General features: G+C 44.6%; 5 protein-coding genes across 5 annotated transcripts in view; 1 reads left to right on the plus strand and 4 right to left on the minus strand.

Moving 5' to 3' along the window:
• Positions 1-10,166: 10,166 nt before the first annotated feature.
• On the minus strand, positions 10,167-40,184 carry LOC126568158 (LIM/homeobox protein Lhx5). The gene is made up of 6 exons (XM_050224585.1): positions 39,984-40,184; positions 37,197-37,392; positions 34,216-34,430; positions 23,216-23,628; positions 10,745-11,009; positions 10,167-10,657 (listed from the first exon to the last, which is right to left on the minus strand). Exons 1-6 carry the CDS (start codon positions 40,024-40,026, stop codon positions 10,296-10,298), a joined length of 1,494 nt encoding a protein of 497 aa, XP_050080542.1. The 5' UTR covers positions 40,027-40,184; the 3' UTR covers positions 10,167-10,295.
• An 8,868-nt stretch (positions 40,185-49,052) lies between these two features.
• Positions 49,053-50,474, minus strand: LOC126568252 (synaptosomal-associated protein 29-like). Its single transcript, XM_050224699.1, has 2 exons — positions 50,317-50,474; positions 49,053-50,174 (listed from the first exon to the last, which is right to left on the minus strand). The coding sequence occupies exons 1-2, from the start codon at positions 50,410-50,412 to the stop codon at positions 49,053-49,055; spliced, it is 1,218 nt and encodes a 405-aa protein (XP_050080656.1). The 5' UTR covers positions 50,413-50,474.
• A 788-nt stretch (positions 50,475-51,262) lies between these two features.
• On the plus strand, positions 51,263-53,160 carry LOC126568069 (testin). The gene is made up of 3 exons (XM_050224479.1): positions 51,263-51,400; positions 51,500-51,649; positions 51,725-53,160. The coding sequence occupies exons 1-3, from the start codon at positions 51,274-51,276 to the stop codon at positions 53,152-53,154; spliced, it is 1,707 nt and encodes a 568-aa protein (XP_050080436.1). The 5' UTR covers positions 51,263-51,273; the 3' UTR covers positions 53,155-53,160.
• A 765-nt stretch (positions 53,161-53,925) lies between these two features.
• On the minus strand, positions 53,926-55,224 carry LOC126567639 (ketimine reductase mu-crystallin). The gene is made up of 3 exons (XM_050223857.1): positions 54,970-55,224; positions 54,307-54,903; positions 53,926-54,239 (listed from the first exon to the last, which is right to left on the minus strand). Exons 1-3 carry the CDS (start codon positions 55,178-55,180, stop codon positions 53,926-53,928), a joined length of 1,122 nt encoding a protein of 373 aa, XP_050079814.1. The 5' UTR covers positions 55,181-55,224.
• Positions 55,225-59,118: 3,894 nt separating this feature from the next.
• LOC126567723 (unconventional myosin-XVIIIa) overlaps positions 59,119-71,357 on the minus strand; it is a 20,619-nt gene continuing 8,380 nt past the window's right edge. Inside the window, exons 4-7 of the mRNA XM_050223990.1 lie at positions 70,357-70,719; positions 60,328-62,363; positions 60,075-60,254; positions 59,119-59,743 (exon numbers count right to left, since the gene is read on the minus strand). Coding sequence (XP_050079947.1) covers positions 59,119-59,743; positions 60,075-60,254; positions 60,328-62,363; positions 70,357-70,719 — 3,204 coding nt within the window. The remainder of the gene's footprint in view (positions 59,744-60,074; positions 60,255-60,327; positions 62,364-70,356; positions 70,720-71,357) is intronic.

Raw genomic sequence — 71,357 nt, forward strand, 5'->3', positions numbered from 1 at the left:
AACGACGGATGAGAGACGTCTCTGGTATTTAACAGGACAAAGACAATGAATTTTACTTGACTCTGGATTCGATGAGACTTCCAACTAGACTTTTGTAACAAGTCTTTGATACCGAAATCTTATTTTATAATTTAAAAAAATTGAAGTGACCTTTGAAACTCTTCACACATCTTGTCGTTCATTTTCATATCATTATCTTGTCGTTTACTTCACCATAAAAAGTATCTAAAATTTGCAAAAAATCGTAAATTCCGTGAAATAAAATATAAAATAAATTGATCGCCCTTATAAAAAAACAATAGTAAAGGTAATCGTTCTACAAACCACAGAAAAACTACTCATTCTATTCCTTAAATTCCCGTCATTTCATCTCCCTTTCATTTTGCGTTCTGACCTTTCACGTGATACCTTTCACAAGACAATCATCAAATCCTTTTAATCCTGCCCTTGTCTACACAGCACACATATTCGGCATTTTCAAGCTTTCTACACCTCGCAAACCATCCCTCTATCGCCAACCATCCATCGCGACGGTTGCACACTGCACGTGGATCAAACGCATAACAAACTAGCAAGGGGGAAAACGAGTGTTTCCCACTGCTACACCGTCGTGTGTGCATGCACCTATCAATCAACAATAATTACTTATCAATCATAGACAAGACCCACACACCCCCGCGGTAAGTATCGATAGATCCGTTTGTTTGTGTGCACAGGCCGCTTGAGTTTGTTTTTTGTTGCCCCGTCCCGGGTTAGGATTTGCCGGGAGAATTCGGTTGCAGCCTGCGGGCAAAAGCTTAGACGGGCGGTAGTACAAGCAAGCAAAGAAAAACTAATTGCACACAATTAACTTGTCGTCGGTGTCATTTCGGGATGAATGCCGTACCGGAAACGCACCCAAACAGCGAGCGAAAACCCTTCCGTTTTACCACGTAGCGCGAGGACGCGAGGACATGAATAGTTTGCTGTGTTTCTGCGCTAGACAGCCGGGCTTTACTTTCGAAGACAGTTTGTTTCGATGGTGGAGAACGGAACGGAATGGAATAAAAAAAAAACCCCTTGTACAGCACAGCCTTCGAAGGACACCAACAGCAGCAAAACAAAAAACACAACTCCAACCATCCAGGGGCTAACGTTGCTTTGACATGCAGGTGAGCACGGCGCACTCGTTGGGCGCCCGGTTGTACTTTATGGTTCGGTTTTGTTGCACCCATTGGCTTGGTGGGTCCAGGACACATCGATGCGACATATGTGTGTGGCCGTTCGGTCGCCCTTCGGTTGCGGTTTTCGGTTCACGTATCCGCATTGCTCGACGATGATGTATGGCGATGGATAACGACACACATTGGGCGGGTAGTGATGTTCCGGACGTGACGGTATCAAGCTCACCGGGTGAGACAGACAGCCTATTGCACCCCGCCAGGGTGGTCAATATCGGGCTGTTGCGGTATGCTACCGGGACGCTGGTTGACTCGGGCGCTGGTTCGAAGCTGCGGGTTCCCGGCCACAAACTCTGTGTCATGTCTGTCATACTATTGTTGCTACCGTTTCATGGGTTCGTGGTGTACAGCGATCGCTACAACGTGAGCAGAAGGTTTTCAGGAATGGTTTTCAATATATTAACAAGTTCATTTAGAATATTTTAAAAATAATTCTATTTATTTTCTCATCTTAAACGTATTCTTTTAAATATTTTTATATTCCTTTTTGAATAAAAGCATTTTAAGGAAATGGTTCATCCATCAGTTCATTTGAAAATCTTGTGCTTTGTGGAGGGCATTTATATTCTCCACTTTTGTATAAATACCTCTAAAGCCAACACACTTTAAAGATAAATATTGAACCTTCTACATTGTGACCACATAGCCCAACCATACGCTTTTCCACAATACACTCCCTAGGAAGCAAATTAATCTTTTCTCACTACCTTTAACAATACTTTTAAATCCAGCGAGCACCTTCGAGAGTACACTCCCGGGCACAATTGTGCCACTATTGTGTCGCTCAGTGTGTGTGTGTGCGTCCGGACAAACAGTTTCCCTCACCCTATCCGGCCTATCAGTCATACGCGTCAGGCCTATCTTGTTTGGCAGGTGCCATTGCCACTTCGTTTTGCGCAGCCCATCACGTGGCCGCTGGTGGAGAGAAGAATGAGAAATGGCCACCGGTACGCGCCGGAGGAAACGCGTCGATCATTGTGCACATCGATGAGCTTCTGGTCTTGGAGTGGCAACACATACGATGGGTCAGAGAATGTGTGGTCCTCTTATGCTTGAGTTTGATGCGTTTATAGCAATACATGGTCACACACACACACACACACACAAAACCGCAGACATCAGCACCACATACGCACTATGGAGAACGCCAATGCCATCTGTCTTTCTCATCGAGTTCGCGTTTTCTTCCCCAAAGCAAGAAGAAAATGATTGATTTTCTTGTGCAATTGCTGCTTCGAAAAACGTTCCACGGCAAGAACCTTGGGGAGAGCTACGAAACGTGTGAATCGAGTGGCGATTGTACTGCACTAACAACCAAGCAGTGCATGAATGATGTACCTCTGTCACGCCAACCATTCGCTGTCCATTCGGTGGCTAGCGATTTGGGTTGAGTTCTCGCGAGGACAATCCGACGGCGTGTGTGAAGAGAAGAAAAACCTCAAACAACTCATCATCGATACAATGTAAATGGAAGGTGGGAGATCCTGAATCGGAGCTCCATTTTCGAGACACAGACCTGGAGGGGCGGGTGAGAGCACTGTGTTGTTAGCACGCAATCAACACCTTTGCTGTCTTTGCTTGGTTGCCGCCCCATGTCCAGCAGGAGCATGAACAAAAGGGGCAAAGCCCAACAAAACCAAACATCGGGCTGCCTTTAAATACTGTTTTGATTGTCATCAAAGTTGTTTAGACAGGACAGGTATCGGTTTGGTACTCATTTGCCGTTAATGGGTATGTACGTTGTTTGATGTTCCGTTTCATTTGGAATCGCCACAAATCTTGCCAATCCAATCTAGCCGATCTAGGGATCTTTTAGATTGAATCGAAAAAAGAAACAAAACAGCGTAGTTAATTAAGTATCTGTTTTTAGTAGCTACTGTGCAAGAGTTTTGTACGATTTAATAAAAATAGCGCTTGTTATGGGAAGTAAAACAGTACGGTTCTTCAACTTTTTGAGTGCAAATCTATTGGAAACATTCGCTTCTATGAAGCCTCTTGGTTTGAGTTAAATAGAATACAATTCTTAGGATCGCTTATACTTGTTTATTGGCCCTGAATGATACTAAGCATTCCTCGCGAACATCAGTTAAGAGAGAACGTGAGCTCATGTTTTATTTTCTATTGCTATAATAATTCCTTTCTAGTGCTATAATTCATGCCTACAATTCATGTACGATAATTTATACTGAATCAACGTGTACTCTTGTTTATACTATCTACTTACGAGCTCGGTCGTTAGTTTAGTGCATTTGAATGGGGAAAAAAGGTACAAGTATACAAATATAAAGCATTGTGGATGTTATACATTGCACAAAATACACCAACCTGTAGTCCAAACATTAGTATGACCTCGTCGAACCTGCGCTCAGAGTATATATCATACATTTAATCTTACACAAAAAAAGCTCACATTAAATTTTGCATTTTATTTTCATTACACCGACAGCAAAACATTCCTAACGATGGCAAACTATGGCGTCGAAAGGGAGGGCATACGAAATTGCAATTCCGTTCGTAACTTCTTCTAATGCAACACCATACAGCAGTGCAACAGGTCACTCTCGTTAGTGTTGACCTTTCCCGATGTATGCCACGCTGGTAGTTTGACTCCACATACGCAAATAAAAAACTGTTTTACGGCCACAAGCGTGCGAAGTTGCCCTAGCGTGGGCACCAACTTCGTGACAACCGGTTTTAAATATGATTACGATTGTTGCTGAACTATCATTAACACAATTTGCGACCATTATGCATCTATTTGCACTCTTATTATGATGTTTAGCTCAACACTTGGACAGCTCTAATTGACATCCCTAAAGCACGATCTACTTGCGTCCGTTCTCACGCTTTATTCAATAATAATAAAGTTGTAAGTTTATTCTACACACAGAGAAAGAGACAGAAAACATCGCGTTCATTTCGATCATAATTTTGAGGAGAAAATTTAATTATTATAAAATTCCTCTAAGAGCAACCCTGCCTCAAAGATGGTGCTCGCAAAAGCACATTTTAAAGCCATGCTTTACGAGCAGACACTTTCCTTTTACAACTATCATTTACTACAAGACAACAGCACTAAAGCAACCTTTATCGTCCTCAGTCGGTGGCTGGCTGACTGCCCGCCCTAGAGCAGCATGTAGATGTTCTTTATTAATAACGATCACCATCATCATCAGTTCATCGTGTTCGACATAAATGTGCATAGTTTTGCAGGGTAATTAACCGCGTTACGATGCGTATCCGTCAGCCGGAAGGCGACGCATTCCCGGGCAGATTGGGAAGTGTGACTTCAAAATTTGTACCGACACTCGTGTGCCGGTTCTTCCGTGACTGAATTAAAAGCATAGCATTCGACAAGGACTGCACAGGAAGATAGGAATTTATCGTCCAAGAAAAAGGGGGAAATAAAACCATAGAGGGAGATATCGAGGCCATGCTCAGATTCACAAGAATGCTATAAAAACCCCTAAGGAAGAGATGTCTGCTGCTCCCGAGTCGCATAACTCCCGAAGGAATCTTTCTCAACAAAAAAAAAACCCCCCTTCTCGATCTCGGCTCTGGCCGTCTCTGGGGAGTCCTTCCTTTGCGCTTCGAAAGGGATTTGGCCTTTGGCGCACCAGATAACATTCAAATACGACGCATCTGTCATCATTTAAACGACACTAAACAAACATGCACGTCCGGGACCATCTCGGCGAATCTCGAACCGACACGCGGGTTGAATGATTGATACGCGATGTAAACGGCATGCCACGGCGAGTGTCCTGCGTACCCGTGATAAACTCTTATCAAGGGAAACGGTACGCCACCACCCATTTCTGGTGTGCAAGTGTACACCATCGACAAGTGGCCTAACCCTCCGGGAGGAATGGCAAAACTGCAACTGCTTTAATCGTTTTTGTCCTCAACGGACCGGTCCATCCCAACCCAACCCCTGTCGGAGGGAATGATGTACGGAACGCTTTTCCCTACGCGTCATCGCGCACCAGGCAAGGGATGTTGTTCGCTCGTTCGTCCCGAAGGAGGGTTTGTGTTTCGAAAGGTTTGTGCCGGGGAGATTCGTAGTAACCGATGCGTGGATAACTTTTTACCGACGTCAACAGCAGCAATCGAAGTAGGCTATCCATGCAACGGGGTTAGGGTTGGGTGCGCTGAACGGGCAGGCAACAGTTCAGCAGGGGTGAGCAAAACATGTGCTTGACTTGTTTCTACAGTAGGTAACAGAATGTGACGCTAGGAAAGAGAAAACTGTTAAATTATTAGCTCAAAATTTCGCTGCACGTTATAAGTAATCATCAGACCAACAAGACAATTATTGAGAAAACCCTTTTGAATCAATATAAAATTAAAATAGCTAAATTTTGCATTATAAGCATATCGTTATACATCAATTATTTTGTTTTAGTCATAAGAAAGCATGCCTCTCTGTATTGGCGAACGAAAGAATTATTTTGCTTGACTACATGACTAAATTATGTTTATGAAACCTGCGAAACTCTTTACAAGATATTTATCTTTTAAAAATAGCCATCATTTAATAGACTAACCATCTTTGAAATAGCAATACAGCTCAGCTGTCCTTACTGAAAAAAAACGTAAAACCATACTCAATTGAAAAGTATTTGTCAAAATATTGTCAATCACTGTACCCGCACTGTTCGCAAAATCTGGCCAGAACATCCTGGCGACGCAGCAAAATGTTGCGGTCTTATCGACACAAAACGCACCCAAGCAAGTCGCAACCGGACCACACGGAACCAGGAGAAGCGTACCGTGCGCCCTGGAAAAAAAAGGGGCGAAATGGTAAATCTGTTTCAGCCGCTCCGTTTGCCCAAACGTTTCACCCCGTCTCCATCTAATCCCATCGAACAAATCCTTCCCCTATAAGGGGTGTAAGGAAAACTCTTGCCACTTCTGCCACTTCGGAAAACAAAAATCCTTCCCGAAGGAAAGAGGGAAAATACCCACCCAACACGAGGAGGGGTGGGTCGCATTTTACGATCGTTTGAAAAATGTTTCATCTTCCGCATGAGATACGCGTGCACGCTCACTGGTGTTGGCCGGATGGTTGGCAGGGTGAGTTCTTCCTGATTCGATTACTCTACCAGAAATTGCGGAAAAATTAGCGGCTGATTTAGTTTTAGTTTAGTTCGGGCTCGGCGGTGGTCCCTTTGTCTGGATGGATGTTACACAGCATCCCGGCTGCTGTTCTAAGGGTGCAGTCAAATCGTCCTTTACTGAGGGGTTAGAATTGGAGTAAAAAAAATTGGAAGAAGGACACAACACCAGAAGGAAAGCGTCCACTGCCAAAACCCTGTCGGTGGTTGGTTTTGTTAGCCGTTGTTCGAATTTATTATTATTATTATGATTAGTTCCATTAGCTTGGTTCCGGGGCCTATCATTATGTGGCCGGCTTGTTTTGCAAATGTAAAGCAACGAAACAACAAAAAAACACACACAAAGGTGATAAAACATATCATAATTTGATAGTGTAACGTGTTCTCGTTACATACATCTTGTACGCTTTTAGAACTACATCCACCTGGACTGGCGGGGGAAAGGCCACCAATTTCGAGGTAGAGAGTGCGACCAAGAGTCAATTCGATGCGGTGTTCGCTATGCTAATTAACTCCCGACATGCAAAGTGCAGTTCCCGGGCCCGGTGAAGGGATGATATCGCCGGACAGAATGGATGAATGGAGATGAAAGTATATGAAGACATAACCGGCACACAGTGGGCACCGAAAGGGGGAGCTGTCCTCAACTTTACGCTTCGATGTTCGCACGTGATCATTCCAAATTCCGGAACATTACTTCACGCGGCATTCGGACATATGTTTCCTCTCCCTTTGCTAGCCGGATCGGGAACCGGTTTCCGGACTTCGAACGGGTAATCGATGTCATCAGAGCCTTCATTAATTAGGGGTTGGAAGCGATACCTACCGGCACGGCTGGGCGATTGTGAAAGGCGCAAGCATTAAACATAATCGGTATACTAATGGGGTAGGCTTTCTTTCTTCTTTTCTCTTGGCTTTTTTGGGTGGTTTTTTTTTTCTCTGAAATAAACTTATAAAAGACTTAGAAATTAATTGCCCAACAGCTTCACAATGGACACAGAAAAAAGGCAAACAATCAAAACAAACAAATCTCCAACAGGAAAGAAAACAAGAATTTCATCAACACTTGTGCGATTTCTCGTGCTGCCCCACCAAACACAGCAACATTGAAAATAATGAACTTTCTTCCATAATTCCACACTGCTCCAATCAAACTCCTTGCTCCAAGTGCTTGCCACGAAAAAAAGTGAATTAGCAAATCGGCGGGTTTTTTTCTTTTTGTTAGCTTCATTTTCTTTCTTCTTTTAGCACCACCTGCAACATACAAAAACATCCCGCTGTGCGCTAGGTATTATTTGTCGTTATTATTTTCATTTATTATTTCTCTCACCTCACCGCTTCGACCACCGTCCGCTTCACATAATTGTTCACTTTTGTTTTGTCTGTGTGTGTATGGGTGTTTGTTGTTTTCTCTCCGTTGTTGTTGTCACATTTTGCTTTACTACTTCTGCTGCTTACTGAAGTTTTGTTTTTCTCTTTTTCATCTTCCTTTATTTTCTTCCTAACTGTAAGGTGTCCTTAAACAAATAATAACACAATTGGATCGTTTCTTTTTTTGCTGTTGTTGTTCTTCCTTCATTTTGTTTCTTCTCTTGATGCGATTTCTGTTTTCTATTTTCTATTGTTTGATGTGTTTTGTTACTTTTTTTGTGCTGTTTGCATGAACTTTCATTCGAATGTAGCTCCTCCGCCTGGTGGTTTTTATCTTTTTAAATCTACTCCACCACCTACAAGGGTTTTTTTCTGTCCAATTTTCTCATCTTCCGGCGGGTTTTTTTCTAAGTTTTTTTTCAGTTTGGTTGATGTTTTTGTTTTCTCTTTTATTTCCGAAGTATGCCCATAGTTCTCCCTTTTCTTAGTTTAGCTTTTCACTTCTCTTTATTAAACTGTTAATTTTACAACTTACTAAGCACTGCAACGGGAGATTTTATACTGTTTTTTTTTTTGTTTCTGGCGCTTAGAGATTTTTTCTCTCTCCCTCTCTTTCTCTACTATTAACTTCTTTCATAGTTTGCTTCCGCTTTTGTCTTCATCCCGAATCAACACGCTACAATCTATCAAATTTTTATGAATGGATTTATTTTTTATTTTTCTACCACCTTTTTTCCATTTTCCTGTGCTTGTTTTTAGTTTCTTCTCCTATTTAGCCATCTTGTGGTTCGAGTTTCTATTTACACACCTTCTTCACCTTCTTCAGCTTACTTTAGCTGCCTGCACTATTTACACTCACATATACGTACACATACACACAGCTGCCGGTGCAGTAGATACTGATACCGTTGCAGTGATCCACTTTTTGTTTTTAGTTTTCTTCATGCTTTGCGTGACTGTTGTACCCCCTGATGCAAATGATTGGGTGGGCTGTGCATTTAAAAAAATAAAAACATTTCCCAACCCACCATACCACCCGCCCCTATTTACTGGTGAGTGAAAACGCCGGACACAGCTTTCCTTTTGTCCCGAGAGCACGAGCTGTTGCAGCCTTTTTACTCGGTAAAGAAATTCGAAATAAAAACCGGTCCATCTGTTTCCACACTTACTTACACGGATTCATTCTACTAAAAATTTGTGAGGAGCTAACATTTACCCATAATCCGTTCCGCCGGCAGTTTTCACTAAACGCAATCCATTAGCTAGAACTTTGCAATATAATGTACAGACGGCAAAAGTGATGAAAAACGGAACTGTCCCCTGTCTAGCTGTACCGACGAATGCCAAACGTACGCCTTAACTTAGGAAGCCGTCGGACGCTAAATAATTTACTTTAACCGTAAGCCTTACTCACGAAACAAAACTACTAAGAATAGAAAACAACAATCCCGCTTCAAGCACGTCAAGCGTTATTAGTCCTTAAAAATAAATATCTTACGAGCGTGCACGGAACAGGGATGAGTGAGGTCCGGTCGGGTTTTTTGATACTGCAAAGTGCGAAGATGTGTGAATGATTGTGAGGACACTGAGGCTGTCACACGGGTGCGTGTGCTGTACACTAAACGTGATTGTGTTGCCATAATGCTGGAACAGTGCTATAATTGATTGCTGCCTTTTAATACTGATCCGTTGATAGTTTGGTTCCAGGGTGGAAAATGTCACACTCTATTGTCAAATTGCTACCAAACATTTCTTCTCTCCAAATACTCGAACTAAGCAAAAAAAAAAACCCCCCACAGTGCCCTCGGTCAACATCTCGCACCCCGGGTGTGTGTTTTGCCTCTTTTCCTTTCGGTTAATGAAGCACCGGTTACGTCACCGAGCGTCGCTCCAAAGAACGTTCCACCATCAGGGGCAGCCAATGTTATGATTTACGACCCACCGCTTCGAATCGCTTTTTCGCAGTTTAAAACGCGAGAAGCCAAAGAAACATGAGATCTTCCATAGCTGCAAGCGCCGTCATGTATGGCGTCAGCGGACGAAATAAAACCGAGGCACCCCGTGTCACCGGACAAATCGAAACCCATGGCGCCAACAAAATCAGCAACAAGTACCGCTGAGCTGATTCAATAATTCACGCATGGACTACTAATTATGAGCTCCGGACTCCGGAGACGCAACGAGTTTTGTCAACGACGGTTTGTCGCAGTTTCAGGCGAAAAAGTGCGTGCTGATCGCATAAACAAAGAGCTGAGATCACGCACTGGCCCTCAATCTGGCCCTGAACACGCTCGCGTAGTACCGATAAATCAATTCTACCAGGCCACACTGTCGTGTGTGTGTTTGTGTGCGCGCGAAGAAAAAGGAAAAGAAAGCGAAAAACCTTCAAACTCAACCCTGTGTATGGACACGTCAACTTGCCGACTGTTTCAACTTCGCCACCATACTCTAGACTTGCTTAAATAAATTAAAACTCTTGCTCCTGCTCTCGCTCCGTAAGATAACAACCGTGATAAGATGCCGCTAGGGCGTTGGAGGCCTGGGAGGAACGGGAATGCTGCTGAGCATTCCTATTCCCCAACCGCACTTACCACACCAGGCCCTCGTTCTGCATGTTCTGGGACTCGGAAAAGTTGCCCGAAGTCAGGAACTCTACCGGGCTGCCACCGGGCCGGGACGAGGGTAGCATACCGCCAACCCCATCCGGTCCGTGTCCCTGCTGCTGCTGCTGTTGCTGCTGCTGTTGTGGATTTCCACCCGGGCCTCCGGGTCCACCCGGTTGTCCCATAAACCCACCCGGGCCTCCGGGCCCACCAGGTCCACCGGGGCCGGGGCCTAGCATACCAGGTCCACCGCCTGGACCACCCGGTCCACCGCCACCACCATCCGGACCGGCCATTCCGCCCACGAAGTCGCCTACCATTGGGATCGGGTGATCCATGGGTCCTCCTGCATCGGTGAAAAGCCTGACATTAACACCGCACTGTTATTTGCAACCGAAACGAGGTAAACGAACACTACGGCGATTCAACTTACCGGGACCGCCGAAAGGCATCGGGCCTGCGCCCGGGTGTCCGCCGAAGAACGGGGCATCGTGCGGATGGAACGGTGGCCCACCGTACCCGAAATCGAATTTACCGTCCGCGGCGAAGTACGGGAACCCAGGCTCATCCAGCCCGCCGGGTGATAGGTTCATCGGGAAACCGCGCATCTTTCTTGCCCCGCCAAAGAACGGTCCTCGGCCCATGCTGGTTAGCTGCTTCAACCGTCGCTCCTTCGAACGCTTGTTCTGAAACCAAACCTGTTAAAGGAGGAAAACGGGAAAAGAAGAAAAGCGGAGGATGAAACCCGATTAGCATTCGATTGATAAACGTACTCTACGCGGCACTCGGACGGGCATCAACGAAGAACAAGTGGCTATAATAATCGCATTAGGATCGCATTTTGGCAGCGAGGGAGAAATATCTTACGAGACTTAATGACTTGTTGCAGGCAAACATCTCAATACTAGTGCTTGAATCATCTTAAGTACAGGTGTTATGGGGATACCTTTAGGGTTCTTTTTTTTTAAATTGGTATCACCGCTTGGGCTTTAATTTATGTAAAGAAGCTTACGCGGGAGTGTTGTAGAACGTGCAATAAAAGAAATATTTCGTACAAGACTTCTCAGTTTACTAATTTTAGCTGTGAATGGGACTAGAGAATATCAACATCTGAAAGATAGCATGGGAGTACTTCACGTATAAAATACAGACCAAGGTCTCATCCGAAACTTTAACTGCCAGCTTATTTAGGCAGCTAAAGGTCTCTGTACTTGAGCTGAGTTTAGAGAGTAAATTTCGCAGAAAAATCACGAAATTGATTGCCATTTTCGTCCAATACATCTCTCGCCTATGACCCAGAATGGCATGAATCATTGAGCCGTTACGGCATCGCTTTTCATCCGCGGTTTTTTGCACATCTCTTTCTTCAATGTCATTTCCTCGTTTCTGCACAACATCCGAAACCACCGCCTTCGCCAAATTTGCAGCAAACAAAAAAAAAGGCCCATTAAATACGAAGCATTATGACACGGTGGATGTACGGTTCACGCTCGCCAATGTTGCTCTCACGCCAGCGGAATCAGTTCGGATCGCCACAGTATTACAGCGAACTGAGCAAACGACCTTCTCACCCGATCGACATGGACATTATCACATCATGACCGTAATCCACTCCCACCGATCCGTAATGCCTTTCGCCGGGCCGTTTTCGGTGGTGTCGTTTGCCGATCTTCAACCCCAGCACATGTCGCGGAACAGCACCGTGTGGTGGGGATTAGTGCTGGGCCCTTGTCAAGCAGAGAATAAAATTAGCATAACAAAAACGGTGACAACAATCGGTGCTGCCGCTCGATCGGGCTGCCACCCCTGGACTGGAACTAATTTTTAACGACTCCTTTTTCCGGCTCTCGATACCCGCCAGCCGGTCACGTTTGGGGACATTCTCGCGTCGGGGGCGAGAACGGCGAGACTTTGTGACGATGCCGCCCCGTTCAATGTGCTCGCGGTTGGTGACTGGACATCAGCAGAAGCAGCAGCAGCAGCAGCCACTCACTCATATATCGCATCCGTATGAACCTTGCCGGCGCACTAAATGTCCACCGAGCTGACCGATCAATAAAAAGTCTCAAAGAGTCAATAAAAATTGGAAAAATGGCCCGTAAGCACCGGCCGGGCCCGTATACATCGGAACGCCGAGCCGAAAGCGTCATATAATGAGCGCGAACGAAGACCCGGCACGATTCCCGGCAGGGAATATGATGTTGCGAGCCACGATTGCTGACGGACAACGGAGAGCGGGCCACAGTGTCGCGTTCGGCCGTGTCGCGTAAAATAAAATCAATGAAATGATGGCTTTCCAATGATCCGAATGCGCATTTAGTGGTGAAGGGGGAGGGGGTGGGACAGAAGGAGACGCAACGGAGTCATCTTTAACGATGCGTTTTATTTGCCGCGGCCTCTAACAGAACCGTGGTGGCTTTCTGCCCTACCTCTCGCAGCCAAACCCCGATGGCTCCCGTTGCCGTTTGCCAGTGCCGTAAATATGTAGCTGCCTGATGCTGCCGTTGTCGGTTATTATTAAACATCATCGAAAACATAAGCACCCCGGAGGGAAATTGGGAACGTTTTGTTCGGCGCACACATAACACGAACGGACACATCGACTTCGTCTTTTAACACAACATTATATGTGATTGTGCGCTGTCCGGCGTTGTCAGAGCACGGCATCCACAGAACCCTCAACAGCAGACCGGCATCAAACCGGGATGGACGGAAGAAGATTTCTTGGCTTTATTATTTATGACTCCACCTCAGCGTCAGCGAACGCTCGGGCTGGTTGGGAGCGAAGTGGTAGCGGAACTGGAATTTCTAACTCTCGTCTGCCGCACGATCAAACATAATGTTATGCTTTGGGAGAATGTATTTTATTGCTGGTTGTGCTCTTTTTTTTTTACGACCGACGTTTCGGAGGATCTTTAAAATTCTGCCGACCCAGCGCTAATCACTCGTTTTGCGATAAAAATTAGGCTCATTTCATCCACGAATCCATCGATCGATCGGCTATGGTAAGCGATCGTTCGGGGGAAACGATTTACCTGACTTGAGCTGTAGAGCTTTAAATGCATCATTTTCTCAAACTTCGCAGTACTATTTGGGGAAGATTTATGGCCCACATAAGGTTTTTGTTCCCAAAAATCACCAAACTTGTCGTCAAAATGTATTAGTCATGGAATAATTCGGAAAAAAAAACTCTGAGGACCCTCTCGGAACCCTCTGTCCAAACAATCGCTACGGCAGGAAGCACATGATCGCACAGGAAGCAATTCGTGTGGGGCATACAACAGGGAGCAGCAACAACTGGTGGCCACAACTGGTGGCCAAAACATGCAACATGCTGCGCACTTAAACCGTGCGCTTCCCTGGAGCTTATGTTTTCTTCACCAACAGCCCTCGCCCCTTTATACGGCGAGAAGAGGACGGCGGGAACACAAATCGCCCGTCAGCAACGTGGTTTACAATCCGTCACCTAGCGCGCCCTAAGCTGGCTCCCCAACGTCAATGTACAAGAGCTCGCGGACAACATAAAACTGGGCAAACCACAGAAACCGAACCAGCGCGGTGGATGATCGCGTAGCCTCGTAGCCCTCGAACACTCGATGACTTTTCAAGCGGTTCGGTTCGGTCACGCTGGGAGGTGGTCCACGGGTTTCCAAAACACGGGCGGAACGGTCGGGGTGGGGTATGAAATTGGTTACGCCACCGTAGGTGAGATCGGGTCGGGTTTCGAACACGAAAAGCCGTACGTAGAGTAACGCCATTACGCGCACCTAACAGTAGGTAGCTGGTACACCGAAATGTGTTCCGGACAACGTTTGCACCCGGAGGTTGAACAGGCGAAACCGAACCAATGACCAGTTCAACCTAACAAGCAATTCTTCCGACCTTAAGCGCGCTCCATACTCTAGGCAGCCAACATGAGGTTGCAAAAAAACAAAACCAGACACAAGAAGATCTTCTTCGCTTTTTTTAAGTTTCTTCGTCCTATTCTCGCCTTGAACCCTCCTGCTGTCTGGTTGCCCTGCTCTGATCGAACTTTTCTACTGCTCGCATCTTATCGAACGATCGGTTACGCTGTTCGGACTTCCCGTATCGGGTGAGATCTGCTCGTCAGCAGGGCCACAGGGATTGCCGCTACACCATGACTTCAACACCTTTCAATCGAATGATTGTGATTGCGTTCCAAACACTTCTTCACGATCGCACGACAAAACAACACCGCCCTTTATTGTGGCCTTCCCCCTAGTCCGTGTGCAGCATTCTGTAGAGAGAACAGAATGTCAAAGCAAAGCAATCCTCTGGTTTGTAGTCTGACGATCGGGCGGGATCTCCCGCTGCTTTCTCAAGGTTGGAAAATGAAGCGCGCAGCCGTAATGATGGACAAATGGTGATAACAATTTCTTCACCACCTCGAAACCAGTCCTCCATTTTGGACAGGCCCTCGTCCCACCTTTAGGGAGGCGTGGGAGCTTTTTTTTTAGTGTGAAGAACATATAACGATCATTTCGATCTTTTCCTCTTTGACTAGCATTCATTTGATGTTTTTTTTTTCTTTCTTGTTTCGTATGAATCTTTACTTCCAACAGTCAAATCAAGCTAATGCACATTACACTAATTGAATGGTAAAAATGCATACGCAGAATTGATTACACATACAAGTGCGTTAAAAAGCGCTCTTAAAAGCTGTAAATTATAGCTCAATCATAACTTTTACACCGCTTACAACTCGGGAATGCTAATTAGAATGTTTATCGCATTACTCCACTGTACGGGCTGGTTCTTTGGGTGGTGTTATCAGTGGAGCGAAACTGACAGGTAAGGACGTATGTATGTGATTTACACTTAATTGGCTATGTTGCACTATCACTTAGCGCATGGGTTTTTTTTTATAACGACACCATTTCACGCACATTAAGCAGAAAGAGAGCTTACAAACAATATGTAGATTATGGTTTATGCAAAATATAACAATTTAATTTATAGTCTTCCGTGGTAGTTTGTAAGGGTGTGAGTCGATTTGATTAATGTTAGTTGTGAGTAAGAGCAACTCAAACAAGCAGCGCCATTTATGAGAATCAATGATTAACTGTCGCTGCGATAGTGTTTTTGTTATCTAATTAATTAATAACAGAGGTTAAAAAATGGGGAGCCTAGAGGGATTTGCACTAATTAATTTGCAAGTTTAACCCTTTCGCAATAAATCTTCGCTATTTTATGGCTTGTTTTTCTTTTCATTTTACTGGTAAAAGTTGTGATTTTCTGCTTTTGCAACAATCATCAGGTTAAAAAGAGGGAAAAAAGTAGAGCAAAACTGGCTCGAACTCTTCTACCAATCAACGGCAGCGAATCAATTCATCCAACCATCCAAAAGACGCGGCCACACACTTGAAACCGATGCATCGGCAATTCCCTGCCGAAGGGTACGGTGAGCATCCCTACCCAACCACGGAAACCAACCCACTTTGACCCCGCGATGCTAACCTTTTGCCGCTTTCTAACTGCGAACGCGATCCAGCGCAAAGGTTCACAAGATCGCCGTAAACCATTTGCGAAAACCCTTACGGCCTACAGAGGTAACCGGAGGTTTTGTTGGATCTTTTTCCAAGCGTTTTTTTTTTCGTCTCGGTCTGCCTTCGGTTTACTGCTTTCTTGGATGACCTGCAACCGAAGTAAAACTTGCCTTTTAAAATCGTACCCAGGAACAGTTTTGCTCCCCTATTTGGAGGCTTATGTCAGGAGGCGTATTTTATGGTTCCCTCCCGTTCGGTTCCATCGCCCTTCCCCGGTCTTGTTGTGAGTTATTGTGAGAGTTCTGAGATTTTCTTGCCAATATTTCATGAGAACATTGCCGAAAAAAAAAATACAAATTGGGCTTTGGCAGCAGTAGTTTTGTACGCGAAACATAGTCCCGCTTAAAGATGGTCATCTCAGCGCCAGTTCTGCAGCTCGCTTAAGCTCTTCAGCGGCAACGGCGTTTCGATCTGGTATTGCAGCTTTTGCAGTGCAGTTGAAGGTTGAGTGCGCCGCCACAACCAGAACCAATAAAAACGGGCTGGTGCGATTATAACCCAGAGTTCTCCTCCAAAAAAAAAAACCCTCGTTCAAGATCTCCCGATATTTTGTTGTTGTTGTTCTCTTTTCCTTCCGTCAGAAGGGCTGAAGAATTATTGCCTCACAAATCCTTGACATATTTCGGCGTGGCGAGGGAAATTTTTGCATGTCTAATGATGATTTAAAGCACGAGGGGGGCTCAAGTCACCGAGGAACGCGCTCGAACCTCGAGATGCACACACTTCCGAGAACGTCCAGCGTAAAACTCACATTATTTTGACAGCCTATAATAACGATCGATAAATTATGTGTCGTTCCGTGGTCCATAGTTTTGGTAGCGTGAGGCCTACCGGAATGAAGGAATCTGTCCGTCAGTTGTCGTCGCTATCCAGCACTCTTCAATCTTTCTTTTGATCCTGTCGGTTCGGCGACTCCCTTTTGGGTCACGGAGACAAACATACACACTCACACATAAAGTTCCCCCACCGGCTTTATCTAATCAAAACCATGTTAAGATGCATCACCGTTGTAGCAGGCTCGTTTACGGCACAAAACAAGGGGACAACGTACGAAGCCACTTTCAATTTCACAGTTCAATTCGTTCGTGCTCATCTGCGCACGAAATAAACAACAGCCAAACCACCGGCACTAAATCCCTCACACTCCTATCGCTCGCGGTCTCCCTGTTCGTTGCTCCTTCCCACCACACCGAACACGGAGATCACTCAAAAAAGAAGCGGTATTGGAAGGTTTTTTGGAAGGCAACAGGAGGAGAGAGGAGAAAAAAGAAACAGTGACATGTGTCGGGCACGCCCTTCACGGCGAACCCAGCAGGACACCGGACCGGAGCAGTTTTTTCGCGTGAGGCATAAGGCACCGACAGGCAGCGCATTCTCTATTTCGGAACCCATCCAGGAACGTGCATCGTTTGTAACACCTGTCAAAAATGTTAACTATGAGAAACTGACGCGCGAAACGCTGGCGGATCTCGCACTGGTGGGCTCGCGGTTCTACAAAAGCCCAAAAAAAAAAAAAAAAAAAAAGAAACACAGTCGTGACCAGGGCAGCAAACAGGGCGATATAGGAAACAGATCTCTCGTGGTCACTTCTTTTTCCCAACATATACACCCTAATCTCTGTCTGTTGGTGTGTTTCTGTGCCATTCGCATTTCGGGATATCGCGCGGCATTTTAATGTCTTTTTTTTTAAACCACCCTTCGGTTCATTCGTCGAGGTTGAAAGCTCATATTTCTTTGCGAAATTCCTGACGTCAGAATTTATGACAACAAATCTGCGTTAAACGAGCTTTTCGAGGATGGTAAACCGCAAAAATGCCTTTTTCTGTGTGCAGAAATAATCATTAGAAGGCAAGGATTGTACGTGTTACATTGTGCTACATGGTTTGGGATTTGTAGATTTTAAATTATCTTTCTATGAAATATGTTGTGTGAGAGTGATTACTAGTGGAATTCACAAAAAAAAACGAAGTGAGTCGAGCTGTCAGATCATTTATGGCAGTGGGTAAATTACGGATTCATTATGAGAGGCAAGAACTATTGTTTCTTTATTACTATGATTGTTGAACGCTCCACAAATTCGGAATTAATCCTGAATGAAAGACTGCTTTACCAATGCCAAGAAAGTTCTTTCCCTGTTCTTTGCTGTTTGAAGGTTTGAAGACAACTCTTGTACGAAAACGAAGGCTTCCGGTCTCACTAAAGATCTTGTTCGAGGTAGCAAATTCGATGTCAACACTGCCTTATTAATGAAGCACATCAGTCGTCTAGCATCTAAAGTAAAACCTGCTATGTGTGATTATCTGTTGTTCAAACTCGTAGAGCCTTAGCTGAGGCATCTTTAAACCAATTCTTGCTCGCAATATTTTTCGTTTTCAACACGGAGGAATAAAAGTTGAAACCCAACCTCTCACCAATTAAGTTTGCCATTAAAAATCAGATATTGGAAACATCTACAATTTTTTTTATCAATACCGGATCAAAAACATCAACCTACGTGCTGTGCTGTCTGCACCCTTTTGCATCCACAAAACGATGCACTAAAATATGAACCAACAACCCATCAACCCCTTTGTGCGCCATCGCTCAAATCTTCACGGAACCAAAAATGAAAAATTGCATTACACCATGCTCCGTGCTGTACCACCAATAGTCTACGCCCTCTCATACCCCCTTCCCCACACACAGCTGAAGCTCCACGATTATGATGTAAACATCGTCCATCGTCCTGGCAGTGAGCAAAAGTTTGCCCACGATCGAAAAGCGTGGAAGCTGCCGCCATTGCATCATGGAACAACTTCTATATAATTATATCCTTCCGTACAATCGGCTGACTGGTGCGCTGCTGCCGCATTGCCGGGGCTGCCGGCTCCCGACGGCATACCGTCCAAGAAGAAGGGCGTGAACGATCAAGGACTTGCAATCATAATGCAGTAAGAACGGGGAACAGGAAACGAAAAGCTCACGCGAGAGGGCTGATGAGATGAAATCGCAAAAATGGTACCCATCCCGGTGATGTTTGCAGCGGGCGTTTTTCCGTGTTTTTTTTTTTTTATGTGTGTTTGTTGCATATTTTCTTTTCCCTTCGAAGAAAGAGAAAAGGAAAGATGGGAAGAAGCCGAACGAAACCACCTGAACCACCAGCAGTTCTGGTTCTCCCGGGAGGGAAGAAAATGTCGCTTGGCAGTTGTTTTGCCACAAAATAACCGCTTTGGTTTGCTGCGAACCAACAAAAACGGAGTTTTGCTGGAAAAATCGAACCACCAAGAAGCAGGGGAACGAAGACGAAGAGGTTTGATAGAGGTATATTCAAGCGTGAAATTATATACGATAAAACTGTTCTACCCTGAGCCATGGAGTAGCGAGCGAGGTGGCAAGGTACATCAAAATCAAGGGAGGGAAAGATAATCGAATGAAAGACACGGAGCGATGGAAAAGCAAAACAAGAAAATCGTGCAAAAGTTTCCCCCCACGTGAAAGAAATAAAGTGGGCTGAAGAAACACAAAAAAAAAATGCCGCCACGCCAAACTCGGCGAATGAATGAACGAACGAACAAAATGGTTCCTTCCTTTCGCAGTTGCAGCAGTATCGAGATGCACTTTTGAGCTGTTCGCGTGTGTATGTGTGTGTGTGTGTGTTTACTACTATAAATAAAAGCAGCTATCATAATATGTGCAGACCGCTTTGCACACCACCGTTGGTACAGGCTCGTTTCAGCCAGCGTGAGAAACTGAATGAAAACCGGTCCTCGGAACTTTTTTGAAACTTTGTTACTAAACACACACGAGAATGTGAACCATTTCATTGACTACGACAACAATTAGGAGGTGTTCTGTAGTAAACTTCCCCATTACAGCGTGAAACAGTTGTAACAGTACACCCGCAGTACACCCACCGCCAGAACGATCGCTTGAATCGACACCGACACCCGGAAAGAAATGTCAACGACGCCGAAGCCGCTACCGGCAAATTGGGCAAGCTGGAAAATGACACCCGAAAGAAAAAGTAGCGATAACCCATCCTCACATGTTGCACCTTCCGAACAGAACCAAAAAAAACCAATGACTCCTTCCTTAACGATCCCTGACTGTGCGTTGTACCCGAAAACCACGACGAAGATCACATTTCCCACTGACACCACTGTCGCCGGCCGACTTTAGAGTGTCGTGTGTCATACCCGTGTGAGTCCAGTCCGGCCAGCAAAACGGGTAAAAACGGCAAAAGAAATGTGTCAAGTGATTTGTCATCGGCGGTGCAGCCTTTTTCTTGTTTCGTTCCTTCTTTCGCTCCCTGCCCAAAAACCCAAGGATGCGTGCGTCGTCGTGGGTAGCCGACGCACGACACATGCTGCGGAGCATGATACCGCAAACACCCAAAACCTCGCGGCTCGATTATAGAGACATTAGAGGAGCGCTCATAAGAAGCAGCCGAACCGATGACGATCTAGAAACAACGAAAAAACAACAGGGAAAGCCCGAAAAAAGGGGTCTTTAAGGGTGCTTAATCGAGGGCACCGAGGAAGGACTCACAGGTAGTATCGGGTTGAACATTTGATGGTGTTTATTGGATCGTTGTTGTCATTTTAATGCGCTTGGTAGTGTGGTTTAACGAAGATATACGCTTTGATCACGCATAATCGCAAGACAAGAAGCAATTTGATCGCGGGTTTCGAAGCTTTGCTGTTAAGTACCTCATTTAAAGGGTGCCAATGGACGTCTTATGATTCTGTTATTCATCTTTCTTTAACTCTTTTTTGATTAAAAGAAACAGACAGGGGAACAAATTAGGCTTTTAGTAAAACTTTTTCCTCTGCTTGGTTCGACAAGCTTCTATAGGTCACACCGCCGACTATCGAATGATTTACAAGACTTGCTGATACCACATAGTTGGATAGCTAGCCCTCGCTACGGGAGAACGGTCCGGATGGAATTTGAAACCTCGCCGAACCTGCCGTGTGAAGAACCGCGAGGTTGTCGCCTTTACCACCGAACCGCACCTTGTAGTAAAGCTTGCAAGTACTAAATCCACTGACCTAAACATGTCTTTAAGTTACTCCCAATCTGTCAGTTCGTTGCAAACTGTCAGTGCTTTTAGTATCTTAATTTATATCAGCAAACGTTTCGATATTTGAATTCTTGTTGACCAGTTTGGGTACAAAACTAGACTATAAATCAAAAATACTACAGCAACTGAATGCAATTTACTAGGCAGAATAGATTAATCCCTTTTCGGGTGAATCAAAATCAACGTCCAATTTCAATTTTGATCTACGATGCTCACTAGCAACAATCCTAACCGCTTACCAAGTATGACTCACTCCGCTACTCCAGCTCCAAATTTGTTACGATTTAAAAAGCATTACACATACGACCATTATTTACCAGCCACTCCAAACAAGCACGCCAAACCTGCGGATTGTCGGAAAGCGCGATAAATATCAAACGCTAACCAAAACACAACCACCGTACACAATATGTGGTGACTACTTTGCCGCTACTGAGCTACGTTTGTTTTTGAGGCTCCAAAGAACCGGCATTCCACTGCCCAGGACAATCGCGTGTTGTGTGTCTTACAACCATTTAAAAAAAAACCCGGGGAACCATTCTTTAGCTTTCAACAGAGAAAAAGAGAACACCTTAAACCAGGCCCAAGAAACGGTGAACGAGATAATCGTGCACGTGATGGACGATTTGTTCCCGATTTCGTTCTACGGCTGTTGCTGTTGCCCCCGAAGCCCCCGAGATGCCTTATGGTTAAATTTTTCCCCAATCCTTCCAGCAACACCACGATGAGCATGCCTCATTGTGTCTCTGATGAGCGAAATCTCGTTCGAAAGCATGAATGATTTTCGTCAAATTCGTCGAACGGTGGGACACACAGCATCTCTTCAGCGATGCAGCAATTTATCAAATAAATGATGATGAAAGCATCCCCAGCATGGTCCAGCGGAAGATCCAGTTGGGGTTGTACGTAGACTGGCGTATTTCAACCGAATGGGAACTACTGGGAGGCTGTGCATTTGTTTCTTTGGTTTCGGGAAGTCTATATCGTAACGACACACACAATGCCTGGCAACCGGCGTCACCGTAATGGTTTTTTTTGGCGTTTGGGTTCGTTATGAGTTATGAGGTTTCGGGACGTATGAATGCGCACCATTCTCCACCGAACGTTACGACGTGCGCCATTAGTTTTTTCGGGTTGGGTACGAGATGATGAGGTTTTCGCTGCGGTTAGACTTTTTTTTTCTGTTCTCTGTTTTTGCCCATTTAATACTACTGCGTCTGCTGGTGAGGGTTGTGGTGCTTTTGTTTTTAGCGATCATCTAGCGTACTGTGGCTCTTGTGGTTACAGTACTCGAAATGAGTTTCACCGTGAATGAGCTTGTCATTTGTGTGTTGGAGTTGATTTCGAGTTTTTTTATGATTCACCCATAACACATTTTTTAATGCCTGCGTCCTGATCAATCAGTCTAACGATCCTATTTTCTACAGTACTTGACGAATGTTTTAGAGTACAAGTTGCCTTTAGAAGGGCACATTAATGTCAACTATAATGTTATTTATATCACAGTCACGGTAAGACAATCTAATTTTCCAAATTCTTGACTTACAGAAGCCCACAGTATATCCACAATAGTAAGAACTACCTTCAATACCAACTGTCCAGGCCCTCGAGTAGGTCTATAGATGTCTTTCCTTTCTTCAATTCGCAACGGTTAAGTATACCGTTTGGCACCCGAGTACAATATCCTTCCGTCATGCTCTTTTCTTCAACTTCAACTTTGTGTAAGTCACTGTGTCTGTGCCTCCGAGTGCGCCTCGTAAGCCGCCGTACCCGAAAAGCCTCGAAACTGTGGTAATCCACTGCGTCATCTTCATCATAATTATCATTATTCAAAGGCCTTTCTCACAAAACATCACAGTCAGTCGGTCAGCCGAAGTTTTGATGTGGTTTCGACACAACAACCAAAAAAAAAAAAAAGCACCACTCAACCAAACCTCTGGCACACATAGTCCAAGCAGCGGATATGATTTATTGCTTATTTTCTCCCCTTTTTTTCGATTCCGTATCGACCATCGGGCGCTTCTCCTTCACCTTCCGATTCGACGAGATCGATGAGTTCTAGGTGAACTTTTTTCCCTTCACTCTCCCTCCCTCTTTCTCCATGACATTTGCCCAAGGCTCTATGATAAATAGACATTGAGCTAGGGATCGGTACTGGAGCGATTCTTTGGTTAGCGATTGATTGCAGGCGCTAGACATGCATACACGAACACGAACTTCTAAAGGGTCAAACAAAAGGATCGATGAAAGGATAAATCCCCCTCCCCCAACTTACCTGTATCACCCGCATCGGCAGTCCCGTCTCCTTGGCCAGCTGTTCCCTTATGTGTCTAGTGGGTTTTGGTGTTTGACTAAATGCGTTCTTCAGCACCTCGAGCTGTTTGGCTTTGATTGTGGTTCGGGGTCCTCTCCGTTTCGATCCAGCGCCATCATCCGGGCTCTTGTTTTCGGCCTGCGAATCACCACGACAGTCCGGGTCACCGTCCAGCGAACCCTGGTCGGAATCGTCGTGGCCCGTTTTACTGTCCGTGCTCATGCTCTGCACGGAAAGGTCGGACGCACCGAGTGGTCCATCGCCGTGATGTAGTCCGGCCGCTCCCGTACCTCCACCGACTAGTCCCGCTAGTACGCCGGGCCTCATCTGGTCCTCTTCGTCTTCGTCTTCCGAGGCGGAACCCATGAGGGAGTCTGCAAGTATAGCCACAAGAATACGAAATGGGCATTAAAATTAGAGACATCGATTTGGGAAACCTGCTGCTGTTGATAAACACCCCGTATCCTTCCCACGCCAAGAGCGGCCCAGTTCTTGAGCCCACTCGAACGTTGAACGAGCAAGTGAATCGTGAAAATCGATTTTCCCCCTCAAGGATGTTTCCCTTCTTTCATTCCCTCCCCCGAAAACAAGGACTCACTGTTGCTTTTGTCAGCGATATTCTGTACTCCCCTCTCGAGTTTTCTTATTTATTTGTATGTTTTATACGTTTTCCCGCTCGATGTTCCTCCCTTCCAATGCCATTTCCCGGTGCAAAGTGAAACCGAACCAGAAAACACACAATCCAATGCGATCCCAAGAATAGGGGAGGAATCCGTTTAAAATCTCTTTATCATCGGTCCACATCCGGACGGACGGCACAAAGCGGTTTTCCTTAGGCACCAGCCGAGAATCCCTTCGCCAAAGGCAACCCTGCTGCCTGCCGTGCCGTATGGCACTCCGTATTGTTACAATAAATTGAGTACGCGCGCTCAAGGACTTGCAGGAGTGGCCCTGGAGTTGTGCGTGTTGTTTACCTTGTTGTTTCTCCCTTCTCGTCTGGCTTCTCTCGCGTTGTAAAACAACACACTTCAACAAGGATGCGCTACCCGCAGGGGGAAATTGGCATTTCTGTCGGTGTGTGTGTGTGTGTGGGTATGAGAGGAAAACCACCTCCACGCTCCAACGCCTCACGTCATAAAGAAAAAAGTGCTCGATTGGTGTGTTGTTTTATAGCAACAACATAACAACAACGTGCAAATAAACAAAGCAACTGTTTACTAAAGTTGGGCCAGAAATTGGCTGGGAACTGCCACCGTCCGGTACGGCACATGACGCGAATTCTAGAACTACTGACAGCCGGCAAGCGATCAAACATTATAGCTTGAGATTGACATTTTTTCTACCTCCAACTACAACACGGTACATGGGCACTTCCTGCAGTGAAAACTAGCCGCCCCTTCCTCCTCTAGCCGGGGGTGGTCTCCGATCCGATCACCCGGCAGGCATGTTGCGTGTTGCGTACTGAAATTGACAGCATCAAGTAACCCCCTTGCCTATACGGAGCCTCCAGGGTCGTACGGAGCGAAGTTTGACAGCTGCACACACAGACACTGGGAACTCTAGCCAGGTCTGCCGGGCTGCCTGGCTTGCCTGCTGCGATCTGCGAGACACGGAAATAAAAGGGTGCACATATCAAAAGCGCTTCCAAACACACAAACGCTCACGAGGTTCTCACCCTCAACTATCCGAGTTGCTTTCGGCCGGTATAAAGTCTAGCTTCGACTGTCTCAGTCGTTCAAGCTGAAATAAAACGGAGCCTACTTTAACTGACAGGTTGCTGCGGACTCCGCCTTTCCACCCGCGTGGCATGGTGGCACTTGGTCAGCTGGAGCTGAAGCTGAACGCTGGGGATGCGTGTACTCATGGGGAGGAATATTGAGCTGGGTGCTGCTGGCGTTGTCAGTTTTTACGGTTTTGTTTTGCTGCTTTTGAGTAACGTGAGTGAAGAATTTCTTGCCCTGTGTCTGAGAACCCTGACCCGTCACATCCAACCGTACACGTGAGCCTATCAAAAACACGGCTTGTCAGCTTCTACCTCCACGCTCGAGCGGGAGGTGTTGGATGTTCGGTTGTTGCTAAAAAAAAAAACAACAACATTAGCATCACAGTAAAGCCGGAACGAATTGTGACCTTGCAAAGGTGTTCCGGACAGAAATAAAAACACATTATGTCACTGGAGCTCTTCTCCGGCAAGCTTGTGCAAGCTTTCATGTAGCATTTTGCAGAATTCATACAAGCAACGTGCTTAATGATCTGCTTGAATAGGGAAAATCTCCTTCTTCAATCAATCGAATGTTACCGGGGTATCTTCTGCCCGGAAGATATCGGCCTTAGCCATTGACCATATCGAATGATTGATGAGGTGAGATCGTAAAATCTTCATTTCAACTCTACGATGGAGCCCACTGATCGTGATCGTTGAACAACCAAACAAACTGCTGCTGCTGGCTGCTTGCTGCCGGTTGCTGAAATCGATTCCAACAGGTGTCGAAAACCGAAAACCAAACAAATCGACAATCGAGTCGAAGATTAATTACTTCTGACACCAACCAACCAAAACCGCCTTACGCTCCGCTATGTGGGTCGTTGAACATGGTGTCGGTTGAACTCGGGATGCACGCCGCAGCGTTAAAGAATTACCGATAAGTTGTAAAACTAATGCGACAAAGCGTATTGGTTTTTAAATTAAACAAATTGAACAATTTTGCCTTTCACATCTCTTAACGAACTATTAATGAAATCAAATTGCTGATTTTCTGGAAGAGGGTCTCACACGACGCCTTGATGCAGCATGCATTCCTTGATTGCACTATTTGTATGCAATCAAATAACAGCATCTAGACAAGTTTTAAGGTACAGAATTCCACATACTTTCTAATTTACCACGATTACCGTAACGAAGAAGCGTCATAATGAATGTTTACAATGCACGGGACCTCCCGACGTTGGTCGCCTTTCTCCTCATAATCCAAAATTATAAAATAAAATTACCACTGCTCGGTCACACCGTTCTGTTTGGGTACTTTCACAGTGTCGCACTTCTCACGTCGTGCATCTAATGGGACGAAAATGATTAAATTGATTGTTTTGCACGAGCAAATATGCAATTTGTGTGTCACACGAAGAGGTTTCACCTTCGGAAACTGTGTCCTCAGACGTATCTTGGAACACTGTTTTAGTAAGTAAATTTTAATTCGTGACATGTCTTTAGAAAATCTTTTAACGACCGGTGGTAAACTATGATCTAAATGGACGAATCCTTGTGAGAAAAGATCTAGGCATGTGCATCGATACGAGGCTTTTTTTCAAGTAACAGATCCGGGATGATCCGGGAATGTCAGCTGCAAAGGAACGATTCGAGACATAACCTACCTATTGCTGGCCTGGATCGTTACAATGTTTGTTAAATGTGTCGCAGTCAACACCGAGAGGAGCAAAACAGTTTGTTGATTTTAAATTAATAATCAAAATAAACATATTTAAAAATCATACAATATTTCAAAGTTTTATTTATTCCAAAAATAAAAGTTTTTATAGCAAGGCCACGTGCTACATTACCTTTAAAAAAACGCACCAAAAGCTTTCCTACATCACCCTACGGTTCAGCATTAAAAACGGACAGCCTCCCTAAACCTACAGCTGTGTGACAGAAGTGACGAGATAAGGGATCCATTTTCCGCATCTAACACGCGTTAGACATTCAACGAGATAAAGATTGCTTATCGCTCGTGTGCCATGCCGTGCGCGCCCGTCTTCTTAAGCCACCGGAACGACACGCAAAACTACGGTCACACGGGCGTCATAAAATCGTAACATCGCAGCCTCGCAGCCTCGCAGCATTTGCAACACGACTCCGGTGGTCTCGACCCCTTGCCTTTGCTTGCTTCGGTACACTTCTATGCGTTGATTGTGCATCGATTATGAACCGGTACGTTCGAAAACATACAGCATATTTTGCAATAGTTGCACCCTTTTGTTCCTCGGTGCAAATCATAAATGGTTTTTTTTCCCCCTCCAAGAACAGAACCAACGCTTTGGGTGGCAATTTTCTTGTACAGCAAGGTACGTCCCAGATTCAGCAAACGGTGCGATAAAAGAGGTTTAGAAAATCGGCCCATTTGTGTGTGTGTTTGGAAAATGTAACTTCAACTTCTGCGACAGGTAACAACAACAAAGCGACCAAATGCCGCCCTTTGTCTCTAATGCAAACTCAAGCAAGTGCACAACAAAGTGTTGCGGCGCAATTTCACACCATTCAATGACCCATTCCGACAACAGTACACGGTGCAGTACTTGATTTTATATGCCGTGTAACTAAAGAATTTACCCTTTTCCGGTCGGTGTCGGTAAGAGTTGTGTATGAGTAATGTGTTGTAAAAAGGAATTTGAAACCCACATTTGAAAACGGGGAAAATTAAAAAGCGATTTAGATAACAAATGAAGTGTTTTTCAGTTCGTAAAATAAGTGTCCATTTGTTTAAAACAATGCGCTATTTAAGATAAAAAAAATAAGATGAGATTCATTGTTTTCAAGATAACAACTGGGTCGTTTGAAACAATTGTTTGCTTACGTAAAATAATTTTTATTTCACAAAAATAAGTAAAGCCAATTAATTATTCGAGCAATAATAACAAATAACATTAAGAAAACAGTTCCACCACATGAAAAAAATAATTTTACAAAACAAAAGGAATAAAAAGTGACGAAAAGCACTCAAGATAACAAAGCACAAGGGAAGGAAAACGTTAGCAAACGTGTTTATTTTTATAGCAACGTTACTATAAACCGTAGATAAACGCTTCAATAACACAAAATGCAATTAAAAAATCGTTCCACTGTGTAAAGAAAACGAAGCTATTTTCCTAACAAGCAGGTGAAATGTAATAACGAAACTGTAATTAAATTTTATCCCAAAAGCCATTTTCTACGATTGATTTAACGTTCAAACAAACCGAAGGATAACAGACGTGCATAGCGACCACCCATAAGTAATGTGCAAGAAAATGCACATCCATCCACGCGTGTGTGAGTTACGGGTTTAACGATATTGGATGCGTTTCGTACCGTAACATAATTTATGTTAAATGTGAATATAAACATTTCTCTAATCTTAGTTAGCTGCCGAACAGTCCGGGACCACACGAACGTACGACAGGTGGTGTTGTTGTGCGGTAGTAACTGGAGATCGCACTGGCTAGAAGGCACGTTAAAATCAAGCTCAAGCTGATAGACTCGTAAAGGGATTCGCCGTTTCCATGCTACCGAGGGTGTATAAGTACGTCAGGTTGGCTTATCGACTTTCGGACTGGACTTTTTGGTGGGCATGCGTGTGCTTCTACCTGTTGCAGGACACATCAGTACAGGCGCGCGACACGTTTAAGAGCTTCCTGCATAAGTTAACCGAATTATGGGGCGGGTAGAGAATTCGAAGCATTGCAGCAAGAATGAAGAAATGAGCGAGTGAGCGTTAATTTCTGGGCCGAATTGGTTGATGAAAGAACAAAACAGAGCTTCACATAAAACCACAAAAGAAGGCGTACGATTTTTCTTCGGTTAGGAAAAGAAGAAAAAAAACTAGAAGCTCAACTAGAATAGTGTGAATGGATTGGATAAATCCTCCAAGGATACCGACACCGAAAGGACCAACCGACCAACCAGCCGCAAGAAAAGCACATCCCTTCCGTAAGACCTTCCCGATCACATTACGCTGATTACCCGAATCCGCCAAACCGAAACAGGGACCTGTGGTTGGGTTTGGGATTGCTTCAAAAAGTTAGAAGCTTAGCAAAAATTGAGAAAGCTTCAGCTTTACCGGCTAAAGCCAAGGTATCCCGAGCTAAACGGATCAGCAAACCATCTCTCTCTATCTCTAGGCTCTGGGATCAAACGAAGTAGGAGAATCCATTTTTGCACCGGCAGCAGCTTTCATCCAGCAGGATTTGCCGCTTCTGAGCGTGTGAATAACGAAAAAAAAAAGACCGGGGAAAAGCCCTACATGTCACCCGTTCTACGCTATACGAAACAGGATAAAAGGACAGATAGGAATTGCTTGTTCTCCTTCTTTCTGCCTCAATACATCTCTATGCAGCCAGCAAATGACGGCTCCTTTTAAGGCTCGGTTTCGGTTGTGGTTTTACGCATGTAAATCTGGTTAGCCATCGTGCTTTCGGTGGTTCGGTTTCGGGGTTTGGCAGCGCTGTTTACTTTTCATTTCCCTATCTCGTTTAGCATGGATTGAACAAACAACACAAACCATACGCATTTCTGCTCCCGGTTGGACAATAGACAAACGAAATTAGATAGGACACGAGCGATCACACTGCTGGCACAGTGTGCCAAGGTGAAGGAAATGTGGAGGGAAAATGTAAGCTTTACGTCCATTGGTAAAGCACAGAGAAAACAAAACAAAAAGACTGACCGAACCTGGCAAAGGAAATGAATGCGAATGGAACGGTACGCGGAAGTTGCCGAAAGCCAGAATGGATGATCGCATTCAGAAGGAATTAGCCACAGATCCAATATGTAAATTGATCTCTGCGTGGTAAGCTTGTAAAATTTTGACAGTACCTGTTCCCGGTATGCACATTGGTGTACATTAAACGATTTATTGAAATCGTCTTAAAACATTAAAAAAAAGCACGTGTTAGGTATGGCATGCAACGGTTTTTGGGACAGTTCATCAACACTTGCTACGTTGGAAAGAGTTTGAACGAAGTTTTCCCTTGCCTAAAGTAACACACAGTTGCTTACTTCTAACTTGGAAGTAATACAAATTAAGCCTTCACTGGGGGCTCTATATCTGCAATGGAAGTACGAAAAATGTGTCGATTGCTTTAATGATGGTAGCTCAGGACAGTGGAGAATACTTTAATAGTCCCTACCAGAATCAAAACTCTCCCGTTTCCTGCAGAATTTCAGCAGTGATTTTTCCAAAAATTTCTATCGCGAAAAGCGAGACCTTCTCTTCAAAATTTAGCAGTCTATAGGTAGCTCAGTACTCTGTGAATCGGATTTAGATAGTTTCGAAGCTGTTGTTGTAGCATTTTCAAACATTTTCTTGCATATCTTCTGGATGTATTTGTGCCCTGAGGTTTTTATTCAACAAGGATAAACCGGCCTTATCATTTGCCTCGTCATATCACATCATATTGATGCTATAGATCAGATTTATTACTCGGTGGCCGAGGTGATAGTCTGCACACGGCAGGACCGGCTATTGACTCCCATCCGGACCTTCTCCACCAACTATTCCAAGAATAGGCTAAGACTTTCCAAAATTGTAGATCGATGTAAGAAGACTTCGACTTAACAGTAGAAAATCTGCCAAAACTTTAAGCAAGAATTAATTTGTAACACTTCTTCAACGCATTGCAAAGCTTCCAGCCTTTGAAGAAAGCCATAGCATTGCTTGTACATCGCAAAAAAAAAACAGCCATCCCTCACATACATGCAGTGTGTGCCCTGTGGAGTACGCTTGAAACACCAAAACGCAGATTATGTTCTGTTTTTTTATCCCTTTTCATTTCGTTTGGCACTTTTTTGGCACATATTTTGGTCCCCCTTTTGTGCTACACTCCCTTTTTTTTTTTTTTTGGATTGTGTTCATTAACAATGTATAAACAAAACTAATCACCAAATCCACGCCGTGGCTCCCCTGCTGGGCAGTGGCGGCTGCGTCGGCGAATTGCAGGACGCAGTTTTGTTTTCGTTTCGCACTTCAACTGATTTCTCGGAGGTTTCCTTTTTTTTGTCTCTCCAGAATTATTTAAAAAAGCAACAAAAAAAAGGCTACACGACTGCATCCAAATGCAAAAATTGGCTAAAAATCTCAATTCCGATGAAAATCGGCTCGTTAGTGTTTTTGCGATTGGTAGACCGATCACGAGAGTGGGAAAGCAAAAACAGTCGTCAAAACAGTTTTTTTTTAAACCAACCCCGAAACCATTAATCAGGATCATAATGCAAGGAGAAGGAGAACGAAATCCTTTTTATGGTGTATTAATTATGATCGAAGTTATGCGTGGAGTTTTTATTGGTTATTTCAGTGTTCCTTCTTCATTCTGGCCATCTTTAACCGGGCAACAACAAGACAAAAAAAAACCCGACTGTCCAGATCTGTAAGGACCCAGTAACGTCTGTATAAAAGTGTCTGCTCCAGCTCCAGCTCCAGCTGCAACAAACCCCAAACATACTTTTATAGCACGCACGATATGATGTGTCGGGAGATGTGTAGCAATACACCCAATGTTAGAGAGAGATTTATACACACTCTGACGTCTGGTTTGGAGTTTTTGCCGGCAACAGCACACAACGCAAGCCAAACGATGTTGGCCGCGTGACATGGACCGGCAACAAAACGCACATTAACTCATTTGTCGTCAAAGCTGCACGTTGCATTTACATACTTTTTTTTTTTTGGTTTGTTCTCCCCAATCACGCGAGTGTAGCCAAGGGAAGCGAACCCTTTTAAAGTGACAACAGCACGGGGCACGGGCGCTCATAATAATAATGATGGTCGGTACTTAAAAAAAGGAAGCGAATATTTTGAGCGGCAGCAGCAGCAAAAACCCGAAACAACGACAAGCGCGACAACAGAACTCGCTTGTCGCACCTTCGCGTTGACCATTGAAGGTGCTGGCCGCCGGTCGAAAAAGAAGCATAAATTATGCTTTAAATATGCTAATCCCCAATACCCAACTGCTTCGCCCCTGCACTACTATATCGCGATGTTGATACGTGTTAGTGTGGAGCGTAGCGCTTGGAGAGAGGCAGTGTAGCCCAGCCCCATGGGGTGTATGTTATTATTGCTATGTAAAGCACTTGTTTTTATTTACAGTGCATTATTTTTTACTTGTTCTTTTTGTTTGTCAACTTTTCATACTAATTACTCATCCACAAGCGGATGTTTTCGTTTCGTTGAAGGTCCTTACCAATTGGAGCGTATTTTTACGATTCATTTTAAATGCTCCACATATGTGTATGGCTCCACCAAGGTTGAAAACCTCTGCAAGGGATAATTTTGACACCAACCAAGCCCTGGATCCCGAGATACTTAATGTGTGCAGAAATGCCACTTTACTGCTCCTGGCGTGACGTGTAACCTTCAACATTTAAGTGCCCCTAGCATCATACAAAAGACTTTCTTTTTCGAGAGCTTTTTATAGCATATCGTTTCTCTGCAGGGGGAAACCCTGCAAGTTTTGCCATTATATGTATGTTGCATTAATAAATCGATGATGATAACAAGTTTTCCTTTAACTTATGAGCTGTTTCGTAAGTCACCATCCACAAACCACAGGACGCCAGTTTTTCTACGCGGAAAAGCTCTCTCTCTCTTCCTGGCAGACAGCTGAAAAAAAAGCTTCTCCAATTCCTAACCGGCGGATCGAAAAATGGCGGCCCTTGGTGTATCTTACTGGTTTTGCAGAATAATGTTGTACATCGATTTATTGCCAGTCGAACGTACCAAAAAAAAACCCCCAACCAACGAGCGTATGTCTGTTCCATCGAGCCGCCAGTGGCGTTGTTTTTCCGTAACCGTAGTTGTGGCGGTTTCTGGGCGGAGGGAAAGGAAAAATACGATTTGTGAATCGTACCCAACATACCGGCGCACACACGGCGTTTGGATAATTTATAGTGCAATGTTTCTTGCATTTATTTTTATTTTCCACCACCACCAGCCAGACGTGACGTGCCTCGGTACCGGCATAAGACCGGCACATAAGCTTCAGCACATGAGCGTAACTTAAAACGAGGTCCGAAAACCAGTGTCCAGCAAACCAGTGTACCAGTAGTGTTGTAGTTTATTGGCAAAATTTCCATTCGAAGGGCACCATTAAACAAAAACGAGCCCGAAACCAATATTGGTCGTTGAAGGGAAGGTTTTACACTTTAAATGGCGCTTTATTTCATTCCCTGCGCCATAAAGATCCGGGTCCTGAGAATAATGGTGCATACGTTGAGAATGCACGTAAGAAAATGCGCGACAGAATAATTACTGAAACACTTTACGAGGGGAATAAGTGTGGTTTCTTCTGTCTTAATGGTTGGAAATTTGAAATTTAAAACGAAATTAAAATACATTTCTTCTTGCTCTTACTACGCGCATGTCAGAGAATCAGATTTCCCTCAAAGGGCAGCTTGAAACAAATCAAACATCTTCATTCCATCAGCTGAAAATGTCTTCATTTTCAAAAAGTCTCCCTCACTTAGTGCGACGTTTGACAAATGTCATGTCGATAGCATCAAATCTTTCGATCTATTTTTCTTCACTGCCAAAGACATAGTTAATACTTCACAAAACGAGAAAGTTCCAAGAGGAATATTTTTAACAAAACAAGGAAGAAGAATTGTTGAGCGAAAAAATGTCATCAATCCAACGAAATACCTTTACACACACACACACAAACTGCCCAAAGGAAGGCTCCAATCCTGTACAAATACAGACGCGTAAACTTGCAAAGGATACTACCAGAAGGCAACGGGAAAACGTAAATTGGTCCACTCAATCTCACCACTACAAACACAGGAACTTACGAGCCATAAGAGTACGGATAGAAAGAGACCATTTCTGTCCGCCACAAGTAACGCGCATGACCATGGGAAACCCTCATGCTCCAGCGGGAAAAGTCAAGGAAAATGGATCCCGTTGTGGAAAACACCGCCGGTATCGAGAAGCATACATACACACACACACACACGCACACACAAGATGGAGTCATGGGCAGAGCAAAAGAGAACCACCAGGGAACTGACATCGTTAGTCGTTCCGTTCCGCTTCTTTGCACGGTGCGAAATGGCGGACCGGTGACGGTAGGTCTCCGGAAAATCGATTTCTATATCCAGACACCCATTAGGTGGGGGAGGGAACGTTGGGTGGTAGTGGGGGGAGTAGGCGTACAAAGCTAAATAGGTGTCCTGGGAAAAATAGGATGAAACCAGCGGAGGGGGGCTACCGTACCTGTCATCGGGTGGGGTCCCTTGCCGAGCATGTAATCGTCCTTGCAGATGAACTTATTGTCGTCCAGCACGTACAGCTGCTCGCCGGTGCTGATCTGCTTCCGGCAGATGCAGCACGTGAAGCAGTTCAGATGGAACACCTTGTCGCGCGGTTTCCGTACCAGGTCCGACGGTGCGATGCCCTGCCCGCAACCACTGCACTTGGTACCGTAGCGCCTGCGTTTTTTTTTTTTTGGGGAAAGAAAGAGGGAGAGAGAGAGAGAGAAAGGTTTTCATTAGAAAAGTAACACGGTTTAAGTGCTTTAACTTTAACAGCTAGTGGTTGTTAAACGGCTAAGGAGCCGAAAACGAGGATTTGCAGCATGTATGAGCATGTGATAGGAAGTAATTGATGGCTTAAGATACAGGTTGACCGCAGAAGTGAGCGCACGTGAACGTGTCAATGAATTATTGTACAAATTGAATGTCCTTTGTAAGATTTTATCTTTAATGTCCATCTTTATTAATAATTTTGCAAATAAAATTAAAAATGTTAAACTGTTTTATAAAACACTTCAAATAACTTTAAGAAAACAGAAGGCTAGTTACAATTTGATATGAAAATGTTAGATCGTTAACTATTTCGCCTGTTTTTATGAACAAGTAAATCAGTAATTTAGAAAAAAAAATATCAAAAATCAACGTCCAGAGAAAAGGTTAACCTTGAGTATAAGAAAACATTGAGCCAAAGCTTGAAAGTTATAAAACAAAAGTTAATTTAAAAACAAAAAATAAACCTCGAATAGAGCTGCTTTTATCCAGTTCTATCGTGAGTTTTTTTAACATGATAATGATATTAATAAAATGTTTTGAAAGCGGTTTTTTAAGTTGAAAGCACCATTCAATTAGTGAATTTTATTTATATTTAATTATATTTAATTTATGTTTATTATTGCGCCAAAGAACCTCCGTTCTCCTTCACAAAGTCATGTGTTAATTTTGTATAATTATTTGTCAAGCTCATTATTTTAAAAGAATTGAGGTCAATATGTTGTTGTAAACTAACATTAATGTCGAAAAACAATAGCAAAGTCTTGAGAAAACGATGAATTTGAGCTATGAAGCCATTGAAAGAATAAATCTCCCGTCTATTGTTTTCCACGCAAATGAAAGAAAAACATTAAAAATGCATCAAAATAAAGCACCTTCAGCAACTTCTATTCACAACTTCCCCATTTAAAGCTCTCACTGTTTTAAGACTTTAATTATGCTTGCTTTATATCCTTTTCGCTTCTGCAGCTCGTTAATAAACCAATTTCAGCTACACTGCATCCGTTGGCCAATAATGTTTTGTACCAAAAATAAAAAAAAAACACCCTCCCATCCCACGACAACGAAAGCATCAAAAGAACAATCGATCCGATTTAATTGTGACATTAAAGCGCTCATCTCCCACTGCGCCGGAAAGTGGCCCCAAGTGGCTTTAAAACAATTGATCGCTAATCAGTTTTGTTGCTTTTTATGTGCTTTCGATTAAAGCTCGATGAATTCGCTCCTACGCATGCCATAAAACGACGACTCCAAAGCTGCGCTCCCAGATGAATTAACTCCCCCCTATGGATGGCTGGTTTTCGGGGGTTGTATGGTAAAAATGGCGGTGGGTGTGTGTGTATGTGTGTGTGTGTCTGTTGTCTCGAAACCGGAAAGCGTAATCCTTCCGTTCAGCTAAACATCAATCGATCAGACACACACACACACATACACATCCACTGAAGGAAAACGGGATGATGATTGAATGTGACCTCCGGCATGAAGCTGTAACACAATGCCCGCAAGATGAACACGTGATGATACCGTTCGCGACCGTGCTGCCTTTCCCCGGACAAAATCGCGGACGAAAAATCGCGCTCAATGAATCTTTCGTCTCATCGGGGCCACCCGATTTTTCTTCCAACGGACCCGGTCGACCCAGCCCCCGGGAACACACCCCGAAAATGAAGCGCAAAAGGCAACAGGCAACATCAACATTTCAACCACCGAAAACAATCAACCAGCAGCAGCAGCAGCAGCAGTAACAACAACCCGGACAGCGGGAGCAGGAGCGTTTCGAGCCGGAAAAACGATCAATCTCGGATGTTCATCTTAAATGCAACCATCTTCTTAACTATCTCCACTACTGCTGCTGCTGCCGTTGCTCTGGTGAGGATCAATTTTGAGACAATTTCAACCAGAGGCCGTAGAATAAGAGGAAAAAAAATAGCAAACAACATGTGAGGCGTTGCCAGGCTTCGTAAGTCTGGTGCACTTTCGTGGTTTGGGGCATTTTCCCTGTCGCTCACACTCTGATACACGCATCCGTATCATCAAGTCATGATCACGATCGTCTTGGGCTGTTTTGATCCGCTCCTCACGCAGGCCTGCCTGGTCCAACCAATCGCCCAGCACACTGATTACAGTGCGAAGGAAAATGAAACCAAGCAAAGGAAACGAAGGCCTAAAACGGGAGATAAATGTTTCGCGATGAACGTACCCGCGTGCGTGCGTGGCTGATAATTATAATTTTTTGGGTGATCGTACGAAAAAAAAAGAACCCCCCCGAGGAAGAAACCTCTCCGGATCACCACTCACAACCAGTGGTGGCTGCGTTTAATATGCGGACTCCGCTTGTTTAGGGTTTTTTTTTTTTTATTCTGGGTTCCACCCAGTGCTCGAGGGCGACTGTTTTGCCTACTGTTTAAATGGTGGTTATTGTATGTAAATCATAGCTTGAGGATTTCGGGGTTTTTTTTTCGAATGAAGCGACCACTCCCAGCAGCAGCAGCAGCAACAAAACGGGCAAACGGAAATTGGGGAGTTGCCCAAAACTCTTCACCGAATGCTTCCGGTAGTTCGGTAGCGCACGCTTCGAGCGATCATTTTAACCACCCCGGCCTATTGTTCCGTTGCAGAAGCGTAATACGAAGACGAGCTTTAGTTGTTAATCCGCGGAAAGGTTGCACCTACCTGAAGAAATCGTTCCGACAGTACAGCTTCGATTCTCGGCTAAAGCATTTGTCCGCGAGCGGCTGGTGGCATTCGCAGCATCGGACGCACGTCGCATGCCAGCCGCGTTCGAGCACGTTGAGCAGGAATTTGTCCAGGATCGGTTTGTTGCAGCCGGCGCACGGATCGACCAGCCCGGACGGTGGTTCACCGCGACCTATGGAGGAGAGCAGAATTTAAACACTCTATCAGTTATAAGTTCTTCTTGTAAAAATGTGGAAAAAGTCTAATTGTTAAGAATTTTATTAATGAAATTGTCGTTGGATTTGATCGTTTATTTTTGCTTCGTACAAGGATACGTTTACTGGTCGCTTTTTATAGCTTTTTTAGTACTTTTAAATGTACTTGTACTTGTAATAAATGTTCTGATAGCCGATAAACCCAATATAAAGTTTGTCTTTCATAAAATAAAATGTAATATAAATAAGTTGAAAAAAGAATTAAAATATCTGCTATTCTACATCATGTTCAAAATTAATATATAATTTATCATGATAGAAAAACTCGTCTATTAGCAAATTAAATTGGCAAGGAATCTTATTTAAAGACATTTTAAAATACATTCCCAAACACTCCCAAAACGATCGAATCCTAAAATAGCTCCATTTCTTCTAAAATTCCTAATAATTTCCCTTGCATCAGAAACAAATGTCAACAAAGTTGCCTAAGAAAAAGGTAAACGAATCCTTCCAGAAATCTCATCTCGCCAAAAAACTTTGCCCAACAACAGCACCAGCCAACACCTTTTGTTTTGATAACCTCAATGGGAACCGACTTCCAAAAAAAAAAACCTCGCCAAGAATCCCTTCGTTCGGAAAATCTTTTTGATTGGCAGACCTGGTGGCTTTACGCTCCCTTAACGTGTGTGCTGTCTCTTTGCTAGTCGAACTGTGCTTGTTTGCTGTGTATTGCAATTGTCCTACAAATCGCCACCGAAGGATCAGAACTAAAAACGGATCATGTTACGTGGTTACGGGAATTTTCACACATGCGTTACGGATTTGCGCACATCTAAACTGCTGACGCTTTCCACTGCAATGTGTGCGATGTGTGTGTGTGTGTTTTTGGTTAGTATTTTTACAGCCGACCCCTCGATCAGTTACCGTGAATGTAACCGGTAAAGGCACCAGAAGAAGTGGTTTGTTTTTACAGCCACTCAACGGGAGTGAGAAAAACAAGGATCAAACACCGATGTTCCCGGTTTTTTTTTCAAGGTGATGCTGTTTTGCTGTCGGTTTGTTTTGTCAAGCACCTCGAAATTCGATATGATTTTGTAAGGCAAGGCACAACACTGTAAACGATACTTCCTGTGGTATGGAAGGTGGAAGAAATTTGTAATCGCTTTTTAGTAGCTTTCGGTTGCGAAAGTTGAGGTGTTCAGGAAGTAATTTAAATTACTTATTAATTCTAGCACACAGAATCTTCATTATCTTCTGGTTACCAAACACACAGTTTAGAGTGAAAGTTTTTACTTGAAATCACCTTTCTCAGCATCCGATTTGATAGGAAAACTGCTGGCAAACTGCTCGTACTAGCAGTGTTGTTGACATAGGACTAAGAAAAACAAAACCTCACACATCCTCAAAGCTGCATGTTTCGAACCCATCGAAAGGATTGTTATTAACGCAAAGACTTGGTGCATAAAATCCTGACCACCTCATGACTACATGCGTCCCACCCAAGTAGGCGATCGTTTGTCTAATCGACCGTACACTTGTTTGTGTGTTTTAATGGAGCTGATGTCGACAAAAAGTGTTGCTAAAATCACATTAAGGTTGAATTATTGAAAAAAGTAATCAATCAAATTTGTTTTCATTGGAAAAGGGCTCCAGAAAGAGTTTTTAATTGCCCGTTAGTAATTTTTGCAATTAACACCCTTATTATCTTTGTTTATCGTAGCTGAGATTGTACTCTAAAATGGTTTCTTCAGAGAGAACTATCTAGACTATATTATCTAAAGCTCGTTATCAGAGTTTCATACGAGACATTCAAATTTACTTTTATTACAATATACTGATTTTTCAATGACTTATTTGCCTTGCATATAGTGCCAGCCCTATTATGGCAGATTAGCCTTATTTTAATGGAACGATGCGGGCGAGTTTCGGCTCCGGTTCTTTCGCGCCAGAGAGCCTGCTACTGTGGAATAAAGACCCGGCGATTTTAGTTCTATTTAAATAGTATAATTAAAACATTTATATGGCTTAAACTTTATACTGAGTCCTACGCAAGAAGCAAATGATCTTTGTAGGCAATCCTATCTTGTGAAAAACCGGTGCTAAAACCACTAAACCACGTGCTCCTTCCCATGAAAATGCTTATTCTTTTTTCTCAGGTGCTACCCAACCCCGAAAAGAGGACTAGGACATCTAGGACAAGCTACTCTCTAGATGGGATTCAATGACGGTTATTTCGTGCGTAGTACAAGCGGCATGGAATCTACTGGTTTGTAAGACTTATTGCTACCCACGTAGTTGGAGAGTAAGTCCTCACAGCGAGGATGAACGGTCTTCATGTGTTTTGTTCTACCGTGACATACAACTACGCCAACACCATCTAATTTTTAATCAGAAAAATCCGCTAAAACCTTATATTTAATAAATTTAATCAATTTTGATAATAGTCTTCGATTCTGTGTCCTTTAATGTACAGCGAAGCTTAGTCAAAACCACTTCTTGATCCTTTGCTATAACAATTCTACCCCTTTGCTATAAATAAACGAAAGAAAAACTTAACCACGCCACGCACCGATATTGTGCTGGTTGTGCTGCAGTACCGAACCGAACGCCATCAGATCCTTGGCCGGTGGTGCCCGGGCACCGATTGCTGCAAAAGTGTCCCCCAGAAAGGACGCCAGCGCGACAGCCCGTGGGGGCGTTTTGGTTGCTTCCGTTAAAATTTTGAAATCCGTTCCACCGAACCCGGGGTACCGAGAGCTCCGAAGGTCCTCCTCCTTCTACCACCGCCAGTCGCACACACTCACACGCCGCCCCACGCACACACGCACACACACACACTTTTCCCACCCCTGGAAATGGCTTGCGGAGCCAAAGGCAGCAGTAGAGGCGTTGAAGATAAGGTTGGTTGACCTAGAAATTGTGTGGAAATGCTCGTTGATCGCCACACGTCTATTTAAATCACAAACTTTTCTTTCTTTCCTTCTTTTCTTGTTGTGAGATAAATTTTACACTTTTGCTGCCTGTCGGTACATTTTCCAGCACTGATTTTCCAACACAGCACACACCCCCCCCACGCACAGATTCACATCCAACGCTGTTATTCCTGTTACTGTACGCACATGGTACGCCAGTATTTGGGTGGACAATTACACCTCTTTTTTCCACACCAAAAACTTACGAGAAAAACTAAAGGAATGCGTTCGATTCCTGCACCTATCACCGTCGGTACTGGTGGAATTTTCCTTGAAGGAACACACGCTCCGTGTTAACGATTTTTCCTTTTGTACAAACAGACCTTTTTCTCTCACTCTCTTTCACGTTTTCTCTCTCTCTCTCTCACTCTCTCTCTTTCTCTTGCTCACTTTCTACTAGCCTACTCCGTCCAGCGTAGTAGACAGGAATGATTTGTGTGCAATGCCCGATCCTTATCCATTCCGTTCCTTGGTCGCGCGGTTCTTCGTTAATCAGACATCAGGCTACTAACGGGTCACGGCAAGGCTCACATTTTTTTCTGTACGCCTTCGCGGAAGATCACTCGCAAAAAGAAAATCACGCACGCACGCACACCCGGCACCGCAGTTGTTGTCGTTTGCTTAGGCCACACGCACGCGAAAATAACGTTACGCACCCGCTCGTTAATCTCGTGACCGACGTGTGTATCAACCGTATTCCGAACCACAGTCTCGCTCAGTCGATCCGCACCGAACAAGGGATAAATGTAGACTTGCCGCCCGTCCAGCAAGTTGACGTGATGTGAAGGAGGAAGCCCAACACTCGAACTGCAAGAGCGAACAGCATGGCAGCTATACGCCTCGACACTGTTATTACGACAAAGTAGGCCGACTAGCTGATTTTCATCCCCTTTTGAATCGCTCTCTCTCTCTCATTTTCTCTCTCACCCTCTCTCGCACACACCCCTGTGGTAAACTATTTTCTCGGAAAAGAAGGCGTTGCCTAGCAACAACCCTCAACCAGCAGAGGGAAAAACACGGCAAGCAAACTGTAACCGGGAAAGCGAAAAGGGATGCCGCTATTGTTTGCTCTGCCCAATCGGCTGCACGGTTTAACACACACACACACGCACGCACATCAAATTTGGTCGCCACCCCCTCGTGTATTTGTAAGGGTTTGTCGAAGAAGGTAGCGGAAGGGGGGTGATGTTTGAACGGGGGTTGTAGAATTAACGTGAATGAATCGGTAGATCGGTGTGTCTTTAAGAAGAAATATTTAAAAAAAAAATCCTGTATTGAAGGATTTTTCCTCTTTGTTTGATTTTCTTTTCATCCGAAAAAGGTGTCAATCTTGTGGGGTGGAGGGGGGGGGGAGGAATCCCTGACCGCAGTGTAGCATACGGGCAGACTCCATGGTAGGCATTTTCCCAGGTGTTGCGGAATGGTTACAGCAAACCTAGCTAGCCGAACTCTTCACTCCTCTTCGAATGTTCTGTCACTGTCTCTCTCTTGCACACTGTCGTTCTTGGCTAGGAAAAAATCGGGAGTTTTTCTTTTACCCCCGGTGTGACCAAGTGTGGAGACACTTTTCCACCCAGCAGCTGCTGTCACAAACACACACACACACACTCTTCCTCGCACGCACACAAAGCACCGAACAACACTATTGATCTAGTGAACTTTGATTTTTCCATTTCCCTGGCACGTTTCCATGCAACCACACAGCAGACATGAGAAATTTCCTCCTTTGAAACGTTCGTTAAGAAAACTTTTGCCTTATTGTGTCCTTTTCTTTCGCGCGGTTTAAGGATGGATGTGCACATTAATTATTACGTATTTTCGATTATTAATGGGCGAGACTGGGCGAGACCATTTTGGGGTCAAAGTTTTGCTGGCTTTTCGGGCCTGCATCCGGGAGGAGGAGGGTGCAGGGGAAATCTTGGGACGGGACCAACAGCTTTTTGGGCTCGTTTTGGGACACAAAGCTGCCCTTGAAAAAGGGAATAAGTTTGCAGCCATCACAAGGATGGCTTTTAGAGGTAAAAAAGAGAGATTTACGGGTTTAAAATTCGAGGAAAATCAATACATAAACCCCTTATCGGGGTTGTCAACAAGGGTGTCGGTGGAAAAGCCTTTGTAAGTAACCTTTTCTTGATAAGATTCTTACCTTTTTTGTAACGGCTTAAAACCCAACTTTAAAAAGCTAGATGAATTGAACAAAAATGCCAATAAAACATCGAGAGTAAGAAAAACGAGCCTAAAGCAAATCTCATCATCAGTATCCACCCTTAAAGTTCGAGCCGCAACTCGTCGTGGCAAACGGTGCCGCGCGCTTAAATTCGCAGCTTTAATTTAATGTAAACGATTAATCACATTAAAGCGACACATCGCACACTCAACACGGTCAGCACGGCACAACCACCAGCAGCAGCACGGTTGGCAGCCCGAAAATGTGCGAACACACATACTTTAATCTTTGCCAACTTTGTGCGAGAGCCCCGCGGGATAGAAAAAAAAACCCCGAAGCGCACACAAAAGTAGCCCGGGAGCCGGCGAAAAGCAGAGCCATTAAATTGTGCCCGACCAGGGGCCACAATGTCTAAATCGCTCCGTTTAAATACCAATTAATAAACGCTAATGTGTGCGATACACACATGCGCTTGGATGGATGGGATGTGCATCAGTTATGGGGGTAACTGCGGAACAACAAGCGCATAAAATGAGGTGCAGATATTTGCATAATTCACCGGACGGAAGCGAAGCCGAGCCGAAAAGAAAACTTCTTTTCCACTTTCGTCCTGTGCATCGGCCTTCGAAACTTGTTTTAGCTTTGTCGCCCGCTAATGATGTTTCTACAACGTGCAATTATTACGAATTGCCGTGTGAATTGTTTGTATCACAAGTCCTATTTACTGGAACACAGTTTTACTACACCAAAAGGACTTGCGAAATTAGCAAAAACAGTTGTTAATTTGCTGTTTTTTGGAAATTTATTTCATGTTTCATTATCATATTTAAATTATCTCTCTTTCCTTTGATATTAACCTGTTATTTCTATCATTTTATTTTTACCTATTTCAATTTTCTTTTCTTCTTGTCTTTTTTCTTTTCATTTTCATAAGGTTGATTTATTTTATTAATTGCTAGAAACGGTATTAATACGTCTAGAAACATACTAATTTTCTTTAGATTTTAGTACTCCCAAAAATACTATTTTTTCTCGATTGTGTTTTTTTCTAGTTCTATATTGATCTGAATCTTTTTATTCTTTAATGTTTTCTAATGTGTTTTTTAACGATTCATTTCTTTCTTATAATTATTACTGTTAAACTTATTATTTGCTTCTCCGATTAGGATTTTTATGCACTTCACTACACGTTTTTTTTTTTTTTGGAGATTATGCTTCAAACAGTTTTTATTTTAGTTTTCAATTTGTATGGAATAGTTTTATCTTTTTTATTCAATTTTGTTTAATTATAAATAACTAAATTGATAAGATATAGCAATACGGCCTGGCCGTCCCTGATGAATAAAAAAAAAAAAAAAAAATTGATAAGATATATAAACACTCTTTTTAAAGCTTGGAAAACAGTTGCTCTTTATATTTCCTTTTTCTTGTGTACACAATAATCATTAAGGGCTATTAAAGCTAATATTTGATATCTTGCTCTAGTTAGGAATTTTTATCTTTTTCTTAATAACTTACATAAACTTTTTTTAAATATACAATATTATTCTTCAACCTGCCTGATCTGACTTTTACATTTATATTTTTTAAGAATATTAATAGTATTATTAATATTGTTATCTAATTGATAAGATTCCTTGAACGAAATAAGCAATTAAAATTATTACTTATCTTTGATTCATGATTCTACCAATATTTGACTAGCCCTTTTTTCTTATTCTTGCAACTGTTTTTTATAAATCGGAGAATCTGAAATTAAAAACGCCTTCATAGCATCACATCATCTTCAGCCTTCCGAATACCGCTAGACAAATTCTACACCAACCGCCAAACATCAAAGAAACGCGGCTGGAACGACGAGCACACATTTCTTCGAAAGTTCATATTTCATCGGTTTATTAGAAATTTTGACATTTCGTCGTAACGAGTGTCGTTATCCGCTCCTCCTACCCGAGCTACTGAATGTTCCAGGATTCTCTAATTTACGGCTCGTTTGTTGTTGGATGTGTTTTCATTTTTTTGCTCTCTCTCCTTAGCTCTCATTTAACATGTTTTCCACGCTGAACGGCACGCGTTTTTGCCCCCTGTAATATCTTATCTGAAATTGAGTTACTAAAGCATGCCCCCTGATTCCCGATGGCTGTCAATTACACGGCCCGTCAGCGTCACCGACCCGAAGGAATCGACCGGATAGGATCGGCGTTAGAGCAGTGAGTTCTGGGGGGACTTTGGTGCACACAGACACACAGATGAATACTGATCATCATCATCACCGTGTAACCTGTGTAGTCACATGTGCGTAAAATTGCGTTCAACAAATTTTTCCCTTTCCCCCGGCTTAGCTCCACCCCGCACGGCCATGGACAGGAGTCAAAAACCTTCCCTGGAATCCGATCGATTTCCATATGTGTAATCCCACAGGACACAAGGATCACGACCTTCTCCGGCAACCTGACACACAGAAAAAAATGGTAACGAAACGGAACGAAAGTTACCGAAACTCCGATGTGAAACGGAATTATTGTATCAAGCGTACGGCGGCAACGAAAAGAAGGGCGAAGCTGACCCATTTCCAGCACACGCGGAAGAGGATACTCCAACGCCCATGGATGCCCCGGGAAAAACCTCCGACGGCAGCCTCCAAATGTCGGTGATAATTGCGTTCAATTAATCAAAAGATCACAACCATGAAATTATTAAACAGACAGACAGCAACACCACATGGCAATGGAACGGAAGGAAGAACACAAAACGATACAAACGGATGAGGACCGACGCACAGAGGGATACAGAGGGAAGAAACGATCGGAAACGACACAACACACGCACTTTGTGGAATGTGATGTGACTTTTTTTGATGACTTAATACGAGCAGAAGTCGGGATGTCGGAGAAAAAGGGATTCAGAAAGGATAAATCCAGTAATATGTAGTCATTACAACGATTTCACCGAATCAGTCAGATTGAAGGTTGTCGTTTTCGGTATCATTTACATATCAGTTCTTCCAACCAGATTATCACAATGTTTGGCTTTTCTTATGCTGAATATTATAGTGAAGACTTTGAATGACTGCACATTAAAGTTTATAATTTTTTAAACAATATTTCTAACAATATTTCTTCGAGGCTCTAATTCGGATAGGTGTTTGTAAGAACTAAGGTCATAGCCAGTGGCGGATCTAACAGTGGACCAGGACCACAAATGTCACTCCCCCTACCGGTTAATTTTTTATTTTATTTTGATAGTGATAAGCCCTAATATCCATTACGCCAAGGGTCTTGAATAGCCTGATCCGCCACAGGATATATACAGATATATAACTCATTAAGGATGAAGACTTCAGCAGTACATTCATGATAGTTAGCAAAGCGATCATAAAGCATTGTTGAGGTTGCTTTGTACGACAAGGTACTGATAAGACTAAGAGCCATGGATGATCAAGTTGCTTGAAAGACACGGTTTATTGAAGAAGCTCTCTCGAGGGACGAAGAAGCTCCCCTTCACCTCCTTAATCTTTACCTTAGAAGACCCTTGCTAGACATGATGGACAATAAGGCATTGGATTGGAGACATTGGATGGAAAAACAACTTGACCGACAAGGATTTTCTTCTATATTCTTGATGTACAAAACGTCATAAATGACGATGTTCTTTGAACGATCAGTGATAAGGCAAGTTTATCAATAGACGAGGTCTCATAATAGACGAGGAACTTGGGTTACAATGATATGACGTTAGAAAAGTTATATGTATCTATCGATTGTCTCAAGCAAAGAAAACGGATGAAATGATATCTATTTGGCAAACCGTGATGCCACAGAATTTGCATAGAGGAGTACTAGGTTCGTCTAGGAGGAAGCATTGAGAGGACGAGTTAGGGCCCGCTCCGTAAATTCCAAACTGACCCGAAATACAACACAAAACTCTTACAAGTGATAAAGGGATATCATTAGGAGCCGAATGTGTGACTCTTTGGAGATATGCTGTGTTCGAGGCCCGTCAAACCCCAGGCACTGTCGGTACCTGATGACATTGGGCTAGCTGTTACGGAGTCCTTCGTCAGCGGTCATGGATGACAAGCACTCTCTTTGTGAAGAGGTTTTTTTCATTAAAGGTTACGAGCCCTGTAAAATGAATTTTCCTCTCCCGGGTTTAGCCTATGCACAAACCATCCCTAACCAGCGCCATCTATGTAACTCTAAAAACTCTGCATTTTCCACCACAAGCAACAGATGCGTCAATCCGTAGTGGTTTCCCGTTTGCTTTTTGAATGGATTTTTAAAGAAATTGTTCAATGATTATTTTTGAAAGGTAAATAAAGCACTCAACACACGATTTCTTTGCACTTTCCTCTGACTAAATTGTAACGAGTCTCCTTTATTATTCAAATATATCCGTAAACGATGTGTCTTTGCTCTTTGTTTTGCGTTTGCTGCTCTCGCCTGTGCTTCATTTCCACCTGTGTCCCAAAGCACCATCCTCCTCCCTTCCCCTTCCCTTCCTACACCGCCAACCCTCCTCCACCTGCTCGCATATCAAACTCGTAATCATTTGTAATAAATTTGTAATAATTATTGCTAAACAATCCAGTGAGGGTATGAGTGGTATGCATTGTTTTTTGGTTTTTCTTTACTTTGAGCGTTAGCCATTTTATCCATTATCATTCAACACATCCTCGTCCCAGCGATTCCAGTTACCCCAAAAATTACATCAATTACACCTGTTCCCCGCTCTCTTACGCGATCGTAACCTACCCCCCTCTCGATTCGGTTGTGGCTGCGGGTTCGCTTACAAATATATGCTTTGTATATGAGTTTTGTTTTGTTTTGTATGATATACTTACGTTTTGTTTTGCATTACGGTTTGTTTGTTTTTGCTCCACTTTTTGCAAACTTGATTGCATTTTTATTCCTCTCTTCCTCTCTAAAGCTAGTGGCCGACCCCGGGAGATTTAGTGTGTTTGTGTGTGTATGAGTGTGTGTATCTCCTCACACGTGGTCGACTTAGTTGCTGTTGATGCATCTATCTAATTCCTTTTTTTTCGTGTACATTTTATATTTGTTTTGCATGCTTGTATTATCTCATTGCTCTATCATTACCTTTTCAGATCAGATTATCTAACAATTATCATCATCGTATGTGTGTTTTATGTTTGTGTGTGTCTTTTTTTGTTGCTTTTCTTATTTAAAGGTTTTCAAAGGTGATGAAAAGGGAGGAGAGAGAGAGAGAGAGACAGTGAGAGAGAGAAAGTTTGTGTATGAAAGAATGTTTGATTTAGAGAGTTATAGAGAGTTGGATTCATTAAGAGTTGTGTGTTCTAAATGGAGAATGTAATCTGAGCTTTAGTAAGACATCTGTTTGGTTACACGTTACACTGCGGCCTATGAACGATTTTGCTTCCGGTTTTGCGACTTTTTTTATTCTTCTTCTTCTTTTCCGTTCGTACTAAAGGAGGTGCAAGCGAGAAAAAACGTTTCTAGCTTTTAAGATAGTCTCGGAAACGGAACATTCGATTCGATTTTTCTTTATATGTATAGAAACAGTCTAGTTAGTGGCCGAGTTTGTAGAAATATCAAGTTTTGTTTTGTTTTCTTTTTAGTTGATTATTTACATTTATCGATTTGTGGTAGAATATATTTTCTTGGATTTTTTGTTTATCTTGCTTTTTCGTCTGTGGGTTGTGTTGTTTTTTTGCATTCTGAGATGTGTATTTCATATAGTATTTGTATATTTGTATAACGTTCATGCACGTGAGTAGAATATTCTTGTAACTTTGCTGGTTTCCTTTATCTGTTTCGCTTTTTTCTTCCCTTTTCCTTCCAATTCCCTCTCTCTGTCTCTCTCTCTATGAAACTGATCAAGCGTTGAACACGCGTTCTTTGTGATGCATTTGTTTTAAAGGGAAAATTGTAAAATTCCTCCGTCGAAAACAGACAACAATCCCGTTTTAAAGTCATCTTCTTCCACGGCGTAAAGCAAACGTCCAAATGTTTATAACAATGTTGTGATTTGTTTTAAACATATGAACACTTGTCTTATAACCCTTACAAAAATAAAAACGCTCTATTTCGAGGAGCATGCGTTCTTAAACGTAACGTAAAGTAAGGAAAACCCTTCTTAACTACTTAACTAAAACAGCCTTAATGGATTTGTATCTCGTCCCAGCTTTTCAACGCAGGATTCTACAAGAAAAACCAATACCAAACGAAAAAGAACAACAAATCCTCTTACCACGGTCCCACGATAACAGTTCTATGTTTGCCCTGCTTTTGCACGTACGTTGCTTAACGTTGCCTCGATTAGACGGTTGTAAATACTGTACACAGAAACATCCTCTATGGCCGCGCTTTCTTCGCTCTTTGGGCACACGCCATTTCGCTAAACTAAGCGCAATATCGGTCCATAAATGGTAATAGTTGTTGCTTGCTTTGTAACAGCGCCAAATGGGCGCCCTGTATGAATTCGATGTACACGTAATGCGCCCCTGCCCGAACGCACCTTACTTCCGCAACAGTCGGTTCATGTCTTTGTTCTGCTTGCCGATCTTCACGTCCACATCCTCGACCCGGTCCGAGATGTCGTCGATCAGATCGTTCTGGCTGTCGATTTCCTGATTCAAGTCCAAGGCCAAGTTCTTCAACCGTGACAGATTGCCCCGCATTTCGTCCAGGTTTTGGTCGAGCTGGTGGCTAAAGCCACCACCGGCACCACCGCCACCGTTGGCCATCTGCTGCTGTTGCTTCTGTTGTTGGAGGTGTTGCTGCTGCTGCTGCTGCTGTGGATGATGCGGATGATGCGGATGATGAGGATGATGATGATGATGATAGTCGCCGGCTACCTGGCTCGGTGGTACCGGTGATTGGTCCGCTGTCCAGTACGGGTCCGCAATACGGAAATCTTGCGGGTTCGGGTAAAGATCGTCCTCTTCCGTTGGTGTTGGGGATGATATGTTCTGTCGCGGTATGCCACCGGCCGTCGTCACACCGTGCTCCCCGTGTACGCTTCCCGGACCACCACTACCACCACCGCCCCCCGCTACCATCCTCCCGGAAAGATAGTTCTTCAACCCACCGAACACACTCTTCAGACTGTTGAGATGCTTCTGGCTAAATCGCAACGAGTTGTTGATCTCGTCCAGCTGCTTCTTGGTCTTTTCCAGCTGTTCCCGCTGGCGATGCAACTCCTCGGCCGTCGCTATACCGACCTGCTCCGTTTCGCGTAACACCCCAAGGCACCGTTGCGACGTGAGCAGCGTACTTTCCTCTAGCTCGCGGCGCCGCTGCTCGAACGTTTGTCGCTGTCGCGCTATTTCGTCGTCCACCGACACATCGGCCGCGTCTGGCCCGAGGCTCGAGTACATGTTGGCCGCACTGCCGTACACGAGCGGCTTGGTAGGAACAACACTCGCCCCGTAACCACCGTACGCGGCCGCCGGCATATCCATCACGTATCCACCGGGACCAACACTTACCACACTACCGCCCGCACTACCGCTACTCCCCGCATACACTAGCCCGCTCGCATCAAATCCGGCTGCGGGCCCAAGCACATCCGGGCGCGTATAGCCCGGTCCCGTTACCTTCGACATGCCATACTTATCATCGGCGGGCAGATAACCGTCCTGCAAAGAGGGGCGTCACAAAGGAAGGAGGAAAAACACATAGACACATGCATTACTCATACGCTTTTGTATAACGACCTCAATCGAATGGTCTTTGTTTTCCTTTGGCGATGGTCCACATACACCGCCGTACTGCACTTACCGTCCGACGGGCGTTCCTCAGGAAGAGCTCATCGTCGATTTCGTCCTCGTCCGTAAACAGGTTCGCTGGGTTCGGTACGTACTGATGGCCGGACATTACGGTATCACCGCCCCCACCTCCCCGTACCGATGCTGATTTCTGGACGAAATTCCACCCCACCACCCCTACTGGAATGTGCTGCTAATTGAATGGCCTTGTGCTGATGCTGGTTCAAGTGCTGATGAGGAATGGATTCGTTTTCAGCGAATTTTGCACCGTCCACGATTGCTACGATTGCTTTTATCAGCAAATTGCACCGATTAAAATTCCGTTTCGCTTGCAACCCGAACACCACAACGAATCACGAATTTTTCTTTTGCCAAGCCTTAATGTTTTTTTATCAATTTTTTGCTGCCAACAGCAATTTGACAGCTGTCTGTGGGCGAAAGCCGCGGCTACACGCAGTGCGATGAGACGAGCTGGAACATTCTGTAATAATATAGGTTTTTTTCTTTCGTAGAACGATTTTTAAACTATTTTGCAGGTTTAACTTTTCTCTGGTTTGAGGCTTCTCGTGGCCCGGGACCTTGTCATTTAACAATTTATTTGTAATTTCACAATTCATGCAGCAAAACAATCCGCTCAATCCCCTTTTTGTCCACCCTGTCTTCGAGTACTGAAGTGAAGCATTGTAAACACTTTTTTATCAAAACATTCCAAGTGCCGTGAAATCAACACATATTGGAAATTGTAAATTTTACATAAAATTGTAACTTGTTTACTGTATAAACTGTACTGTATAACACCATCTTTCGTGATACAAATTTGCAGATTGATGGAGCATTCAGGGAACTGAATCATACCCTTCCGATGAATCTGCATTCAACCTGCTGGGTCGCCGTGCTGTGAGTCATAACAAAGCAGTACAGTAGTCAAAGAACAAAGCGTAACCAATCGAGAAGCTGATCACTGGCCATAATGACCGAATCTGGGATTGAATCTCCGGCTGCCCCGGAATGGTTGCTAAAACTCGAAAGCCGCCGGGAACAGATTAAAGCCAAGCTGAGCCATGAAAGTGGAAACGGTGCACCGTGTAATGTGTGCGGTAAGTTCGATCGCTTATCTTCCTCTACCAGAATGACCTTCCGGCCGTAACAAAGAGAGACGATCAACAAATAACTGTCTGTTGTGGTTGTTGTTGTAGGAAGTTCCTGTCCGGGTCTAGATTTACACTTTTGGCGTAAAATTTGTCGCAATTGTAAGTGCCGGAAGGAGCAGCACGATTGCATCGATGATGATGTTAGTGGATGGGCTCAGTTTGAAATTTTGGGGGCTATTCGGTCCAAACCGGCATGTAAGTACCAGTGTGTTCCCATCCCGGGTTTTGTGCCTTGTAGTTAAGTTTTTTTCCTCTACCATTTCCCATCAGATATTCGAATTTCGGAGCTAACGGATAAACCGGTCCAGCTGGCATGGGTACCGCCGAACGTAACGCCGGAACTCGCCTCGGATTACATGCGAACGCTCGGCCAACAGAACATACCGATCGTTGGGAGTGAGGCAGCTGAAAAACGCAAACAGCAGCTAGAATATCAAGTGCCAGCGCATGATCTCGATACGAATCTGTGCCATAATCTAACGCCCTATGAAGCTGGCCAGCTGAGCGACTATGTGGAGAAAATTAAAACGCACTGCGTTGGCCAAGGAACGGTGATGCGCGTTGGAGGTGATACGGCTGGAATGTTGCAGTATGGCACGGTTGTGCAACAGCCACAGCAGGCCGTGCAAGAGCCCGTAGGAACGAAACGACCCGATTACATGGAAAGTGGCGTACTGTCCGATAAAATGAAGTACAAACTCAACCTGATGGGTATTAGTAGCTCGGAAATGGTTGCTCGTGCGATGCTGTACGATCCGGCCACGGTGCTAAATGGAACCGATAAAAGTATCCCGGAAGCGATCGTCAAATTCCACCAAGAATATCAAGCGAACCCGAAATTTAGAGCTGAAATGGATCATTTTAAAGATCGTTTACAATTCCCCGCACGGCAAACTGTGCCTTACGGAGAAGGTTTCTCGAACACATCATCCGGCGCGACGATTGTTCCGTCCGGAAGTAATGATTCCGGTTTTGGTTCGATTCCGGTTACTCCTCGTGAGGACGCACCAATGTCACACGCACAACTCCTCGGTCCGATGGAAGCACTCGGACTGGGCGGCGGTGAACGTATGCCTCCACCACAGCAAGCCGTTCAGGATGCGGTCGTTGCCATGACGGCACACCGATGTACCGGCTGTACGCTGCCGATCGTCGTTGGAGAAGTTGCGGTAAAGATCGATCGTGCGAGCAACAGTGATCGGTCGATCTGGCACCCGCAGTGCTTCAAATGTAATCGATGCGGCGAACTGCTGGCCGATCTCGTCTACTTCTACCACGCTGGTGCCGTTTACTGTGGACGAGATTTGGCTGCAATTTTGAAAATTCCACGCTGTGCTGCTTGCGATGAGCTGATTTTTACGAAGGAGTATACGGCCGCCGAGGGAGCAACGTTCCATGTGCGCCATTTTTGTTGCTACCACTGCGACGGTCCACTGGCCGGACAGCAGTATGTGATGGATGAAAAATCTTCCCAACCGCTTTGCCTGCCGTGCTACAAGGGTCACTACGCGCAGACCTGTGCCACGTGTAACCGATGCATTGGGCCAACGGAGCAGGGTGTCGGTTGGGACAAGATACACTGGCACAAGGAGTGTTTTCTGTGCAGTGGTAAGCACTGCCAGAAGTCACTCATCGGTGGACGGTTCTGTGTGAAAGCGAATCGGCCGTACTGTAGTGCACAGTGCACGAAAGACGTTTGAAAAAGAAGAGCGAGAGAGAGAGAGAGCACTCGACGTCGGAATAGCCTGGTTCCGATTCTGTGTTCGGAATCGTTTCTGGTTCCGGAACCCAAAACTACATTTTGCCCATCACTAAAGCGAGCGAATCTGCCATGTGTCACGTGTGACGACGATTGCCATATTAGGCGATGAAGATGGGTTCAAAAATCTTCCTAAAGTATTTATTTTTAAAAGAGTTTATAAAAACGAAGTACATTTCAAAGGAAAATCGATCACGTTTTTAGCAGCCTAGTCGAAAGTTTTTTTAGGAATTCCAACATAGGAAGAAGAAACAATTAATTCAAAATTCTAAAAACGGCAGCATTTTCCAACAAACGGAAGGATATTTTACGTGCCAAGAACGTAAAGGAATTGAAGCCACACCGTGTGCCTGATTGTGAGATTTTTATACACTTTTGATACAAGATATACACAAGCAAGCACTCTATTTACTACTACAAATAAGCTACAAACGTGCTAAATGGTCTGCTAGACAGATACAGGCGGTGCTTTATTTTTTTAAACACAATTTCTCCATATTTCTCGACGAATCTTCAATAGCATTTAATAGAAATAGGTTTTATACACTCCAGTGTGCCTGCATGATACACGAAACAGAATCCCTTCTATTAAACCTGCTGAATCGAACAAAAAACTAAATAAAAGTACAATATATTTAGATAAACCTTTATACGCGTGCCCGGGAGGAGCTTGGAACAAAAAGTATTGAATAAAATATATTTTTAATCCCTTTTAATCAGAACTCGGTCCTGCTGATCCATCCTGCTGAGTTTTCAAATACTTTTCGTAGATTAACCTCCCAACAGTTACATCCTCTGTAGCCATACCGAGCGACTGGAACACACTGATACCGCCCGGTTTCGGTAGCAGACTCATCTCTTCGGGACGATTTTCCCGCAAGATCACTTCACCAACCTCACCGACGATGGTGGAGCGAAGAGAGGCCAGCTCCTTTCGGGCACCCTCCTGATGATCGATGTACACCTGACATTCGTCATACACGTCCTGGGCCAGCTCGGCATGATGGTATTCACCCGCTCCGACAGCTAAAAGCGAAAAACCACACCATTTTTCTAGAGATTCATTTGAAGAGTACAATACGGTAATACCCACCATTAATGTGCACGTTCGGCTTCAGGAAACTCCGGTAAACGAGCGGTTCACTCGATCCAGTTGCCGTTACAATCACATCGCAATCCCGACAGCAATCCTCCACCGTGTCGCAAACAAACACGGAATAGTTGCTGTTAGTGGCCTTCGCTTCCTCCAACAGCACTTCCTTCAGCTTTGTTGCACGTCCTGGTGTTCGGTTCCAAAGTCGGATCGTTCTTACCCGTCCCTGGGACTGCGTACGGACAAACCCGATCGCATGCATCATACCCTGAAATCCACATCCAACAATTCCAAGCTGAATGCTAACCGTTCCATCCGCTGCATGAGCTCGCGCAGGCTTCAAAAAGAGATGGTCTGTTGCCACAAGGGAAGCGGTGGCCGTTCTTATACCGGTTAGATGGTTTGCTTCGATGATCGCTTCCAACTTTCCGGTCGTGCTGTTAAATACAAACACCTCTCCATTGATCGAAGGCAGTCCAAGCGAAGCGTTTTTCCGGAAACTGGTGATCAGCTTACAGGCAAGGGTAGAAATTCGCTCAGAAGACCCGGAACCAACCCGATGCTGACCGACAAACCCGGGCATACAGAGAAGAACTCCTAAAAGAGCAAGAGTATTAATTATAAACTTGCCTGAGGAATCCCTAACAGTCATCCGGTTCTTACCACCCTCGGCCTGGACAAATGTTCTCGCTGGCTGCGAACTAACCGGCTGGTCAGTCAAACGAGTTCCCGTGTCCCGCGCCTGGTTCGAAACGGACACAAACGCCTGCTCGAGAGCGTACCGTGCCCCATCCCAATCTAGCAATTGTTTCACCTGATCCTCATCGATAAAAACTGGCCTCGATCGTGTGTTGGTGCCTACGTTCTTACTCATTGTTGATGTTTTGTTTTGTGGTTTCTTCCTCGTGTGTTCTTTCTTCCTCTTAAATCCGGATTCGGATGCTGCTTGTGACGATTGTGATCACTGGCGAAGACTCATCATCAGCTGTTTACGTATCAGTCTTATATACTCGAATTTTGCTTCCACTATTTCTCTTATCTTTCGGTAAGATTATCAGAAACCACAAATGTGTCAACGGTATCATCGCACGATTGCTTCATTGCTTTATCTCGAGGTTCATAAAGAGGGTAGACATATTGTGTAAGAATCATCCTTGTGGTCAGACTTCGACATAACGACATCGCCCGTAGGGTCATCGTTTGGGGAAGCTGAAAAAGTTGAATAAATTTTTAAAATGTGCAAAAATCTGGACTGTATTGCAGAAAAAAGTTCTCGATATCTTCAGCTCTTAGACATGGTTGGATCTCTTTGTCCCAAGAGTCCTCATACGCCCAGACGCAAATTGGGTTGTTCGATACCATTTTCATGACATGAGCAACCGATCTGCCTCTGGCTCTCGAAAAGTCTTGCCTGCGACTGTTAATCCGATCATAACTAGGTATGGGATTCTGCCTGAAATCTGATCTCCATTCAACAACTCTGAACTCATACCCTTACTCAGCAGGCTTCATATAATCGACTCGTTATGAGGACTATGTTATGAAAATTGGGTGCCAGCAGATGTTCCAGGTCGAGGAGATCCAGCCGGATTGTAACATTAAACCACCAAAAATGACCATAAGTCTGGAGTGTTTTTCGTTTTGTTGAAAGCAAGTCATCACAATTAAATTTACTTTCGCTTACACACTCGGCGCAACTATTTTGGAGTATTTTTATTATAACAATTCGATAAATAATAATAAATTTGCGATAAAAATAAAGATAAAAATTGCCTTTTTTTGACTACGTTGGGCTAAAGAGAGATAGTTTAAGAGAGAGAGAGTGAGAGAGAGAGAGAGTGAATGAGGTTAAATGTGTACTAGAGTTCGTCTTACTCCTTTCGGTGTTTATTATCATAGTGATATAATGGTATCAAAGAGTTTCGTTTAAGTTTACTTTGCAACACCTGTGATAATGTGTTGTTCCTTTCTATCATATATGCGTTAACCGTGTGTACCCCTCCTAAGTGTATGTGCAGTGGCCCCTTGAAAAAAAGAGCGTTCTCCCACCCAGTGCAGCAATTCCTTAACTCTCCTATCCTGCGGCGACTCTAAAAGTACAATAACACTCGGGTTCTGAGGGTGGGAGAAGTAGTTGTTCGAAACAAAAAAAAACCTATAGTTCTAACCTAATTTTAAGTAGCAAAACAACATTGAAAAAACAACACAGTACAGATGAGGGGTTTTTTATGTGGTTCCATTCCCTCCTCTTCCTCCTTCTCTCTTAATTAGCACAAATTACACATTCGAGGTTTTAAAAAACTTTGTTCAATTTCGACTGCACGATTTTAACTTTCTTTAAGAGGAAAAAAACCGTTAATACGTCCACCCTACCTAAGGATATGCTTTTGTGGAAGAAGAAATGGTAAAAAACTAACAACACGGACGAAGGAAAGCAGACTTCTGTAGACGTTACGGTGTGTTGGTGATCGCAATTTACTTAGCTCCGGTTCACACAAAAGCACGAATAAATACGGATGTGGGTTTACACGATTTTACCATCATATTTACTGCCTAATCGCTACTCTATAAGCACATTTGTAAATGTATATATGTATATATAAATATGTACGCTTGTATAGACACTTGTGTTTTTGTTCGTTCCATTATTACTTTTCCTCCTCCTTCAATCTACTAAACTAGCGCTGGCCAATCCGATTATTACATACCCCGAGAGGAAGTAGTATTGGTTGCAGGGGAAGCGAGCTAGTGTCTCGGAATTGAGTAAATTTGGTTTTGTTCGATTAAAAAGTTAGATAAGTATTAATAATCTGGGGGTGAAGGAGATTGACGCGCCAAAAATAAATCCTAGAAGGATTCAAACGGACAAAATCGCGGGCGCTCCATTATGATTCTATATATATTATTTATACGATTGCTTGCTATAAAGTTTCCTTTCTCTTTCGTGGTTAATATGGCAAAAAGGATATACTACGGGGTGGAAAAAAAGCGGGAAGGATCAGGAAAGTCGGCCATTCATTACTATTGCACACGCACACGGGGGAAACAGCAATGACGCTCAAGCAAAGGACGAATCGTCCAGCGTGCCTTCACCGCCATTTCCGTTGCTTAGTTTCGTTGTTGTGGCCGAAGTTGTAGTTGGTGCTGTTGCCGCTGCCGATTGACTGCCCTCGGAACCAGTAGCTATTGTTAGTGTGATTCTGCGGGATTTGAGAGAAAGAGAGACAAGATGCTTTAATAAATTCCAAGATACAGACATAATATTATGTACAAGAACAGAATAACAAATCAAGCTAGGAAAAAAATACATCAAAATAGCAGAAAAAACACGATCTTCATGTATTAGGCGCACTTCACACGCGGAACATTCCACAAATAGCGGGCGGCAAATTGCTCCCTTGATTAGTCAACTCAGCATCAAGACACACGCACGCAATAAGTCACGGTCGTCTTTTTCTCGGTACCTGTTACGGATGTTGCCACCAGTAATAGAATGGTCTCTGGCGTGTTTGCGGCTGACTATTACCATCTTTGCTGCCCGCAACAATCGACGAAGGTTCCTTCTTTCTTAAGGTCGTTCCGTTCGAGCGTACGGGAAAAGTGTTGTTGCTAATGACACCGGTGCAACGAGACACCCTGTCCGTCACCGGTTTGTTTTTGAACCGTTGGCGATGATCGATGCTTAGTGCGCGTCGATATTCCGTCAACATGCTGGTATAGGATGGTGGTGCGGGTGAGTAACGTGGTACGGGCGAGGAAGGCACGGAAGCAAACGGTGCCACCACATGCTGTGGTGTACGGAGGATTCGGAAAAAGCTAGCTCTATCGGGTTTTTGTTGATTTATGGAATGTAACAATTCAAGGATAATTCATCGAAAGTCGCGTATGAAAGGGAAAAATAAAACAAAATAGGACAAAAGGATTCATTTGCTGATTGAACAAAAAAAAACAATGTAACGCAAAACAAACATGAAGATGTGAGGAACTGCTAAAATTCAGGGATTACCAGGTTAAAGAGCAAACGTCCGCATGTTTTGAATGATGTCCAAATTCGCGATACACTAGAGTCTCTGTTTTGAAAAACAACACATCACATACTTGTAGCTACACCCTCCATCTACTCTGTCTGGAATCAATCCCAATTCTGGAACCGATTTCGAAATCAATTCTACAACCGATTCCTGATGAAGTTTGTGTACCATGCCAAGAATTAAGCCATGCGGGCGCTTGTTTTCTAACCTGCTTTACCCTACCAGGATGCGATGGAATGCATTATTAAATGATGAAATGTACACAGAACAGCTTGGAATTTGGAGCAGAAAAAACGATCGAAATCAAAGCGAAAACACGCACACAAACAGGCTGCAGGGAAGAGAGGCGACAAGCAACTGCGTCCTGCGCTTTTAAGAGCATTGTCCACAGGATGGCTTTAGAGAAAGATAATCTGGAACAGCAAGGGTTTTATCGCAAACAAAAGAGCAGGAGCCTCGCGTTATGAGCGTTTTCTTGCTGTTGCGGGATGTTCTGTATTTGCCAACCAACAGTCTTATTTGCAAATCAGGCAGCGGCGGATGCAGTAAAAAGCAGCGAGATTTCGCCGCATTTATCGTTCATAAAAGCTTTGCTTACATTTCGTGGTTGGTTGTCATTTTTAGGGCGAAGGTAGTGCGAATTTTCTAACTCAATATTATCCAATTGGTCCCTTCGTTCGATTGTGCAGCGATAAAAACAAATGCGTCGGTTTAAAATGCACTACTCTGCTTCTGCGGACTCCTCGTGGGCAGTTGTCGTTGTAACGCTTTCCTTTCCATTCTAGAGCGGTTTAGCGGTGCTGGCCGATCCTGTAGATGCTGATGTCGTGATAATGCCCGCAGAAAGTGTACTTCCTCCATTATTTATAAGCTTATCCATCGAGCGCGAACGACTACATTCGATCGCTTTTTTAAACTCGTGTATTTGGTTCTTCAGATTTTTCAGATCCACCAGATCGATCTCCGAGCTCGTGTCGTGCGATTCGTCGCGTATGATCTGATTTAGCGAGTGTATCTTCTCCTTGATCGATTTCAGCGTGTCGATATCGAAGGGAAACTCACACTGCTCGCTGCTGCTGGTATTGGCAGTGCCAGGGGGAAGAGTTGTGGAGGACTCTTGTGCTAGGGGAGTTGGTTCTTCGCGCAGCAGGCTCGATTCATTCATCCTGCGACATGCAGCTGCCACCGATTCACCACGCTCAGTAGTGTCGGGACATTTAGTGTCCTTGGGGATATTAGTAAGATGACTAGTTTCCAACGATGATAAGAGATCCGGAGTTTGGCTTTGCGGTAAGCTTGTTCCAGCGATGCCTGTCTGATCATCTGGCGACATTTCGTCTTCCTCTTTGATTGTCGGTGGTAGGCGTTTTTTACGCCGCACACTTCCTATCAGACTTGGACGAATCCTAGTTTTCGATGTTGACACATAGGATATGATTTTTTAAATGTTATTTTCCAATGAAACTTTCGGTGATGGTATTTTCAATAAAAATGATCAATTTGCGTACGTAAAGAGTGCTTGTAAATTTACGATCAAGAGATCATAGACAAGGTATTGATATAAATTCATTCTGGCTTAATCATTTAATTTCTATATACTTTTTTAAAGAAAACGACAAATGATCTTGTATGAACTCATTCCGGACTTCTTTAGTCTGCTAATTCTTATGCGCGCTTGATTTTTATGATGATTTGTTACTGTAATATTTTTAAAAATTGCATAGAAAAGAAACTCACCTTGGATTATTGCTTTCCTTACGCCCATCCCGCGTGCTGCTGGCCAAACTACCGATACTTCCCCGGCTGCTGCCCCCATTCGTTGTACCGAAGTGGTCCCCGCTTCCAACGCTTGGTGATTTGCGTGTTACAGTCGACTCGTGGAATGAATCCATCGACGACGAACTATCGCTCGTATCGCTAGAATGTAAAGAAGAATTAAATGAAAATTAGCATTTCTTTGTTATCTGGGAAGCATTTCCTACAAGCGTACCTGTCCGATTGGTATGAGTCACCCTCCTCTTCCATCGCCTGCTGCAGGTCCGCTATCCGCTGTAGCGCCAGCCGCAGATCCGCTCTCGCCGATACCGTCTCCGATTCGGCCGTTTCAATCCGCTTTTCGAGCTCCTTTCGCTTCAACAGTCCCTCCTGATCACGGTTGGCCAATGTGGACAGCTCATCCCGCAGCTCGCGTACCGTTTTCTGTGCCTTTTTCAGCGCATCCTGGGCCTGCGATTCGCGGTTGCGCGCCTGCATCAACTCGCCCTGCAACTTTTCCAGCGAATCCTTGTGCCGGTTGAGCTGTATCTCGATGCGGGCCCGGGTCGCCTGCTCGAACTCGAGACGCGACTCCAGCTCTTTGGTGCGCAGCTCCAGCCGCTTGAACGCCATACTGTTCGATGGTTCGCCAATGGTTTCCACACTCTCAAGCCGGGTCGCCAGCTCGACGACCTGCTCCTTGAGCGATTTCTTCTCACCCTCCAGCTCGGACACCCGCAGCTCGAACTCCGCTATTAGGGACTGTTCGCTGGACAGCTGCTTTACCGTGGCACTGTACTTCTTCATCAATTCCGCCATCTCCTCTTCGTTTTCGTCTATCTGTGCTTGAAGTTCGGTCCGATCACGCTGTGCCATTGTGGCCTTATCCTCCGCTTCGTTTCGGGCCCGTTGCGTTTCTTCGAGCAGCATTTGTGCATCCTGGAGTTCACCTTCCAGCACTTGGCGTGCTTTAAGAGCAGCGACTCGTGCAGATTCGGCATCCTCTAGCTGATTGCGCAACTGTCGGACAAGTGCTTTGCTGGCGGAGTCTCCCTTTGCTCGATCGAGTTGACTTTGAGCGTCCCGTAATAGGGCGCGATACTTTCGGGCGTCACGTTTTAGCCGTTGTACCATCGCTTCTTCTGCTGCTCGTTCAGCACGGTCCTGATCTTCCAAGCTGGCAAGCTTCCGCTCCAGCTCGTGCTTGTCACGCAACAGCTGAGTGCGCTCTTCATGCTCCTGCTCCAGCTGACACTCCAAAGACTTTATCTTCTTGTACGAAGCACCACGGATCTCTTCCATCTCATCGTCTCGCTGCTGAGCTTCCTTGCGTGCCTCCTTACGACTCGTCTCGAGCGACATCTCCAGCCGCAACTTCGCCTGTTCCAGCAGCTGTATCTGTCCAGCCATCTCGTCCAACTCTTCATCCTGCTCCTTACATCGCCGATCAAGCTCCATCTTCTGACGCTTCAGCTGTGCAATTTCTTCCTCAGTGCCGCCTCCAAACGCCATCTCGTCAAGCTCGTGCTGGAGCGCTGCATTTTTCTCCTCTTTCAGTTCCAGCTCCAGCCGGATATCGGACACCGTTTGTTCGAGCTTACATTTTTCCGCCATCAGCACATCCTTCTCACGAGCGATACGCTCCTTCGCTTGCTTCTCCTGCCGAGCCGAGTCCTGTAGCGTTTGACATTCGGCATCAAACTTTCGCTGCCGCTTCTCCAGCAAATTGTTCCGACTGTTCTGTTCTTCGTACAGCATGCGCAGATCGTTCATTTCGTTGGTCATTTTCTGTGCCTTACGCTTCCATTGTGCCACCACCTGGCGTTGCTCTTCGACCTCTTCGTACGCATCCGACAGCTTCTTCTCGAGCTGCTTCTTCAGCCCGACAAGCTGCTCCAGATCATGCTCGTGCTGGGTCTGGAGACGTTTCTTGGTAAACTCCAGCTCTCGAGCAACTCGTTCGTATCGCAACCGGTAACTTTTGGCCATCTCACCATCAGCCCCTAGAGCTAGCCCGTCCCGATCCGTACCATCGCCATCGTAGTCACCAAGTGTGCTACAATCGTCAAAGTCACAGTTCAGTTCTGACTTGGCACATAGCAGTTCCATCTCCATTTTTTCGGACGATTCCTGCAGATTGCGGTACTTGGATTCATAGTCTTTCACTTCCTTCTCGAGACGTAACCGTTCAGACGTTTCCGCAGCGAGACGCTCCGTGATCAGGTTGGATGACGAATGCTCCTCGGACAGCTCGGACGTTATATCGCTCAGCTAAAAAGTAGGGATAAAAAGAGAAGGGAAAAAATAATTACTGCCAGCTGTTCGAGACAATCAATGATAAAGGGCTGAAATCGGTTAAAATGTATCAGATGTAAATGAAGCTGTCGTCGATCCAATATTTCAGGATTTGCTTCAGACACCTGATCAGTTAAAATGAAGATAAAATCCATTGAAATGAAAAGATCATAAGAACCTGCACTACGAGGAGGTACGTTTAAGTAAAACAAGAATGGGATAGGACAGGGAACTAGGAAATAAATGGTAAATTGTCCTCTATCAATTTACTATCCAGATCTGGCTCCATCCCATATTGATCTGTTCAGATTGTCTTTGCCCAGTAATTCGAAACTATCAGTAAAGAACATTTTTCGAGCCCATCATGTCTTAGAAAAGCGCCAAGCTTAATAATAAATAGAGTGTATCTATTTGACCACCTGATATTTTGGTATCAAAAGAGTTAACTCGTCTCCTTCCTGGTACGCAAAATTGTGAAATCCCTTTTACCTCTTCGCTCATATCCACCACCGTACTGCAATCGTCGTCCTCCTCATCATCCAAACCACCCATGCTAGCCACACCACCCGTAGTACGGCGACGACGAAACAGCATCGAGCGCTTGGTACTTGTTTTCTCGCTTGTCCCAAGATCGCAGTAGAACGTCGAGCGCGAACTAGACCGTGAGACGCTCGAGCGGCCGGATAGCGAACGTGGAGTCGATTGCTCCCGAAGTAGTTGCAATCCACGCGCGATAATGTTCGACACACTACGCGACCGTACCGTACCGAGCCCGGTGACGTCACCGATCGTGCCACGCACCCCATAATCCCCGGTCCGGCGACTCAACGAGCGCCCAACATTACGCCAATCTTGCATAACGTGATCGGTACGGCGCAGGAAATCGTGTATCTTGCTGCTGAGGTACTGAGAGGCCGATCGTGCCAGGGAACGATTACTTCCGAACCGAGGCAATGGTGCTCCTTCGGGAAGATCGATGGCGATCTCTTGCGGTAGTGTAGCTAATGAGAACAGGAACTGTTCCAACATCGCACCGGACCGATCGTCCTCGAGTGGACCACAAGACATCGCACGATCAGTCAAGGAACGCTTCTTAATTGCCCAATGTTTTCGTTCGGCCAGCTGATGATTCTTACTAACTTCGGAAGACGGTAGATCACCATTTTCTGACGGCTCCGTGGCCGTGACCTTCTTGGCGGCATCTTTAGTTTTATTCTTTTCTATATCTTCCGTTGTAATTGCACTTTTTGTTGTCACCTTCTTCTTCTCCTTCTCAGTGGTTGTGCGATCTTTCGAGGGCATTTTAGAGATCTCCACAATCCCTTTAACTACAGCTGTATCGGCCATTTCATGCGTTATTGTTGTCTCTACCGCGCCCATCATTGCTGGAGCTTTTTCCTCAGAAGATTTTTCCTTTTTGGTCTCCTCCCTAGACCCCGCTGTATCGTCTTTCGATACACTATCAGTCCCTTCGGTTGCTTTCGGTTTCTTTTTGATAATTTTCTTTATAACCTTGCGCACCTTCACAACTTTTGAAGTTGACGATGATGGAGCAGCGGACGTCAGCACCGTTGTTGCGGTCGTCGTTGCATCACCATTGTTCACTTCCTTGACCTCGATCTTTTGCTCCGTTTCCGGCTTTGCGGACAGACTCTTGGACGAGGCGGACCTTAGCGGTGTTTTCTCTCGTTTTACCTCACCAAGAACTCTTGGCCTTTCGGAAGGTGATTTTTCCTTGGGCATAGCATCATCGATCGCTGTAGTACGCATCGGGGAAGCCCTCGTAGTGGATCGAATCGTTCCACTCTTTTCCGTCCGATCGGGTGTTACTGATCGGCTCGGTTTCAGTGACAACCGTACACCGATAGCGCCACTTTTCTCCGTTCCGGACACTTTTCCCACCGGTTTGCCTTTGGGCGCTTTTGTGCCATTTTCATCCGTTAGTAGGTAAGCGGATCGTTTTTTCTCTTTCGCTTCTTCGGTGACAGTGCCATTAGTGGGTAGTTTTTCACCATTTTCTTCTACTAGCGTTGTAGAAGCAGAGCTTGGCGTCGTTAGTCGATGCCCACTGGTGGATCGTTTCAATTCCAATGTTTTGGACGAAACTTTGCCCACCGCCGTCGAAAACACGGCCGTTTCCTTCTTCTCGTCTTTTGACGCTATTTTTACTTTGATTTCGCTTTTCAAACTTTCCTTACGGGCAGGCAAGGTACCATTAGTGGTCGGTGGCAATGGAGGTGTTCCGTTTACTGTCGCCTGCTTTCGGCCCACCGATGATGAGGAGGTGGACTTTTCTACGCTTTTTACTTCGATCCCATTCGATTGGGTAGGCTTTTCGGTGCCGTTTTCCTTCCCTCCAGCTTGTGGTCCATTTTCACGAATTTCTCCATTTTGTCCACCACAACCGTTTGGTGCAGATGGTTTATCCTGCAAACCAACATCCACATCTATCGCATTGGAATGACCGTTTTTGCTTGTAACGAGCGTCACATCGTTATTATTCATGCTTGCTGCCGTCACCGATGTCTGTATTTTTGCCTGGGCCATCAGTTCGTTGTTGTTTTCGTCAACAAGCGTTTCCTTCGCTGAATGAATTGGAGCAGCAGTAGCCGAAGGGGTAGAAGCATTTTTGTTGGCAACACTGGGAAGAAAATGTTTCCACGACAATTTTCCACCCACGGGCGGTGGTTTCGTGGCCACCGTCTGCTTCCCTACTGGCGCCTCGACAGAGGACGTTGATAATGACAGTGACGACGATGATGGCGGTGGCGGCTGTTCTTTTCTCGGCTTCTTTGCACTGTTGGTACTGGTGCCGTTGCTGCCAAAGTTGTTATTTTGCAACTGCTGTTCGACGCCATTGCTTCCCGGCACATCCGCCATGTTGGTCCCTGCTGATCCCGATCCTGGCGCTGCGATACGCGACGATGAAGGTGATTGCACCACCGCAGTCGGCACCGCGGACGGCGCCGATATGATTGGACGCATATTTCGGATAGGATCTTCCCTCTGACTGCGCTTTCACCCTCTAAAAGTGATTGCGTGTTTTTGTTCTCTCGTTTTCGGTTTCCTTCTGCTTCCACCAACCAACCAAAGGCTCTCGCCGCCGTCTCTATTTTGATCGCGACGTTTTATGTGCGTTTTTTATTGCCACACTGTTACTGCAATCGCCGCCAGCAATAAGTTGCTTCATTTCTCTACCGTACGGGGAAAAATAAAATAAAATCTGGCACACGCTATTACGATCGATAAAATTTGCGCGCGATCATAACAATGTTCGAACAAAATCTAGAAACAATTCACATCACAGGATTCTTCCCCTATTTTTCGATTCTTTCGCTAGGTTCGAATTCAATTACTTTTTTATTACTGACAGGCTCAATGCACTTTTTCCGTCGATTTTTGTTGCGCCTTCCGAGCGAATTAACTTCCAATATTATTTTCGTATTAATTTCGACACCAATATTTCGACAGGGGTGACTACTTCAACTCCCGAATTTCTCGCTTCCTCCTTTCGCGCACTACACCCACTTCCCTCAACCTGCCGCCCTCTCCCACACCATCCCACAGGGACACAACAGACCACGGAGATCTTTTCTCGTCTTCGTTTCGTTGATCGATTGCGATTCCGATCGGATTGGATTAAATTTGACTTTTTAATGCGTATGCCCGTGTCGGTCCCTGGCTTACTACTACAGCTCCCCCCCTCACGGGTTCACGATATTTTGTTAGGCAACGCGCGCGTGTTATGTGGGTGAAATATCGCGCAGTACGGTCGATCGGTCGGTCGGTTGGGGTTCGCAAGGTAATGGTTCGTCGATTTCGTTCCCTTTGGGTGATTCCGTTGCATCCGCACGCAAACGCAACCAACACCGAACTGAAGCGGGCGCGTGTCCGGGAACACTACAAAAGACGCACGGGCGAAGAGGGTTCGCTCTGCTTTGCGTTGGCGCAGAATTCTGGCCGCAATCGGTACCGTGGGGGCCTACATTTCTGATGCGATGCGCACAGTTGGCGCAGTTCTATTTAAACACCATGGGTGTCGAGTGCAGCCAACTTTGGTCAGAAAGAACAAATTATACTTATTGCTGACTTCCGAAAAGTCTCTTGAATTTAACCGCTTTGTTAGCGATATTTAAGGGCGCTTACATGTACCGAGATGGAATGAAAAATTGAGTATCCCTTTTCCCCATTCGAGAAGTAGATGTTCTAGATGACTTTTGGACCTTGAGGGATCTATTCCAAGGTCAATATTCGGTGGACTAGTTATACCATGGAAATGGCACCAGACAATTCAGCCGTTAATGACTTTTTCGGCCGTCCACATGGACAGAGAGAAAGCGTCTTAAATTCAAGAAATGAACCCCCAAAATGCTCGCGATATTGGATATTTGGTTTCTCTGAAGCAGTTTACACTGCAAAGTGATTCTGGTTTACAAGAAATGTTTCAACAATTCCAAATTTTTTTCGACAATACTGTTTAATACAATTCATCCTTTTTCTTCTCGAAAAAATAATCCACATTGTACTGCAATATCTGGTTCACAGCACCCTCAAACGCATTGCCCACTATTCTCAAAGACCGACGCACTAGGTCGCCTCAACCCATAGAGCATCATTCATCCTGCACCCAACCTCCCACATACATGCATGAACACACCTAACAGGCGCACCGATTCATCGGTGACAAAATATACCGAAAAACCCCGTCCTGTTCACCCCGCGAACGTGCCGCGTGCCTACCGTCGCACACTTAAACCCCTCGGAGGAAGACAAATCAGTCAAGTGAACGAGCGACAAATGTAACATCGGTATTATGGCATACATCTTCGCGTCTTCGCGTCCGGTGGTTGCAAGATATGTTGTGGCTGGCTGGCAGGCAGGCTGTCGGAGTGTATCTTATTTTTAGAACCCGCTGAGTTCGTCGAGTGTTTTTGATCGACGTTTTGGTACAGTGATGATCGGCGGTGTGGTTGGCGTGTGGGTAAAATAGATCAATAATTCATAAGCAATGATTATCAACCTACTTTACAAATAGTTTATGATAGTTTTAATATAATATTCTCTAACACTTTTGGGAAATTTGATGTATTCAAATAAATCGTTCATTACTATCCACGGGTCTGAAACGATCGTACATGGTAACCCCATTGTACAGTGATTATACTGCCAGAGCAACCAAATTAAATAATCGTAGCTTCCTTCTTCCCTTCGGGATAGAGAGCAGGGCCCGAGTCTACCATAAATAACCGCCAAACGCTGAATGGGGAGAACGCTGCAAGTTCTTCCTTCATCGCCAGCTTCAGCCGGTGAACGACATCGCGCAATTATCGAAGCCAATCGACGGAGACGAGTTTACGAGGAGAAGGAACCCGGCTTCACTTCACCAGACACAGACTTGAGCAAACGTTTGAGGCATTTACCACCGTCCATGTCAGCTGTTTTTCGTGTGCTTCGAGAAAAGGTGGCACGACAACACCGAGTGAGAGAGATTCCCGGTTGTAATCCGATCGCATGTGTGTGTGTGTGTGTTTATATGGGCTGCGATTCGCATTTGAACCTTTGCCTGCTGAAGGGTCACACGGTTTGCTTCTTTTTTTCAACTGCCCCAACCAAACAGGAACATACACATCCCGAAACGTTCCACCAGGCCGCCAGCATGACTGCGGGACAAGTGAAGCGAACACAAATCTTGGCTCAGTGGTCGGGCCCAGATATACGATGCGCCACGGCAAAACGAAAACAAAAAATCCACTCACAACGAAAATTCGGTCACCCGTGGTTTAAATTAACGCGGAACCGACCGGCTGCTGCTCTTGCTGCAACTACGAGATCATCACCAGTGGAGGTACTGTTGTTGCTGCTGCTGCTGCTGGGTCACACTAATGAGCTGCTGATGGGGTTTGAAAATGGCTTTTAGCTGGCATACATTGTTTCGCTTGACTGACATGGAAGCAACACCGGTGAGCTGTTCCTCACTAAATGGGAAGAAAAGCAAACTAAGGCACCACCAGGCCGGCAGTGGTAATCGGGCAGAGCTCTTTAAAAGGATTTTGGGTAATAAAGCACACCTCAGAGATTGGAAGCAATTAAAACGGATTTCAATCGGAATATCGTTCAATTAAATCCTTTTTTGAAATCTTTTTTTTTTTTCAATTAATGCCAAAGTGAATTGTCAATTCCTTTAATGCAATTATACTATCAATAGACGTTTTCTGTGGAGATTCCTGGCACCTGGTGGATCACACCAGCTATTCAGTGTTACTTGTATGATCCCAGCTGTATATGGGGACTATAGTTAACTCCATCAGCCGTTGAGATGGACTATCTTTCATATTTTTTTTTAATTAATTACCAACGAACATTGAATCATATTATCGTATTCGTATGCCTCTTCAATCATCCACACACAGGTTATATAGACGATCTGCCAATTAAAGTCTCTTTAGGGTTAAACGAACGTCAAATGGGGATTTATTATTGATCTAGAGACTAACCAAATTGGGCCAAGATCTCACTTGGAGGAACCAAACCAGCTAAAGAATTCGGTTTTCCAAAAGCCTTATTTTTCTTTGTGTTCTTGTTGTGTCCACTCCTTGCTCCATTGACAGGGATACTTCTAAATGTTCCCCAATCCTATTTCGATATCTTTAAGACAAAGCAAGTTAGCTTTGTTGATAGTTAGCAGTACGAAAGAGCTGAAAAATCTATCCAACATCCATCTTTACATCTAATAAACATTCCAAACACTTATCAGCCGTAGTAGCTAAAATATGATATACCATTCAAACCTTACTACTCTCTTTTAAAATACAGAAACACATCCCAAAAATACTAAGGGTGCGATGTACAGCAGAAAAACAATACCATACATGCCGACCGTTTCGCTCAACACCGATGAAATTCATTCGAAAGCGAAATCCGTAGAAATTCGCAACGCGTGTCTCGTTAACATCGCTCGAAAAGATGTCTGCTGCCGTACAGCAGTAACGTAATTTATGGTCATATGTAAATCTAGCGCTTGGATGTGCAAAAGCAACAACCCCACACACACCTCACACACACACACACGAGACACGAGACGATCGCGGGACACGTTGCAAAGAAAATAGCGGATCATCTCCGCGATCCTCACTGCTCCGAGCTGGAAGCTCTGTATGTTATTATTGTTGGATACTTTCCAAAACACGAAATCGAAAACGAAACCCCAAACCCAATTGTGTCCATCATTACACCATCGGCGCACAACGGCGAACTAGAAGCGCGGTTGGGTGCGATGCAATCTCTGGGTGGAAAAACATTTAGAACATACGATTGGTCAGACATGTGTAATACCTGAAAACACTCGCTCGCTACACCTAATCCACACACATCAACTGCAAGCGAATGGTGAAAAACTTTCTCTTACCGGCGCAAGTGGGCATGTTTGACGATAATATCACAGGGTGGGTGGTGGAATTTTCACCCTAGCACAATTGTTTGCCGATTTCACGTGCACCTTCTTCTTCGTTTCGTTTCGTTTTCACACTGGATATACACAAAATCTTCAAACGCTACACACTTCAAACGACCACCACAGGTCGAACAGCAGCAGCACCACGATCACGCGGGTGTATGTGTCCATGACAATCAACAACAACATCTCAGTCAACCCGCGTTACACTAACATTACAACGACGGTCTGGTGAGGGGGTGGAAGCGCGATAATAAATTTTCCTCCCACATTTCATTTCGCGGTCGTTCTCCCCCACACACATATGCACTACTACTACGCATTGCAAGTGTTTGTTGCATCGAAATGACACATGTGCAGACGGTGCAGCCGATCCGGGGAATATGACTACACTGTGACGGCTGCCTCCACCAAGGCACGCCGCCGCAAGGTCGAAGGTTAATGTAGGAGGACCCGACGGGTGAATTTGGTTAACTTCCCCATCCCAGCACGGATGGTGTGGGAAAGAAGGTCACTTACCCGTGCCTCCAGCTTGTGGTTGGTCGCCTTCAGCTCGTTCCGCTCCGCCTCGATCTTTTCCAGCTTGGCCCGCACCTGCTGCAGCTCGACCGTGGCCGCCTTCAGCTGCTCCTCCGTCCGGTGGACGGCAAGCAGCGGTGTTACGCGTACGAGCAGTCGCCACCAGGGCCAATCGCGCACCTTTAGGAAGGCGCGCACATTGCGCTGGATGCATTTGACTGCCAGTTCCTGCAGCCGGCGACGGGCGAGACGCTTCCGTGCCAGATAACCACGGCAGTGGGCTTGCAGCTGTATGACCCGATCGGAGAGTAGATCGTCGCGTTTTGCTTCCAACGCGCCCAGCACACCGGAACGGAAGAAAACCTATTTGAAAAAGGGAGAACAAATAGAGACATTAGTGAGGAGGGCTATCACAGGTCGGCTGCCGGAAACGGACAGATAAACAGTTGTTTTTTGTTGCCATTTAAAGCAGAGGTAGGGCGTAGATAAGCTGAAACGACCTTATTAGCTCTATAGCTGAGATTTTGTGTTGGAATTTCAAAGGTCTGGACCTAAACCAAGCACCGGATACCTTCGTTGATTGGCAAGAGATAAGACGAATGATACAGATTTTAAGTTCCAAGTTGCAAACAATCGTTTCATCATTTGAAACAGTCATGTGGATATTATGTTCACCAAAACAGCTACAAACCTTGAAGATGGCAATGGTGCATGAACGGTTTCAGCTCATCCGCCATTACCTTCAAGGATTGGATATTTCATAAACTGTGCCGCGCATTATTAGCTGTGGTAGCCAATACCCATACCCGGAGAAGACAACAAACAAAGATAGAGGAAAACCGCTTTTCGTTAATATAGACGATTAATATGTACGAAACAATTAGCTGCTCTTCCTCCACGTGCTTCCTCCCTTGTGGTAATGAGTATAATTCAACGCTAATTTTACAGTCAAATCCACACCGAACATCAGACCGAGACTTTCCATTTCGTCCACTCGAACA

This window comes from Anopheles maculipalpis, chromosome 2RL (genome assembly GCF_943734695.1).
Source record: "Anopheles maculipalpis chromosome 2RL, idAnoMacuDA_375_x, whole genome shotgun sequence".
Lineage (NCBI taxonomy): Eukaryota > Metazoa > Arthropoda > Insecta > Diptera > Culicidae > Anopheles > Anopheles maculipalpis.

Bases quoted from the DNA above. Each gene is read 5' to 3' on its own strand.
- LOC126568158 (XM_050224585.1), bottom strand. From the start codon at position 40,026: ATGGCGTTCGGTTCGGTACTGCAGCACAACCAGCACAATATCG. The intron at 11,010-23,215 runs GTAAGTTGGGGG...CTCCTTTAACAG, and splicing joins TGCCGATGCGGGTGATACAG to GTTTGGTTTCAGAACAAGCG. The intron at 10,658-10,744 runs GTAAGTTGAATC...TCACCGATGCAG, and splicing joins GATGCCTTTCGGCGGTCCCG to GAGGACCCATGGATCACCCG.
- LOC126568252 (XM_050224699.1), bottom strand. From the start codon at position 50,412: ATGTCCGGCCATCAGTACGTACCGAACCCAGCGAACCTGTTTACGGAC. The intron at 50,175-50,316 runs GTAAGTGCAGTA...CCCTCTTTGCAG, and splicing joins TGAGGAACGCCCGTCGGACG to GACGGTTATCTGCCCGCCGA.
- LOC126568069 (XM_050224479.1), top strand. From the start codon at position 51,274: ATGACCGAATCTGGGATTGAATCTCCGGCTGCCCCGGAATGGTTGCTA. The intron at 51,401-51,499 runs GTAAGTTCGATC...TTGTTGTTGTAG, and splicing joins TGCACCGTGTAATGTGTGCG to GAAGTTCCTGTCCGGGTCTA. The intron at 51,650-51,724 runs GTAAGTACCAGT...ATTTCCCATCAG, and splicing joins TATTCGGTCCAAACCGGCAT to ATATTCGAATTTCGGAGCTA.
- LOC126567639 (XM_050223857.1), bottom strand. From the start codon at position 55,180: ATGAGTAAGAACGTAGGCACCAACACACGATCGAGGCCAGTTTTTATC. The intron at 54,904-54,969 runs GTAAGAACCGGA...TTGCTCTTTTAG, and splicing joins ATTTGTCCAGGCCGAGGGTG to GAGTTCTTCTCTGTATGCCC. The intron at 54,240-54,306 runs GTGGGTATTACC...TTTCGCTTTTAG, and splicing joins GCCGAACGTGCACATTAATG to CTGTCGGAGCGGGTGAATAC.